The 70,708-nt window shown below is 53.5% G+C and overlaps 2 protein-coding genes across 2 annotated transcripts in view; both read right to left on the bottom strand.

The window, feature by feature from the left end:
• The window catches only part of VPS4B (vacuolar protein sorting 4 homolog B), a 20,836-nt gene extending 8,045 nt beyond the window's left edge, over positions 1 to 12,791 (bottom strand). The window contains exons 1-6 of the mRNA XM_038770399.1: positions 12,571 to 12,791; positions 5,537 to 5,648; positions 3,463 to 3,619; positions 2,296 to 2,363; positions 1,088 to 1,207; positions 575 to 731 (exon numbers count right to left, since the gene is read on the bottom strand). Coding sequence (XP_038626327.1) covers positions 575 to 731; positions 1,088 to 1,207; positions 2,296 to 2,363; positions 3,463 to 3,619; positions 5,537 to 5,648; positions 12,571 to 12,597 — 641 coding nt within the window. The 5' untranslated portion in view covers positions 12,598 to 12,791. The remainder of the gene's footprint in view (positions 1 to 574; positions 732 to 1,087; positions 1,208 to 2,295; positions 2,364 to 3,462; positions 3,620 to 5,536; positions 5,649 to 12,570) is intronic.
• A 10,092-nt stretch (positions 12,792 to 22,883) lies between these two features.
• PHLPP1 (PH domain and leucine rich repeat protein phosphatase 1) lies at positions 22,884 to 70,249 on the bottom strand. Its single transcript, XM_038770235.1, has 17 exons — positions 70,075 to 70,249; positions 55,849 to 56,045; positions 55,404 to 55,532; positions 48,095 to 48,255; positions 40,415 to 40,561; positions 39,488 to 39,718; positions 37,375 to 37,580; positions 36,825 to 36,885; positions 35,242 to 35,337; positions 34,402 to 34,557; positions 32,647 to 32,847; positions 31,120 to 31,282; positions 30,605 to 30,735; positions 29,224 to 29,328; positions 27,598 to 27,792; positions 26,368 to 26,596; positions 22,884 to 25,192 (listed from the first exon to the last, which is right to left on the bottom strand). Exons 1-17 carry the CDS (start codon positions 70,166 to 70,168, stop codon positions 23,987 to 23,989), a joined length of 3,708 nt encoding a protein of 1,235 aa, XP_038626163.1. The 5' UTR covers positions 70,169 to 70,249; the 3' UTR covers positions 22,884 to 23,986.
• Positions 70,250 to 70,708: the final 459 nt, after the last annotated feature.

Raw genomic sequence — 70,708 nt, 5'->3', positions numbered from 1 at the left:
GCTTTTGGCACCAGTTTTCCTCCCGGCAGACTCCATGGAACACCATGACAGACGGAGGGATCGGCAGGACTAAAGAACATGAGTAAGAGAAAGCAACAGCCCAGTCAGAAGTGCTTGGAATTTCCTTAAAGCCCCAAGAATATGATGCCATGTATCGAATAAATACGACAAATTATTTCCGCTGAGAACTTGCATCTAAAGTTGCAAAGAAATAAGTATTTCCAAAAGCAGTGGAGAATTTTCTATAAAAGATGACTCCAAGCAGCATGGCTCAGTGGAGAAGAGCCCGGGCTTTGGAGTCAGAGGTCATGGGTTCAAACCCCAGCTCTGCCAATTGTCAGCTGTGTGACTTTGGGCAAGTCACTTCACTTCTCTGTGCCTCAGTTACCTCTCATCTGTAAAATGGGGATTGAGACTGTGAGCCCCACGTGGGACCTGATCACCTTGTAACCTCCCCAACGCTTAGAACAGTGCTTTGCACATAGTAAGCACTTAATAAATGCCATCATTATTATTATTATTACTGTAGGATGACCGAATTGCTGTTCAGAGAAGGCTCTACTATTTCACTTACTTTTCGCTTTCTCCCAGCCACTTTGAGACAAGGTCGGAGGATGATACTGAAAAAAAAGTAGAGTTGTTGGCTTCGGTTGCTACGGCTTTGGCTAAGTAAGATTTTCCAGTTCCAGGTGGTCCAAACAAGAGGATCCCCCGCCACGGAGTTCTCTTCCCTACAATGCATGAGAGAAAACAAACTTCGGTAGAAGAATTTCACGTGCCAGATGTTCAAGATGTAACTGGAGGCAGCCGCTGCCAAGCACACTGAATCTTGACTCCTGTTTGAGAGCTGCTAGAACAATAGCTACAACTGACAATGACTTTTCCCCGCCGCCAAAGCCTTATTGAAAGCACATCCCCTCCAAGAGGCCTTCCTTGACTTCCCCCTCCTTTCCTCTTCTCCCACTCTCTTCCAACACCACCCTGAATCCTGCAAATGGGAGCTAAAGGGCAGCAGCTTCCCAGGCTACCTCTCCAGCTGCCTCACTGCCCATTACTTAAAAATGAAGACTGGAAAAAAGGTTTTCACCTGTAAAGAGATGAGGGAACTTAATGGGCAATATCACAGCCTCTTTAAGCGCTTCTTTGGCTCCCTCGAGACCTGCGACATCACTCCATTTCACATTTGGTCGCTCCATAACAATGGCACCTTCAGAACAAATGTTATAAGACATTTTAAGGGATTATGGTAGAGAAAGAGGTCCAAAGGTAAAAACAATTGGAAGACATTAGCTGGGCAATGTGTCCCACCGCAACTGCACTGTGAGTTTCTTCCTTTCCAATACGAAACACAACGCCCCTCCTCCTTAAAAAAAAAAACCAACCCACTAAAAACCTACTGCATCTGCTTGGCTATCTGAATTCTGATTCACTGCTTTGGCAGGGGTGGCCATCTGGCTTTGCAACCTCAAAATCCTGGTTGGCACAGGCAGAGCCCCTTCCATTTGGCTTTTAGATTTAATTTGAAACAAGAACAGAGCTAGCTGAATGACTCGATTCAGGGGATTCTGCAAAACACAATTAAGAGTTTGGGAGGATTTTATGGAATTCGATGAACGCTTACTGTGGGTCAAGGCCTCTTCTGAGCGCTGGGGCAGAAATAGGTTAATCAGACTCCGAGAGAGAGTGGGGATTCTACCCTTACTGCTCTCCCGACACCGTTTCTACAACATGGCCCTGTGGGCCTCAGAGACCTCTTACTGACACTGCTGCTGGGCACTTAACAACTACCATCGTCATCATCATTATTATTATTACCTGTAAAACTGGGATTCAATATCTGTTGCTCCTCCCACTTAGACAGTGAGACCCCTTCCATTTGGGACAGGGACTGTTATCTTGCCCAACCAGGACCTCATCACGTCATGGTACATTCCTGGCATAACTTGTGTAATGGGGTGGGAATGTGTCTGTTTATTGTTATACTGTACTCTCCCAAGTGCTTATTACAGTGCTCTGCACAGAGTAAGCACTCAATGACTACGACTGAATGAATGAATGAATCTAACCTGATTAGCTTGTATCTACCCACTGCTTAGAACAGGGCTGGACAAATATCAGGCACTTAACAAATACCAAGGTTATGATTTTCATGATGATGATGACGATGATGTTCCCAAGTACATAACCCAGGGCTCTGGGCTAGAACAGAAGTCCTATGGAATAAAGTAAGTGATTCAACTCTAGTAGTTCACCAGGGTTCTAGACAATGAAACCAAAGGGAAATCTCAAAGTGACCTTGAAGTTGATTCTGCAACTTCTTCTTTTCGGGGTCATCAGATTCTCCTTCCCCATCACTGTCGTTCCTGATAAAAATAAGATGTCAACGGTCATTCTTTGTCTCAAATGAAAAAGGGCTACGGCAAGTTAGAAAGCGATATAAATTCAAACATCTCTAGACTGTGAGGTCGCTGTGGCAGGGGATGTCTACTAACTCTGTTGTACTGTGCTCTTTCAAGTGGCTAGGACAGCGCTCTGCACAGAGTAAGCACTTAATAAATACCACTGATGATGATGATTTCACTTTCGGTGAGGACGAGAAGTTCAAATGCGAAGCACTGTCAAGAAAACCTTTTTGAAATGAAACTGACAGAACCACTTTTGAGAGCCTTTGAATTTCACAGGAGGAGCCTGGCCCTGCCAAAAGCTTGGTGTGCTGAGGAGCTTAACTCTTGAAGATGAATGCTCTGGATTCCAAGTCCTGTCTATCAAAGAGCTACACACCAGAAACTTGAAAAAAGAACGGCTCCAGGGAGATCTAAGGTAACGTCACTCTGTAGTTTGTGGCCAATATCAGAAAGGCCCTCCCACTCCTCTCTCTTCCCCAGCTTCACCCAGCAGAGGTTGGAGGGAAGAGGGCCTGAGCCTGGGCGGCAAAAGAAAGTGAGCACAAACTCTGCTACTTGGGTTGAGCCTGTGCCAAGAAGCCCAGAGGGCTGCCAGTCCAGAGTGACTTCCTCTCCATTGCCAGAGGGCCCGGAGGTCTAGTGATCCCTTCTCCCTGTAATCCTCAGGTGGCTGAGTCCTTGGGGATGTGGGGGAGAGACCACGGCGACCCTGGGTGGCAGAGCCTAGTCCTCCTCACCAGGAGAGCTCCTCTCGGGCCCCGGCCTGCTCTGAAGCCAGCGGGACTCTCCCCAATGGGCCTGGCGCCCCAAGAAGGGCCTGCGGGGCTAGCTGCCATCCAGGGGCTGAGCACTGGCTGGAAACTGCTCTCCATCCATCCGGGACTGCACGAGGACAAATTTGGGGAAAGTTGGTGGGTTAAACTTGCAGGAGTGGGCATCGGACAATCTGAAGCATTGTTTCTAAGCCGTTAGCATCATTCAGGGCTGGGATTCCCTGTGTTAAATTCCCAATAGAATTGAAAGGAACAATGTTTTAAGTTTCCTCTGGAATACATACTCTTTCTCATCAGCTGTGCTGGGTTGTTCCTCCTTCACTGGCTTCTTTGGAGTTTTCTCCTTCTTCTTCAGGTGCTCCTTCAGTTTCTCAGCTCTATCGAGATACTCTGTGCATTTTGCCCTGATACTTTGCTTGGCTTTGTCACCCTGTGCTTCATCTAATGAGGAAAAGACAGACACGACTCTTCATTAGAGAACCAAGCAGCAAGTGAATCGAATCCTCAGTTCCATTTCCTAAAAACACTTGTACCCGGTAGGAAATGAACTAGCATTTCCTCCCTCTTTCCCACTCCACCAGCTCTTTCCAAATATATGAAATAAGGATGAAAGCTTTGATTTCTCTACCAGCCCCATTACTGGGAGCTAAATAACAATCACTCTGTTAATTTTTTTAAAAAAGGTTATTTTCAGTCATACATAAAACCACGAATTACATAAACCAGTAATACTATCTACTAACATTAACCACATAGAAAATATTCTAAGTTCCCAATTAGCTTTCTGTATTTCGGCTTCGCCCTTATATCTACATATATATCTGCAGAAAGGTGCTCGGAAATGCAAGAGAGTGGGAAGGATGAAATTATAAAATCCACCTGCTTGAACACTGTAATTAAAAAGAGTTAGTGACATGACCCACTTTAAAACACCTTAAATTTGCATCATGCATATTTAAATTGCCCCAAATTTCCATTTTCTCACAAAAGTGTCTTTTAACTGCAGGCAGGGCCTTGATAACCCACCAGACCGAGGTGACTCCCATAAATCCCGAGAAGCAGCGGGGCCTAATGGATAGAGCTCAGGCCTAGGAGTCAGAAGGACCTGGGTTCTAATCCCAGTTCCGCTACTTGTCTGCTGTGTGGCCTTGGGCAAGTCACTTTCTTTCTCTGTGCCTCAGTTACCTCATCTGCAAAATGGAGATTAAGACAGTAGCTTGTATCCACCCCAGAGCTTAGTACAGTATCTGGCACATAGTAAGCATTTAATGAGTACCTTGAAAAGAAAAAAACCTAGGTTGAAACTCACTCATTTTAGGACTTAACGGGAGGTGTTTGTCTAATGTTTCACTCAGGAACCCAGAAATGCCATTAGACCAATTCGTTTTCCCTGGCTCCTTTTTAATGTTGAAATTCAAGAAAAGGGCAAATATGATGAAGAAACATTAAAAGGCTCTACTTCAAGAACAAACGTATATAGTTCTTGTCAAACATATCCAATGGCCCTGTCTCTCTTGCTCACGTTACAAATTATGCCACTTCTTTTCAGTGCCGTGGGCTACACACTTGATTGCTCTAATTTTTTGGAACTCGAATCTCGTCCAAGGAACAAGAGTCCAACACGATATTTCCATTCAATCAGTATCCGGGACCAGAATACACCCACAGTACTCCTAGAGTGGGGGAATGCATCCTCGCTGAGTGTGCGTGCTAAGGAGGACCCAGACGGTCCACCTCACCCTGCGGGTACTACACCAGTGGGAGAGTGCCCCATCTCCTCTGACCCCAAACTGTGCTGCATCCGGACAGATGCGATCCCTAATCCCACTGATGCATTCTGGCCAAAACCTGCAGGGAGAGCCTGCGTTCTGGAAAAACTTAGCATGGGAAAGGGCCTTCCCTTCACTCCTATAAACAAACACAGAGTTGTCACTTCGCATATTCACATAATAATAATGATAGTATTTGTTAAGCGCTTCCTATGTGCCAAGCACTGTTCTAAGCACTGGGGTAGATCCAAGCTAATCAGGTTTGACACAGTCCCTGTCCCACATGGGGCTCACAGTCTTCACCCCCATTTTACTGATGAGGTCACTAAGATGCGGAGAAGTGAAGCGACTCGCCCAAGATCACACAGCAGATGAGTGGCAGAGCCAGAATTAGAACCCAGGTCCTTCTGGCTCCCGGGCCTTCTGACTCCCACCAGGCCATGCTGCTTCCCTTGCTTTCAGGCACAGGGCCTGCTGAAGTTCCTCACGTCATCATCATCACATCATCAGACTCTTTTACTCGGAAGTCATTTGGGGCTTGATAACTGTTTCCAAATGTTAAAGAATTAGTTAATGGCTTCAGCCTTACACTTAACGACGTGGAGGAAATATTGCACAGCATGCTGGTATAGCCGGAGGGCTTCATCGTAGTTCCCCGCTTTGTCTTCTTGTGCTGCTTTGCTGGCGAGGTCTATTGCTTTCTGTAAGGACAGATATGCAACGATGTAATGAGAAACAAGCAATCACAAGATTAAAGAGAAAAGCGCTCTGCTTGCAGCAGTGGTCCAACTCTTTGAAAAGTCTAGCGGAGTCCATTTTGGGGGTGCTAAGGAGTCATACTTATCCCTGTGGACGCCCCCCCTCCGCCCCCCACAAAAGCAATTACACATGTGCACCTTAGAAAGGCTGCAATTTACTAAAACGCCCCTGGACTCCCACCACTAAATAGAACACGAGACAATGGAATTTGTGAAGAGAACGATACTATTTTCTGACTCCCCCTTAATGGGAAAAGTGGCCCAAAGTAAGTAGTAGAGAAGCAGCGTGGCCTAGTGGATGGAGTACAGGCCTGGGAGTCCAAAGGACCTGGGTTCTAATCCCCTCTCCGCCATTTGTCTGCTGTGTGACCTTGGGCAAGTCGCTTCACTTCTCTGGGCCTCGGTGACCTCATCTGCAAAATGGGGATGAAGACTGGGAACCCCATGGGGGATGTGGACTGGGTCCAACCTGATTACCTTGAATCTACCCCAGTACTTCAAATGGTGCCTGGCACATAGGAAGTGTTTACGAAATAACATAATAAAAGTAGTCATTATTCCTTATTAAGCACTTACTGTGGGCAGAGCACCATACTAAGCGCTGGGAAAGAGTATACATGTAGGAATTAGAGTCGGACCCTGTCCCTCGAGGGACTCACAGCGGGGAGGTGGCGGCAGGCCAGGGAGAGAGAGAGAGGGAGCCACAAGGAGAGGCCCATGGCCCGCCCGTCCCCCAACTCCTGACTGCCAGAGGCAGGCAGATGACCGGCCCCCCTGGGCCAGTGACCGGAGCTGCAGTGTCAGGAACAAATCCAGTGGACATTGGTCCTCGTTGGCCTCTTGGGAGCAGCCCACTTCCTCACTGGAGGGCGGAGGGCTGGGTGCTGTGCAGGCCAGCAGCTCCTCTGGGGCTCCGGCCTGGAGGGAGTGGATGGCGAGTGGCCCTGGAAACCAGGGCCAGCCTAGGGAAGCAGTGGTGACAGCAGTGGCGGTGACAGTGGTGACTGCGGTGGCCTTTCAGCCTGACAATGGACCCTGCAGAGGTGGGGGAAAAGAACCCGCTCCACCAGGGGTAGGTGCGGGACACATGGGCTCTGCTAGTTTGTGCTCATTCACTCAAGCATGCTCTCTCTATCTTGTTCTCTCTCTCTTCCCTCCCCTCCAGTCTGTTTGCTGATGCTTAATAATAATAATGGCATTTATTAAGCGCTTACTATGTGCAAAGCACTGTTCTAAGCACTGGGGAGGTTACAAGGTGATCAGGTTGTCCCATGGGGGGCTCACAGTCTTAATCCCCATTTTACAGATGAGGTAACTGAGGCACAGAGAAGTTAAGTGACTTGCTCAAAGTCACACAGCTGACAATTGGCGGAGCCGGAATTTGAACCCATGACCTTTGACTCCAAAGCCCGTGCTCTTTCCACTGAGCCATGCAGCTTCTCATAACAGCTTAACAAACACTACCATTATTTTGCCATGACTAGTGCACAGTTTAATCACTGAAGATATAACACTGAGGACAACTCGGATTATCGCTCTTCTCTCTGGAATACGGGATCCTGAACTCGGAAGTTATGAAAATGGCAAAGTAACCCGAAACGAATGAAATTCTACCCTTGAATTTTCCATGGAGTTTGTATTTTCTTTTTAATGTACATCCCTTTCTTAAGGTACAATGTTGGAGCACCCTACCTTTGGGAGACCACCAAAATAGTCTTATAGCATGCTGAATTTATTCAACATCTATCGCTAAAGACCCATGACATTTTCATACAAATCACAAAATATAAATCTATCAGAAACGACCCAATTCAATGAAATGGTTCAACTGAATAAGGAAGGAAAAGGACTGCTCAATCGTCTCTGGAAGACACTAGAAGACCCCAGCAGCTGTATGTTTCCTACAGAAAGGAAAATGATCTCTCATCAGACTCTGAGGACATCCTTCAGACCTCTTGCCGTTTTCAGCCCCTTTCACTCGGCAGCCTCTCGGAATCACCTTCCAGGGAGGTGCAGACGCCCAGAACGACCAACGGCCCTGAGAGCTGGGGTGATATCTTGCCTTGCCAACCCATTCTGAAGCACTGGAGCCGGAGTAAAGGCTAGGGGAACCTCGTCCTCTCACTTAGACGCAGAAGATCGAAGACCTCGCTCGCTACCCCTTGGATGGCCGTGTGACTACTTCCCGGTGCGGCCCGCTGGGCCCCTGCTCCCACCATGCAAACCGAGAGGCTATGCCACTGCAGAGCGTTCCCCGCCCAGGTGGTCGTATAAATCCACAGGGATCATTCCAGGGCCCTCGGTCTCTTTCTCCTTTTCCTCAGTAACGCCCCACTGCCTCTCCGGGACCCCGCACCCTGCTCCGTGTCACGGAGGAACCTCCATCCTGACCTGCCCCCCCCCTACCCAGGGGAAGGAAAAAAGCAGTCGCCACCCTTTGACCTCAGGACACAGTGGTGGTGGCTACTGCAGCAATCACTGTCAACCCTTAGCTGTCAGGTGCCTGAAATTCTGCTCCTCTAGCCACAGTGTCCAACTGAGCTGTTTGTTGTCTTTATGTTGTCTGGGTGTTTGGTTTCATCTCTCCTCATGTACCTAACACCAGGTCCTTCTCTGTCTAATTCCTGCCTCTGTATTCTTTCCCAGTGCTTAATACAGTGTTCTGCACACAGAAAGCACTTGATAAATCCTGTTATTACTAGTACTACTAATTAAAAAAGAGACTCCAACAGGGACGTGCTTCACATAATATATCCAAGAAAAGAAATAGTAGAAGCAGCAAATTTACACTAACTCTCCCAAATTCTAGATTCAAAAGATTGCCGCTTAAAGCTCATTGGTGAATTGGGACAGTAGTTAACATTACTATTAAATCTGATAGCTAGTAAACCGTTAAAACAAAAAAAGCAACCTACCAAAGTTATCTATAAAAATAGCTGCCCTTGCTCTTGAACTCTTTCCCCTGCTCTCCCTCACTCCTAGACTGAGCTCCTTGTGGGAAGGTGCCTGTGTCTGATCTGAGAAGTCTGTTCTTTAATCAGCACTTGGCGCCTAGAAAGTGCTTAAGGAATACCACGATAATTACTATTCACACTTGCGAGAAGCAGTTCTTGCCGATGATGATAGGAACCAAAACAAAATTCCTCGTGACTACATGGGAAAGTTGATCAGGAGCCCTGGAGGACGGCAGGAAGGTGATGGGGAGGGATGAGAGAACGCAGGTGCAAATCAAGAGCGCTCCCGTCGATTCCTTTCCACAGGTTCTCTTGGGCCCGGATCCCCGGACAGAGGCCCACCCCTCCACAAAGGAACACAAAGGAGAGTAAATTATAACACTGTAACGAAGTTGGTAGACACAATGCTGTGATGGACTTCATACTGATCTGGAAGAGGAACACACTGAGCCCATCATCAGCATCATCACCTTCAACCTGAGAATGTGTATGAGTTTTTCAAGGGGTTGGAAATAAGCTGAATGAGAAGCTGATTTCGGCAGAACTACTGGCCGGGTGTCTCTTTCCCCAGTTCCCTTCCTTTTTGCAAATCCTGTGGCTGGAGGTAGCAGGAGAGGGGACACAGGCCCTTCCGACTCGACCCACCTCCTCCTCGAGAATCTTCCTACCCCGGGCCACCCCACCCGCCCGCCCGCCGTCCCTGGCGCGTACTGTCACACGCGGGGCTGCAGAAACGTCAGAGCCACACTTGCGTCCCCAAGTAGTCGGATGACGCGAACCCATCAGTTCTCGGTCCTAAAACGCAGGCCCCGTCTGCTTCCCATGTCTGCTGAAAGCTCTGCTGGGATTCTTGCTTTAGGAGAGCAGCGTAGCTTAGCGGAAAGAGCACAGGACTGGGAGTCAGGAGATTTTAATTCCAGCTCCACCACTTTTTTTTTTAATGGTGTCTGTTAAGCACTTACTTTGTTCCAAGCACTCTACTAAGTGTTGGGGTAGAAACAAGCTAATCAGGTTGGACACAGTCCATGCCCCACACAGGGCTCACAGTCTTAATCCCCATCTTGCAGATGAGGTAACTAAGACACAGAAAAGTTATGTGACTTGCCTAAGGTCCCTCAGCAGATGAGTGGCTGGGCCAGGATTCGAACCCAGGTCCTTTGGCCTTCCAGGCCCGTGCTCTACCACTAGGGCACGCTGAATGACCTTGGGCAAGTAAAATGACTGCTCTATGCCTCGGTTTCCTCATCCAGAAAATGAGGATGAAATACCAGTTCTTTCTCCCCACTTAAGCGGTGAGCCCCTTGTGGGACAGAGAGACTGTGTTTGATCTGATGGTACTGTGTCTACCAGAGGGCTTGGCACCTAGTAAGTGCTTTAACACTTACAATGATTAGAGTTGTGTTTCTCATTTTTGGCCTTGATTTTAGCCACCAAGTTCCCTGGCTCTGATCCAATCAATCACCGATGGTATCAACTGAACACTTACAGTACACAGAGCACTGGACTTGGTGCTTGGGAGAGTAAATCATAACACTATAACAAAGTTGGTAGACACGATGCTGTGATGGACTTCATACTGATCTGGAAGAGGAACACAAAGGACCCTGGGGCAAGTGGGATATTTAAGGGTCCCCCAGGAGGGATGCTTTCGCACCATGCAAAATCTTTATACTTATGCAAAGCGGCCCCCTCCACCAATATCGTATTGTGATGCATGTCCAGCATAACACGGACGACGTCGTGAGCTTCTCCTTATCTGAAATACGGGAGGGCTGTCAGCAGCCACTGACTCTAGCCAGTTGTGACCCACGGCATTTCGACTGGGGTCCTCCTCTGTCTGGAGGTCCGCCGAGTAAAGCGTCGTGTCTGAGGGCTCTGGAGGCTTGGGGTTTGTCTTAAGTTAGCATGGGGGGCTTGGTGGGGGTACCTGGACACGTGGGTCTGCCCTAAATTAGTTCATTGTCCTCAAGATGGATCTATATGTTTGTACATATTTATTACTCTATTTATTTTACTTGTACATATCTATTCTATTTATTTTATTTTGTTACTATGTTTGGTTTTGTTCTCTGTCTCCCCCTTCTAGACTGTGACCCCATTGTTGGGTAGGGACTGTCTCTGTATGTTGCCAACTTGTACTTCCCAAGTGCTTAGTACAGTGCTCTGCACACAGTAGTCACTCAATAAATCTCTTCCTCCCTTCAAGGCCCTGCTAAGAGCTCACCTCCTCCAGGAGGCCTTCCCAGACTGAGCCCCTTCCTTCCTCCCCCTCATCCCCCTCTCCATCCCCCCATCTTACCTCCTTCCCTTCCCCACAGCACCTGTATATGTTTGTACATATTTTTTACTCTATTTATTTATTTATTTATTTTATTTGTACATATCTATTCTATTCTATTTATTTTATTTTGTTAGTATATTTGGTTTTGTTCTCTGTCTCCCCCTTTTAGACTGTGAGCCCACTGTTGGGTAGGGACTGTCTCTATATGTTGCCAATTTGTACTTCCCAAGCGCTTAGTACAGTGCTCTGCACATAGTAAGCGCTCAATAAATACGATTGATGATGATGATGAATAAATACGATTGATTGATTGATTGAGTCCTCCAACTGCCCTTTAGATGGGTCCAAGACTCTCAAGAGCGTGATGAGCACCTGATGCCCAACTCTGGCCCAGATTGGCACTTGTGCTGGACCAGGGCCTCTGTCTGATCGCCACACCAACGGCTGATGATGACAGAGGAATCATGAGGAATCGGAGGCCAGCCTAGGTCCCCCCTTTTAGGACTGAGAACTGAGGGTTTCATTCAGTCATTCATCTTTCCAATCGCATTTATTGAGCATTTACTGTGTGCAAAGCAGGGTACTGGGTGCTTGGGAGAGTGCAATATAACAATAAAAAGACACATTCCCTGCCCACAACGAGCTTACAGTCTAGAGGCAACTGGGGAAGAAAGTTTAGCTCTGACAATCAATCAATCGTATTTATTGAGCGCTTACTGTGTGCAGAGCACTGTACTAAGCGCTTGGGAAGTACAAGTCGGCAACATATAGAGACAGTCCCTACCCAACAGTGGGCTCACAGTCTAGAAGGGGGAGACAGAGAGCAAAGCAAAACATATTAACAAAGTAAAATAGAATAAATATGTACAAATAAAATAGAGTAATAAATATGTACAAACATATCTACAGGTGCTGTGGGGAGGGGAATTAGGTGGGGGGGGGGGATGGGGAGAGGGAGAGGAGGGGGAGAGGAAGGAAGGGGCCCAGTCTGGGAAGGCCTCCTGGAGGAGGTGAGCTCTCAGTAGGGCTTTGAAGGCAGAGAGCTAGCTTGGCGGATGTGCCAATTGCCAGCTGGGTGACTTTGGGCAGGTCACTTTACTTCTCTGTGCCTCAGTTACCTCATCTGCAAAATGGGGATTAAAACTGCGAGCCCCCCGTGAGACAACCTGATCATCTTGTAACCTCCCCAGCGCTTAGAACAGTGCTTTGCACACAGTAAGCGCTTAATAAATGCCATTATTATTATTATTATCACTATGTGCGGAGGGAGGGCATTCCAGGCCAGGGGGGAGAACTTGTCAGCTACGTGACTTTGGGCCCTTCTCTGGACCTCAGTGACCTCATCTGTCAAATGGGGATGAATCAATCAATCAATCAATCGTATTGATTGAGCGCTTCCTGTGTGCAGAGCACTGTACTAAGCGCTTGGGAAGTCCACGTTGGCAATATATAGAGGCAGTCCCTACCCAAAGGTGGGCTCAAGACTGTGGGCCCCACATGGGACGAGCTGATGGCCTGGTATCCCCCCAGCGCTTAGAACAGTGCTTTGCACACGGTAAGCGCTTAATACCATCATCATTATTATTACAGTTAAGCGCGTAATAAATGCAATCATTATTATCATTGTTACCTGGAGGTTGGAGGACGGCGATGCCATGGCGACGGGCGGGTGGGGCTCGGGGCCGGGTCCCTCCTCCGGTCCGGCTACCAACCGGGGGTCGGTGGGGGGGTCGGCGGGTCGGAGGGTCGTCGGAGGGTCGGCGGTCCGGTCCGATCCGGTCCGATCCGGTCGGGTCGGGCCCGTTTCTCCTCAGGATTTCCGCAATCGGCGGCCCATCCCGGCCGTCGTCCCCGCCCTCACGGGAAACTTCCGCCTTGCTCATCGCGGCGCACGCGCACTGCGGCGGGGACGGACGGACCGACGCGTGACGTCATCGTCCCGCGCAACCAATCAATCAATCGTATTGGCTGAGCGCTTACGGCGCGCAGGCGCCGGACTGAGCGCTGGGGAACTTCATTCATTCATTCATTCATTCATTCATTCATTCATTCGTATTTTTTTTATCGTATTTATTGAGCGCTTACTGTGTGCAGAGCACTGTACTAAGCGCTTGGGAAGTCCAAGTCGGCAACATATCGAGACGGTCCCTACCCAACGTCATCATCGATCGTATTTATTGAGCGCTTACTGTGTGCAGAGCAGATCACGGGCTTTGGAGTCAGAGGTCATGGGTTCGAATCCCGGCCCCACCAATTGTCAGCTGTGTGACTTTAGGCAAGTCACTTAACTTCTCTGTGCCTCAGTTACCTCATCTGTAAAATGGGGATTAAGACTGTGAGCCCCACATGGGATAACCTGATCACCTTGTAACCTCCCCAGCGCTTAGAACGGTGCTTTGCACATAGTAAGCGCTTAATAAATACCATCATTATTATTATTATTATTATTATTATTATTACTAAGCGCTTGGGAAGTACAAGTTGGCAACATATCGAGACGGTCCCTACCCAACATCATCATCAATCGTATTTATTGAGCGCTTACTGTGTGCAGAGCACTGGACTAAGCGCTTGGGAAGTCCAAGTCGGCAACATATCGAGACGGTCCCTACCCAACGTCATCATCGATCGTATTTATTGAGCGCTTACTGTGTGCAGAGCAGCTCACGGGCTTTGGAGTCAGAGGTCATGGGTTCGAATCCCAGCTCCACCACAAGTCTGCTGTGTGACCTTGGGCAAGTCACTTAACTTCTCTGAGCCTCAGTTACCTCATCTGTAAAATGGGGATTAAGACTGTGAGCCCCACATGGGATAACCTGATCACCTTGTAACCTCCCCAGCGCTTAGAACGGTGCTTTGCACATAGTAAGCGCTTAATAAATACCATTATTATTATTATTATTATTATTATTATTATTATTATTATTATTATTACTAAGCGCTTGGGAAGTACAAGTCGGCAACATATCGAGACGGTCCCTACCCAACATCATCATCAATCGTATTTATTGAGCGCTTACTGTGTGCAGAGCACTGGACTAAGCGCTTGGGAAGTCCAAGTCGGCAACATATCGAGACGGTCCCTACCCAACATCATCATTAGAGAAGCAGCGTGGCTCAGCGGGAGGAGCCCGGGCTTTGGAGTCAGAGGTCATGGGTTCGAATTCCAGCTCCACCACAAGTCTGCTGTGTGACCTTGGGCAAGTCACTTAACTTCTCTGAGCCACAGTTACCTCATCTGTAAAAATGGGGATTAAGACTACGTGCCCCCCGTGGGACAACATGATCACATTGTATCCCCCAAGCGCTTAGAACAGTGCTTTGCACATAGTAAGCGCTTAACAAATGCCATCATCATCATCATCATCAATCGTATTTATTGAGCGCTTACTGTGTGCAGAGCACTGTACTAAGCGCTTGGGAAGTCCAAGTTGGCAACGTATCGAGACGCGAGACAGTCCCTACCCAACATCATCATCATCATCATCAATCGTATTTATTGAGCACTTACTGTGTGCAGAGCACTGTACTAAGCGCTTGGGAAGTCCAAGTTGGCAACATATCGAGACGGTCCTTACCCAACATCATCATTAATCGTATTTATTGAGCGCTTACTGTGTGGAGAGCACTGGACTAAGCGCTTGGGAAGTCCAAGTTGGCAACATATAGAGACGGTCCCTACCCAACATCATCATCATCATCAATCGTATTTATTGAGCGCTCACTGTGTGCAGAGCACTGTGCTGAGCGCTTGGGAAGTCCAAGTCGGCAACATCTAGAGACGGCCCCTATCCAACAGTGGGCTCACAGTCTAGAAGGGGGAGACGGAGAACAAAACCAAACATATTAACAAAATAAAATAAATAGGATAGATATGTACAAGTGAAATAAATAAATAGAGTAATAAATACGTACAAACATATATACAGGTGCTGTGGGGAAGGGAAGGAGGTAAGGCGGGGGAGGAGGGGGAGAGAGGGATCATGGGAAGACGGGCAGAGGCTGCCTGAGAGGAGGATCATTTATTCATTCAATCGTATTTATTGAGCGCTTGCTGTGTGCAGAGCACTGGACTAAGCGCTTGGGAAGTCCAAGTCGGCAACATATAGAGACGGTCCCTACCCAACAGTGGGCTCACAGTCTAGAAGGGTGGGGGGGGGGGGCAGACAGCAAAACATATAAACCAAATAAAATAAATAGAATAAACATGTACAAGTAAAATAAATAAATACATAGAGTGATAAATATGTACAAGCATATATACAGGTGCTGTGGGGAAGGGAAGGAGGTAAGGCAGTGGGGGAGGGGGAGGAGGGGGAGAGGAAGGAGGGGGTTCAGTCTGGGAAGGCCTCCTGGAGGAGGTGAGCTCTCAGTAGGGCCTTGAAGCAGCATGGCTCAGCGGATAGAGCACGGGCTTTGGAGTCAGAGGTCAGGGGTTCAAATCGCAGCTCCGCCACATGTCTGCTGTGTGATCTTGGGCAAGTCACAACTTCTCTGAGCCTGTTACCTCATCTGTAAAATGGGGATTAGGACTGTGAGCCTCACGTGGGGCAACTTGATCACCTTGTATCCCCCCAGCGCTTAGAACAGTGCTTTGCACATAGCGCTTAACAAATGCCATCATTATTATTATTATTATAGAAGGGAGGAAGAGAGCTAGCTTGGCGGATATGTATGGTTATGCATATTATGCAAAATATGTATGGTTGTACATATTTATTATGGTTGTACATATTTATTACTCTATTTATTCATTTATTTATTTTACTCGTACTTATCTATCCTATTTATTTTATTTTGTTAGTATGTTTGGTTTTGTTCTCTGTCTCCCTCTTCTAGACTGTGAGCCCACTGTTGGGTAGGGACTGTCTCTATATGTTTCAGGTGCTGGCCCAGGTGGGCGCCTTCCCAGTTGTCCCCCTCTCCATCCCCCCATCTTACCTCCTTCCCTTCCCCACAGCACCTGTATATATAAATATATATATATATATATATATTTGTACATATTTATTACTCTATTTATTTTACTTGTACATATCTATTCTATTTATTTTACTTTGTTAGTATGTTTGGTTTTGTTCTCTGTCTCCCCCTTTTAGACTGTGAGCCCACTGTTGGGTAGGGACTGTCTCTATATGTTGCCAATTTGTACTTCCCAAGCGCTTAGTACAGTGCTCTGCACATAGTAAGCGCTCAATAAATACGATTGATGATGATGACGTGCGGAGGGAGGGCATTCCAGGCCAGGGGAAGTCCAAGTTGGCAACATCTAGAGAGGGTCCCTACCCAACAGTGGGCTCACAGTCTAGAAGGGGGACAGAGACAACAAAACCAAACATATTAACAAAAGAAAATAAATGGAATAGATGTGTACAACCCGTCGCAGCCCGGGTTGAGGCCCGCCCCTGAGGAAGGACCTGCCGACGGAGCGGCGGCCGTAGTCAATCGTTCCTATTTATTGAGCGCTTACTGTGTGCAGAGCACTGTACTAAGCGCTGGGGAAGTCCAAGTCGGCAACATCTAGAGACAGTCCCTACCCAACAGCGGGCTCACAGTCTAGAAGGGGGAGACAGACAACAAGAGCAGCATGGCTCAGTGGAAAGAGCCCGGGCTTTGGAGTCAGAGGTCACGGGTTCAAATCCCGGCTCCGCCACTTGTCAGCTGTGTGACTTTGGGCAAGTCACTTCACTTCTCTGGGCCTCGGTTACCTCATCTGTAAAATGGGGATGAAGACTGTGAGCCCCCCGTGGGACAACCTGATCACCTTGTAAACTCCCCAGCGCTTAGAACAGTGCTTGGCACATAGTAGGCGCTTAATAAATGTCATAAAAAACATATTAACAAGATAAAATAAATAGAATAGATGTGTTCAACCCGGCGGAAGCGGAAGTGCGGCTGGAGGGGGGGCCGCCTGAGGCCCGCCCCTGAGGAGGGGCCTGCCGACGGAGAGCGGGCCGCAACCAATCGATCCTATTTATTAAGCGCTTGCTGTGTGCAGGGCACTGTACTAAGCGCTTGGGAAGTCCAAGTCGGCAACATCTAGAGACGGCCCCTCCCCAACAGCGGGCTCACAGTCACAGCCTCAGAGTCGGACCGCCCCCCAATCAATCAATCAATCGTATTTATTGAGCGCTTACTGTGTGCAGAGCACTGGACTAAGCGCTTGGGAAGTCCAAGTTGGCAACATAAAGAGACGGTCCCTACCCAGCAACGGGCTCACAGTCTAAAAGGGGAGACAGAGAACAAAACCAAACATACTAACAAAAAAAATAAATAGAATAGATATGTACAAGTAAAATAGAGTAATAAATCTGTACAAACATATCTACATATATACAGGTGCTGTGGGGAAGGGAAGGAGGCAAGATGGGGGGGATGGAGAGGGGGACGAGGGGGAGAGGAAGGAAGGGGCTCAGTCTGGGAAGGCCTCCTCTAATTCCTTGTCAATAAATAATAATGGTGGCATTTGTTAAGCACTTACTATGTGCAAAGCACTGTTCTAAGCGCTGGGGGGATGCCCCCAGCCTTACCTCCTTCCCCTCCCCACAGCACCTGTATATATGTAGATATGTTTGTACATATTTATTACTCTATTTTATTCATATTTATTTTGTTTTGTTAATATGTTTTGTTCTCTGTCTCCCCCTTCTAGACTGTGAGCCCGCTGTTGGGTAGGGACCGCCTCTATATGTTGCCAACTTGGACTTCCCAGGCGGAGTACAGTGCTCTGCACACAGTAAGCGCTCAATAAATAGGATTAAACGAATGAATGAATAAATTTTACTTGTACATATTTATTCTATTTATTTTATTTTGTTGGGGTACGGACTGTCTCTATATGTTGCCAACTTGGACTTCCCAAGCGCTGAGTACAGTGCTCTGCACACAGTGAGCGCTCAATAAATACAATTGAATGAATGAATGAATTTTACTTGTACATATTTATTCTATTTATTTTATTTTGTTGGGGTATGGACCGTCTCTATATGTTGCCAACTTGGACTTCCCAAGCGCTGAGTACAGTGCTCTGCACACAGTGAGCGCTCAATAAATACAATTGAATGAATGAATGAATTTTACTTGTACATATTTATTCTATTTATTTTATTTTGTTGGGGTACGGACCGTCTCTGTATGTTGCTAACTTGTATTTCCCAAGCACTTAGTACAGTGCTCTGCACACAGCACTCAATAAACACGATTCAATGAATGAATTTTGTTAATATGTTTTGTTTTGTTGTCTGTCTCCCCATTCTAGACTGTGAGCCCGCTGTTGGGTAGGGACCGTCTCTATATGTTGCAGACATGTAGTTTCCAAGCGGTTAGTACTGTGCTCTGCACATAGTAAGCGCTCAATAAATACGAATGAATGAATGAATGAATACAAGTCGGCAACATATAGAGACGGTCCTTACCCAACCGGCTCACAGTCTAGAAGGGACTTAATCCCCATTTGACAGATGAGGGAACTGAGGCCCAGAGAAGTGAAGTGACTTACCCAAAGTCACCCAGTTGACAAGTGGCAGAGCCAGGATTAGAACCCATGACCTCTGACTCCCAAGCCCGTGCTCTTTCCACTGAGCCACGCTACTTCGTTTAGAACAGTGCTTGGCACACAGTACTCGCTTAACAAATACCAATATTATTATTATTATTATTATTAATAATAATAATAATCCTGGCTCTGCTTCTTCTCCAAGAAGCCTTCCCTGAGGAAAGAGCCCGGGCTTGGGAGTCAGAGGTCATGGGTTCTAATCCCGGCTCCACCACTTGTCAGCTGGGTGACTTTGGGCAAGTCACTTCACTCCTCTGGGCCTAAGTTACCTCTTCTGTAAAATGGGGACTATATCCTGTCTAGACTGTGAGCCCGTTGGGTAGGGACCGTCTCTATATGTTTCCGACTTGTACTTTCCAAGCACTTAGTACAGTGCTCTGCACACAGTAAGCACTCAATAAATACATTTGAATGAATGAATGACTGTGAGCCCCACGTGGGACAATCTGATCACCTTGTATCCCTCCCCAGGGCTTAGAACAGTGCTTTGCACATAATAAGTGCTTAACAAATGCCATTATTATTATAAAAAATACGATCTTTAAGCGCTCACGAGGTGCCAAACCCTGCCTGTCTACTTGTTTTGTTGTCTTTCTCCCCCTTCTAGACTGTGAGCCCGTTGGTCTCTATCTGTTGCTGAATTGTACTCTCCAAGTGGTTAGTACAAGTGCTCTGCACACAGTAAGAGCTCAATAAATACGATTGAATGAATGAATGAATGAATGAATGTTCTAAGCACAGGGTTAGATGTAAGGGAACCAGGTTGTTCCACGCTGGGCTCACAGTCTCACTCCCCATTTTACAGATGGGGTCACTGAGGCACAGAGAAGTGAAGAGACTTGGCCAAGGTTACAGCAGATATGCGGCAGAGCTAGAATTAGAACCCATGACCTCTGACTCCCAAACCTGTGCTCTTGCCACTAGGCCATGCTGCTTCTCGACTAAGCCCTCCTCTTCTCCCACTCCCTTCTGCCCCACTCTTACTTGCTCCTTCATTTATCCTCCCGCCCATCCCCACAGCACATACGTATGTATCTGTAATTTTATTTATATTAATATTGTCTCCCCCCTCTAGACTGTGAGCTCGTTGTGGGCGGGAATGTGCCTGTTTGTTGTTATATTGTACTCTCCCAAGCGCTCAATAAATATGATTGAATGAATGCTGTGTGACCTTCACTCCTCTGGGCCTCAGCCACCTCATCTGGAAAACGAAGATTAAGACTGTGAGCCTCATGTGGGACATGGACTGGGTCCAACCTGATTAGCCTGTATATTATGAATAATAATAATAATTGTGGTATTTGTTAAGTGCTTACTATGTGCCAGGCACTGTACTAAGCACTGGGGAGGATACAAATAAATCAGGTTGGACCCAGTTCCTGTCCCATGTGGGGCTCATAGTCTCAATCCCCGTTTTACAGATGAGGTAACTGAGGCACAGAGAAGTGAAGTGATTTGCCCAAGGCCACAAAGCAGACAAGTGGAGCTGGTATTAGAACCCATGACCTTCTGACTCTTAGGCATGTGCTCTGTCCCCTATGCATGCTGCTCTATCTACCCGAGCATTTAAAATCAATCAATCAATTAATTGTATTTATTGAGTGCTTACTGTGTGCAGAGCACTGTACTAAGCGCTTGGGAAGTACAAGTTGGCAACATACAGAGATGGTCCCTACCTAACAGTGGGCTCATAGTCTAGAAGGGGGAGACAGAGAACAAAACAAAACATATTAACAAAATAAAATAAATAGAATAGATATGTACAAGCAATCAATCAATCAATCGTATTTATTGAGCGCTGTGTGCAGAGCACTGGACTAAGCGCTTGGGAAATACAAGTTGGCAACATATAGAGACGGTCCCTACCCAACAGTGGGCTCACAGTCAAGAAGGGGGAGACAGAGAATAAAACCAAACATATTAACAAAATAAAATAAATAGAATGGATATGTACAAGCAAAATAAATAAATAAATAGAGTAATAAATATGTACAAGCATATATACAGGTGCTGTGGGGAAGGGAAGGAGGTAAGGTGGGGGGATGGAGAGAGGAAGGAGGGTGTTCAGTGTGGGAAGGCCTCCTGGAGGAGGTGAGCTCTCAGCAGGGCCTTGAAGGGAGGAAGAGAGCTAGCTTGGCGGATGGGCAGAGGGAGGGCATTCCGGGCCCGGGGGATGACGTGGGCCGGGGGTCGATGGCGGGACAGGCGAGAACGAGGCCCGGGGAGGAGATTAGCGGCAGAGGAGTGGAGGGTGTGGGCCGGGCTGGAGAAGGACAGAATGGAGGTGAGGTGATGGACAGCCTTGAAGCCGAGGGTGAGGAGTTTCTGCCTGATGCGTAAGTTGATTGGTAGCCACTGGAGACTGAACTCCTTGCCTTCCCTCCCAAACCCTGCCCTCTCCCTGACTTTCCCAGCACTGTTGACGGCACTACCATCCTTCCCGTCTCACAGCCCGCAACCTTGGTGTCATCCTCGACTCCGCTCTCTCGTTCACCCCTCACATCCACGCCGTCACCAAAACCTGCCGGTCCCAGCTCCGCAACGTTGCCAAGGTCCGCCCTTCCCTCTCCATCCATACCGCTACCCTGCTCGTTCAAGCTCTCATCCTATCCCGTCTGAACTGTATCAGCCTCCTCTCCGATCTCCCATCCTCTTGTCTCTCCCCACTTCAATCCATACTTCACGCCGCTGCCCAGATTGTCTTTGTGCAGAAACGCTCTGGGCATGTTACTCCCCTCCTCAAAAATCTCCAGTGGCTACCAATCAATCTGCGCATCAGGCAGAAACTCCTCACCCTGGGCTTCAAGGCTGTCCATCACCTCACCCCCTCCTCCCTCCCCTCCCTTCTCTCCTTCTCCAGCCCAGCCCGCACCCTCCGCTCCTCTGCCGCTAACCTCCTCACTGGGCCTCGTTCTCGCCTGTCCCACCGTCGACCCCCGGCCCACGTCCTCCCCCTGGCCTGAAATGCCCTCCCTCCGCACATCCGCCAAGCTAGCTCTCTTCCTCCCTTGATGATGATGGCGGCATTTTTTAAGTGCTTACTATGTGCAAAGTACTGTTCTAATCGCTGGGGAGTTTACAAGGTGATCAGGTTGTCCCACGTGGGGCTCACAGTCTTAATCCCCATTTTACAGATGAGGTAACTGAGGCACAGAGAAGTTAAGTGACTTGCCCAAAGCCACACAGCTAAGTGGGGGAGCCAGGATTTGAACCCATGACCTCTGACTCCAAAGCCCGGGCTCTTTCCACGGAGCCACGCTGCTTCCCAAAGCCCTTCAAAGCCCTACTGAGAGCTCACCTCCCCCAGGAGGCCTTCCCAGACTGAGCCCCCTCCTTCCTCTCCCCTTCCTCCCCCTCCCCTGCCCTACCTCCTTCCCCTCCCCACAGCACCTGTACATATGTCTGTACAGATTACTCCATTTTACTTGTACATATTTACTATTCTATTTTGTTAATATGTGTTGTTTTATTGTACCGTGAGCCCGCTATTGGGTAGGGACCGTCTCTATCTGTTACCAACTTGTACTTCCCAAGCACTTACTACAGTGCTCTGCACATAGTAAGCACTCAATAAATACAAATGAATGAACGAATGAACTTTGAGGGACTCCCATAGTTAGGGGGTGGGGGTGGGGGTGTGTGTGCAGAAGAAGAGTCCAAGAAAGGGCTGAGAATGAGTGGCCAGAGAGACAGGTGAACCAGGTGAGGACAATGTCAGTTAAGCCAAGGGCAGGAAGCAGGATGATGCAGGGAGGATGGTGTCACCATGGCGTGGGATCCTGCAGTGAGGATGGTGCCTCCGTGCCAAGTGATGCTGCTGAGAGGATGGGGCCTCCGTGCCATGGGATGCTGCAGTGAGGCTGATGCCACCACACCGTGGGACGCTGCAGTGAGGCGCGGCTGGGAGGCGAGGCGGGTTCGGAGACCCGAGAGATGGGGTGGCGGCAGGACGAGCCATGTGGGTCAAGTCTGACCAGGACGGGTCGTTCTCACCCGATACACAATAGGGCCGGGCGCAGGGGTGGACACAGAGCCTTGGGCTGAGCCCCAGAGGGTGGACAGCCCTGGGCCCTCACCTACTACCGGGCGGGGGTCCTCCTGGCCAGGACTGAAGCCCTCCGGGTGGAGAGGCTGCACCTCGGGCCCATCCGGAGAGAAGAGGCCAGACCTCGGACCCAGAACACGGACGGACAGCAGGCTGACAACCTCGCGATCGGTTCCAGGATTCATCTTCAGATTTTGCCAGCCCCTCCTTCCACTCATTTCAAAATGCCCAGGTGTTCTTAAAAAAGATCGGAAAACACCAGGACCCACAAACCCCCACCCCGAACCCCGCCATCCACCTCCTGACTCCCAGCTTTCTACTCAGACAGAAACGGACAGTGCGATACTTGGAAATTTTAGATTTATTATAACAAAAACTAGGACGTGTTCATCTGTGCATTCTGCTCTAATAGAACTCGGGCTCCAGAAGGGGTCTAAGTGAGCCCGATAGAATCCCGCCGGCTGTGGCTACTATCAGGAACAAACACACACGTACACACGCGTGCGCACGCACGCACACACACACACACACACTCACACTCTGTCTGCAAGGTCTGGGGGCAAGGGTGGTTGTGGGGGGAAGGGAAGAGAAGGAGCAGGTTCAGAGAGGGATACCTCCAGCAGTCTGAAGCCCAGCTCGTCAGAAGGGACAGAGCGTTCCCCGACTTGTCATCCCCCCTCGAGTGGGGACCGGAGGGTGGGTGGGTCCAGCGAGGGGTGGCAGGTCTGGCGAGGGGAGGGTGGGTGGGCACGACCAGACCGAGAGGAGAGGCGCTCAGTTACTCGGGTGAATGTGTCCTGGTGCCGATACTACGAAACGTTTCCAAGCGTCACTATACAACACTGAACTATGTACAAGAATCATTTCCCAATCAACTGTTCTCTCAGAGAAAATTAGTGAATCTCGGTGACGCAAGTCACACTACAGCAACTCCTAGGAGTCAGTCTCCATAGTCTACAAATGTCTACCATTTTCAAGACCAAAAAAAGCCTTTTTCCAAAGAAATACAGTGTTACAATATTACTTAGTCATTTAGCACTGGCAACCTGCCCTGCCCTCACACAAAAGTCATTTTTAAAAAATATTACATCATTATCTGTTTCTCTGCAATATATTAAACCTTTGTTCTTTGTTTTTACACTTGTGATGTGTTAGGCGCAAAGAGTTAACCGATTCAGCTCATCGTGGTAAAGCATCATCGCTAGAAGAGACGTGGTCGTTATTAGAGGTGACGAACAGAGAAGAGGAGGAGACGGACCTAGAGATCAGCGCTGCGTGAAAGCGGGGGTGGGGGGCGGGAGGGGACCCGGAGGACGAGGGAATCTGAGTGCAGGTGCCCCCCCACCCCAGGGTGCTGTGGGCCGCTGGGGGACCGCCCGGCAACTCCACTCCACCAGGCTCCCTGGGTTCGTTTATTAACGGTTAAAAACGAGGGCGCAGGCCGGGTCATAGCGGTGTGTCGTAACAGTCCGGTAGCTGGTCTGTCGGATACCGCCGCGGCTGGGGCTGGGGCTGGGGCTGGGCCTGCTGCACCTGCTGCTGCAGCTGCTGCTCCTGGTGCTGTTTCATGATCTCCTTGACCTCCTCCTCCAGTTCCGGGGGGACGATGAACTGGTCGTCGGGGTCGGGCTGGGCCGGGGCGGCAAAGTAGCCCCCGGGCTTCCGGAGGGGCGCGTCGGCCGCCACCTCGATCACGTTGTGGCTCCTCTCCTGGGGCGCCACCGAGCCGTTGCCCCGGCGGCGCCCGATGGTCCCCGTGGCGGAGAAGTCGGTCTTCCTGGGCGGGCCGGCCTCCTCCTCGTTGGCGCCTCCGACGCCGCCGCCCGGTCCCTCGTCGCCGGCCTCCAGCGGCCCGGGAGGCGGCGACGGGGGCGGGGGCGGTGGCTGCGGCTTGGCGCGGCCGCAGTGGATGTCCACCTCCACCTCCACGCGGCTCCCGTTGCTGAACACGCCCTGGATGGGCTCCTCGTCGTCGCTGTCGAGGCCGTTGTCGGAGAAGGCGCTGGAGAAGGTGGCGTTGGACAGCTGGCGCTGGAAGGAGCCGGACGGGCCCCCGGGATGCAGCATGCAGCGCGGCTCGCCGGCTGAGGCGGCGGGGCCGCTCTCGCTCGGGGCCCCCCCGGGGGGCGGCTCGTCGGACGCCGTGGAGCCCACCTCGCTGCTCATCTCCGACGTGGAGACCTCGCTGCTCATCTCCGAGGCCGGGCCGCTGCTCGACGACGGGGGCGCGCCCAGCCCGTCCGGAGGCCTCTCCCTGAGGCCCCCGCCGGATGGCATCCCGAGGCCCGGGCTGGGGGGCGGCCCCCCGCCGCCCGCGGCCCCGCTGCCGCCGCAGCAGCAGCAACAGCAGAAGTTGTCCTCGGGGACGCTGAGCTGCACGACCACCGCGCTGATGCTGTCGTTGCAGCCGTAGCTCTGGGCCAGCGTGCACAGCTTCTTGGCGGCGGCCAGGGCGTCGGGCACGTTGCGCACGGCCTCCACCGCCTCCTCGGCCGCCAGGCTGTCCCAGAGCCCCTTGCTGCCCAGGATGAAGAACTCGTCCCGCGGGGTGAGGGTCACCGATTGCACGTGCGGCCGCGGCACCACGCTCGGGTGGAGGAACGTGTAACCCAGGATCCGCGTCGAGTCGGTCACCCCGTTCACCTTGCCGTCCTGCGGGGCAGGCAGACAGAAGGAAGAAGTCGGCTCCACCCCGGCCTCTCGAGCCGGACACGGGCCCGCGGCGCTGCCCGCGGGCCTCGGGCTTTGGGCCGGGCTCCGAGGCCCACTGGGACAGGCGCACGGTGAGGTCAGAGGACCCACTCGAATAGGGAGGCGAGTGCCCAGGAGGAGACCCGCCGGGGGCCCCCGAGGACAGAGCGCGGCTCTGGGAATCCAGAGCCCGGTTCTGCCCTCTGGGGCCACGCCATCCCAGTCGCACCGTGGCGCGCGTCCCCCGTCGACCTAAGCGCTCGCTGCACCCCATGTCCTGGCGGTGGCACGACGGGCAGGGACAAGAGGGTGCAAGCGAGGGTTGCCACGCAAACCACTGGGGCTAGAATCCATTCCTCTGCATGGGATGACTCAGAACCGAGTCTCAGCGTTCGCTCCCCACCGGATACTCCATCGGAGTGTGTGTGTGTGCGTGTACGCGTGCACATACATGCGCACACACAAACACACACACCCTCCCCCACACTGGCTCAAGGTGCCATGTCCACCTGGAAGCACCACGGCCCGCGGGCCAGATGGGCAGTAAACTCCAAGGAGAGCTGGGGAGGAGCCTGGGCCAGCAGCCGGGGGGATCCTGGACATCCTGGACACGGGGGGACACGGGGGGGATCCATCCCAGTTCCCCGAGGATCCACTGGCCATCCAATCTGGCCGGTGGGGGTGGCCAAGAGCCAAGGAGGGGGAATATACTTGTCCACTCTTGGCCGGGACGGGCACAGGACCGCACTTCCCCTGAATGTGCGGCGAGATGGGTGGTCGAGCAGTAGAGAGGAGAGCCGGCTTGCTCCACCGTTCCCCGGGGTCCTGCCCCACAATCTCCCCTCACCCCCGCAGGCTGCAGCGAGACTTGGCCCGGCAGTTCCACACACACAGACGCACCTGAGCCTCTGGGGCACGGGCGACATCGTCATGTGGGCTCCCAGGATGCGCACACTCACGCCCGACGCCCGCTCGGTCGGGCCTCCGGGGACCCGCCTCGGGTCCCTGCCTCGCCCACCCCGGGAGGGGCGGCCATCTTCCGGGAAAGGGAGCGACCCAAAGCGAGGAGGGTGGGGATGGGGGGTGCTCCAACCGACATCAGTCACGGGGCTCCCCCTTCGCAAGGGTCTCCTCACCTCGGTGATGATGGCCTTGTTCTGCTTGACCCTCTTCCACTCCTCCTCACAGCTCATGACATACGAGCGGGACAGGGGCACAGGCTTCCCATCGCGACACAGGACCGCCCGGCACTTCCCCACGTTGGCCGACGTCAAGGTGAAGTACCCGCCGGGCTCCAGGGGGTCGTGCTTGATATGGCAGAGGACGGCCGAGCCCCCGAGCTTCTGTCCGGCCGTCCCGAGTTTCCTACAAGTCAGGGGAGAGAGAACACTCTGCCACTTGCCCAAGGTCACCCGGCAGGCAAGTCGCTCCACTTCTCTGGGTCGCAGTTTCCCCATCTATAAAGCGGGGATTCACTGCCCGATCTTCCATTCTACTTACAATGGGAGTCTGGTGAGGGACGAGGACAGGGTCCACTTTGATTATCCTGAATCTACCCCGGCGCTTACTGCAGAGCTTGGCACACAGTAAGCACTTAAATACCACAAAACACGCCCACGCCTGCCCAAAACACACATTCAGATGAGTGAATGCAGAGCGATTGCATCACCGGCCACGGGTGGGGAGAGGCTGGGGAATGTGGAGTTCAGAAGGGAGAATCGGAGCCGAGAGATTCTCTAGTTAGGTGCCGCCTCGATTTCCCTCTAAGTCCCATCCTGCCCTCAACACTCCCAGCTCACTTCTCACTGGTCCCACTCTACCCGCTCTGAAAAGTCACAACCACAACACATCATACAAACACAAATTCTTCTTCTGCCACTTCATCTCGCTCTCCCTGTAACCCTAACCCCACTCCCCCACGCTCCAGAGCACCCTCAGTGCGGCCAGAAGGAAGGCGTGTTTTCCCTGAGCGTGCTGGCTGGAGTGGAACAGCAGGATGAGGAAGGTCTGGACATAGTGCCAGCCCCAGGGGTGTCGAGGAGACAGTTTTGACCCTCTGAGTCACCAATCGAGGCAAAAGCAGGACACCATGCATCTTCCCAGGACGCCTCCAGGCTCAATGGGCCGCCGAGGCTCACACCCAGAACTGGGCAACCTCTAGCCTGTCCCACCCCCTGGGGAGCCCCGAGGGACGGGGTGCCGGGCAGCATGTTGGTCCTTCTAGCTGAGTCTCAGCCGTCCAACAGCCCTCACGTGTGCTCCCCTCGAGAGCGGCCCGGCATGGCGTGGGCGAGCGGGCACGTGGAGGAGACGGTGGGGACGCACGAGAGTGACAGGGCCAGCCCCGGGGAGGCCGGGCCACTCACCTCTGCATGACGATGAACGTGTTGACCATGTACTCCTCCTCGTTCTTGGTCTTCTGCAGCTCCTCGGCCAGGACGTCGCTCATGGTGCACTGCAGGAGGTAGGGCACCTCCACGTTGCGGTCACCGTCAAACACGCCGTACAGCGCCTCGCGGTTATCGCAGAAGTTGGTGGCTGACAGGGCCGCCACACACAGCCTGGGAGCAGACGGCAGATCGGACACGTTGGTCGGGAGAAACCGGCACCTCTCCTCCACCCCGCCCCCGCCCCTGCCGTTTCCTCGTTCCCGGAGCGTCCCACACGGGCCGGCTGGAGGTTCGTGACCTCACCTGCCCTCTCCCTGATCCAGTCCAGCTGGGACCATGTGGAGTTGGGGAGGCCTGAACCCCCACTCCCAAGGAAATGGAGGAGGTAGACCGACCGACCTGTTTGGGCCGGAGGAGGAGCCTCACTCCCCCAGAGCCCCTTGCCTGACGGGGCCAGAGGGGGCCCCTAGGGCAGAGCTGACGAGAGCCTGGTTTGTGGTCTGAACTGCTGGAAAACCCCACCTGGATCCCAGGAACAGACCTCACAGCGGACAACCGACCAGGTTGCAAATTCAAAGGATGGGTGAGACACCGTGGATGGGGACTGCGGGGCTTGAGGGTGGAGGGCGAGGCCCAGTTAGCTGCTAATGTGCCCGGCCCCTGAAGAGAGGTGGGCGAGCCACCAGAGCACCTGGTTTAACACTGGCCCTGCTCCCTATCCCTCTCCATGCCCCATCCCCTCCGTCCCGCCGTCGGGACTCAACGTCTCTTCCATCAGAGCCGTCTCCCTGCCACGGTCAGCAGATTTGCGGACCCTCCTGCAGGTCGGACAGAAAATCTCAGTTGCCGTGGAACGTCTGCACACTAACAAACATGGAGCTGGGAGCCAGAAGACCTGGATTCTAATCCCGGCTCCACCACGTGTCTACTGTGTGAACTTGGGCAAGTCACTTCGCTTCTCTGTACCTCAGTTACTTCATCTGTCAGCCCCAAGTGGGTCAGGGACTGTGTCCAATCTAATTAATCTGGATGTACCCCAGTGTTTGCAACGGGGCTTGGCACCAAGTAAGTGCTTAACAAGTGCCATTATTATTATCATCATCACAATTACAGAGAGTTTTGGGAAACTAGGAGAGAAGGAGGGGGAGAGAAGAGGAAGAGAGTGAGAGAGAAGGGGAGAGAGAAGGAAGGGGAGGGAAAAGGAGGGGGAGGGAGAAGGAAGGGGAGGGAAAAGAAGGGGGAGGGAAAAGAAAGGGATGACAGAAGATGGAGAGAGGTGGGGGGCAGGGCAAATAGGTGGAAGGAGGTAAGGAGAAGGGGAGAAAGGCGAGAGAGGCATTTCCACATTCAGGTCAACTCCAGACCCTCGTGTCCCCTGGGGACACAATGGGCCACTGAGCCTGGTATCCTAGCAACCTCCCTGACCAAGCAGGAGAGCAGGCAGAGGCTCGGGCCTGGAAGCCTGTTGCAGTCCAGCCAGCCCCGTGTGCGCAGAGGAAAAAAAGCTTCGGCTAACTTCCACATGAGAAAGCGTGGATTAGTAGGGCCTTGTGGCAGCAGTGACCGGGCCAGGCCAGGCAGGGGCCCCGGACACTCGCTTACTTGTTTTTCACCCCCGACGCCTCCGTGAAGCCATGGCTCCACACGGCCGGAACTCCGGCGGCATCGCCGGCTGACGGCTGGTCGATCTTGAAACAGCGGATGTTACTGCCGGAGACAAGGGAGGGAAAAGCATACGGGTCAGGGGGATCCGCGGAATCAGATCCGCTGCGGGGAGGCCGGGCTAAGGCTCCTTTCCAAATGGCAGGCGAGATACGGACCTTCCGGCCCACCAGCATCGGGGGGTTTGTGTGTGTGTATGTATGTGCTTGCGCGTGTGCGTGTGTGCGTGCGTTGTGTGTTCTCTGCATGCGTACCACATGGGTGGGGTATGTGCGCCGGCTGGACAGGGTGCCTTAGGGCACCCGAGCTATCTCCTCGTGGGCTGAGAGGCAGCAATCCCTCCCCAGGGCCTCCAGATGGACAGGACATTGCCTGGGCCAGCTGAGAAGAGATGAAACGATGGATTCCCCAGGAAACTCCAGGTCACCTCCTGGGGCCGGCAACCCCTCCACAGACCGGTAGATCACTGCCAAAGCTGCGTGACCCGGGCAGGCCGTTGGCTCAGGGCACCGGGATGGGACTGTCCAACGGCCAGGCCTGACCCCCGCGTGAAGGACACATGGCTTTGCGGGGGCAGGGTTGTCACAGATAATACTAATACTAATACTACTACTACTACTAATAATAATAATAATGATGGCATTTGTTAAGCGCTTACTATGTGCAAAGCACTGTGTGTCTGTGGGTGGGAGAGTCGGGGTTGGGGGGAGGTCGCACAGGCGGGCAGACACAAAGAGGGACCGACAAGAGCCCCCCGACCCCCGACACATCTTTCCGCCCTCCCCCGTCCTCCAACATACACACACACACGGAAGCGGAGTGGCCTAGTGGAAAGAGCATAGAATTGGGAGTGGGAAGCCCTGGGTTCTAATTCCGCCTCCACAACCTGACCTCGGCCAAGTTGCTTTACTGTCTTCATCTGTAAACTGGGGAGATTTACTAACTTTTCTGCCATCCCCTTAGACTGTGAGTCCCATGTAGCACAGGGACTGTGTCTGACTGGATTAACCTGTTATCGTCCCCCACCTTGCTGCTTAGTACAATGCTTGGCAAGGAACCACTTAAACAATGCAATAATTATTACTATTATTGTTATCATTATTATTATTCTATGCATCTCTTCCTAGCTTCACGCTCACTTCTGTTCTGGCACTGTTCAGTTCTCAATTTGGGTCAAATTCTGATTACCTGGCAGTGCTCGTCGGTGCAAACATTTCTTGGGGGCTGATGGAGCCGCCTAGAGCTCAAGGGTGGGCAGGGGCTGGGCAGAGGCTAGGTAGGGCGTCCCTCATGCCTGGGCTAGTGCTGTCTCCACACTTACTTGAGCAGTTCCAGAGTCCTGTGGTCCAGGACCAGGCGCGGGTTCCCTGTCAAGTCGAGTTCTTGCAGTTTGGGGGGCAGGTTTTCGGGCAACGTGACTTCGCTCAGCTCGTTACAGCTCAGGTCCACGCACTGCGGAACAGGCGGGAACGATGACAGTGGGCAAGGCTGGAGGGCCCAGCCCCGCCACGGTCCTGCTGCACGGTCTCCGAGAGACTGGGCGCTGCGGGGGGCTGGGGCGCAGGGCAGACACACGGCTGGGGCCGCTTAGGGAAGCTGTCCGAATTGGGTACGGCCGGCTCTGGGAAGGAGGTGGGGTCTGGGGCGGTATCTCAGTCCAGATGGGGCTCAAGGGGACAATCCTCAGCGCCGGGAGCGGGGCGAACAGAGTCCTGGGGGGGCAAGGTGGGTGGCCAGGGAGAGGTCAACGGCCAGGTAGGGGAAGGGAGGGGAGGGGAGGGAGGAGTGGCCGGGGTGGGAAAGGGAAGGGGGCGAGCGGACGGGGTGGGGTGGCACCTTGATTTCTGGCAGCTGCATGACTTCTGGGAAGACCTCAATGCAGTTGGAATGCGCGCTGACAGTGTGCATGCGCCTGCAGGCCAGGATGGTGGTAGGCATGGCCTTCAGCTTGTTGCCGCTGAGATCCACTTCCTCCAGCTCCTCCAGCTTGGCCATTTTACTGAAGGCGCCGGCAGAGAGATGGAACGGAAGATGGGCGATCTCATTAGCAAAACTTAAAACTGGATACAAAGAGGCCGGGAGTAATTCAACCCCTAAGCCCCACCCCAAAACAAAGAACCCCCGAAAGTCTTTGGCTCCTAGTTTCTTTTCCAACAGCCGTAACACGCCTGCACGTACAAAGACCGTGGAATGAGGCATGCCTGCTGGCTAAATTGAAACCTGACAAAAAAGCCCAAAGCTGGCAGGAACAATGGGCTCCCAGCCAGTCGTGGCCACTCCCTGGGGGTGGCATGGCAGGGGAGGTTCTGCGAGGAGAAGACTGGAGAAAGACAGCAGAGAGGGCAACCAGTCCCCAGAGCTTTCCGGAGCACCCTCACCCCTCAAGAGGGGAACCCCATACCCACCTGAACTCTCCCTCACAAACACTGGGGAACCCTTTCCCTGACCCTGACGTTTTCTCTGTTGGCTCTCAGGCCGGGCTGCCGAGCCCCTGACCGGCGAGGCCTCTTGGCGGCTCCCAGGAAGGAGAATGAGGACCCTCCCGCGCAAGGTGCACAAAAAGCTCGCTGGGGATCATCAATCGTATTTATTGAGCGCTTACTATGTGCAGAGCACTGCAGAACACTGGGGATCCACCCAAGAGGAACGGCCTGCAGCCCCCTCACTACCTCTTCCCTCGCCGACAACCTAAACCCATAAGGGAGCAGCTGCCCTGGTCTCCCATCCCAACAGAGATGGCAGAGAGACATGGGATGGATGAGGAGAGCTGGGTGACATCCCCCAGCCTTCAGAAGACAGAAACTTGTTCCCTGTTGACCGGGAACACCTATCTCCACTGGTAGGGAGGAGGGGAGAAGGGAGGACAGAGGAGAGGCAGAGCAAGGGGAGAAGCAGCATGGCTTAGAGGGAAGAACTCGGGCTTGGGAGTCAGAGGACCTGGGTTCTAACCCCGGTTAAGTCACTTGCCTGCAGTGTGACCTTGGGGAAGATACTTAACTGCTGGGCACCTCAGTGTCCTCATCTGCAAAATGGAGATCCAGTACCTGTTCTCCCTCCTCCTGAGACTGAACTCCATGTGGGACTGGGGCTGTGTATAACCTGATTATCTTGTATCCACCTTGGCACACAGTACAATGCTTGGCAAACAGTACGTGCTAAAAAATTCTACAATTCTTATTATTATTATTATTACTACTATCGGAATGAAAGGGAGGAGCAAAGAGGAAGCGAGGTGGTGGAGAAGAAAGAGGAAGAGAAGATGGAGGAGGGAGTGGAGGAGGCAGAGAAAGGAGAGGGAAGAGGTGGAAGAGGGAGAGGAAAGGGACCAAGAAGTGGATGGGGGGAGGTCGGGGTGCCCTCTACCTGGCCGGGAAGCTCTGGAGCCGGTTGTAGGCCATGTGCAGGATCTTCAAGCGGGGGTGGCCCGTCAGGAAGGGCACGCACTTGTCCGTGAGGCGATTGTTGGTCACGTACAACTCCTGCAGCACGCTGGCCGTCTCTTCGGAGAGCGGAGCCGGGGGAAGGGTCTCCAGGCTGTTAGCCGAAGCGTTCAGGTACCTCAGGCTGCGGGGCAGAAACGGCGATGAGCTCAGGACACACGGTCCAGCCTGAGTTTAAATGTGCTGTCCGAGGACCCAACTCTGCCCGCCTCCCACCCCGGGCTGTTCTATGTGTCCGTCACTACTAGTAACAAATCACTCAATCAATCCATTAGCAGTATTTTATGAGCACTTACTGAATGCAGGCCACATAGCGTTTGATCCCTGCCCATAAGGAGCGTACCGTCTGTTTACTGTTATACTGTACTCTCCCAAGCGCTTTGTACAGTGCTTTGCACACAGTAAGTGCTCGATAAAAATGACTGAATGAATGAATCAGACATTGAAATTATTAGACAGGGGAAGTGGCAGAGTGGCAGGGGAAGGATACGTACCGTGGGGCTGGGGTGAAAGCAAAGTGCTTGGCAGGTACAGACCCAAGTGCAGAGGTGACACAGAAGGGAGAGTGAATAGAGTGGGGAGATGAGGGGTTAGTCAGGGAAGGTTTCCTGGAGGAGATGAGATTTTCGTCAGGCTCTGAAGATGAGGAGAGTGGGGGTCTGCTAGACACCAAGGGAGAGGGCGTTCCAGGCCGGATGGATGGCGGGAGCAAGGGGTCAGGGCAGGAAAGAGGGGTTTGAGGCCCAGTGAGTAGATGGGGATCGAAGGAGTCAAGTTTGTGGGCTGGAGGGAGTGGAAGAGGAGTGAAGACAGGCAGGAAAAAGAGAGCTGATGGAATGCCTTAAAGCTGATGGTGAGGAGTTTCTGTTACCAGTCCTGGATTCTGCTATTTTCATCCATCCTCTCATTCTCAAACACAGGACATTCACCAATCTATGCCTGCTGCCTTCCACTGAACCAGACAGCAAGCTCGAGGGCAGAGTGCATCTTTCTTTCTCTCAGGGGGTGCCTACGTGGTGTGTCCGGGAAACTTCTCTCCACATAGTAGGCGCTTGAGAAATACTGTCATCATTTAATGTGAGAACCTTTTCATTTTGGTGACACTAAATCCCACCGTCATCCATGACAAGTCCCAACTCCACCCTTCCTTACTGTCCTTGCAACTGTTCTGGCTGCCCCCTGACCAGACTGCTGCACCAGCCTCCTCACTTGTTCCCTGCATCCAGCCTCTCCCCTCTCCGGTCTGGTCTGGATCAGCTTCATATGTTCTTCCGAATCCCTCACTCGGCTCCCCAAAACCCATCAGTGGCCACTCACGACCCTCGGCCTCAGACACGTCCTCGGCGCCGAGGATCTCCACCAGATCCATCCCTCTAACGCACTGCCCTCCTCCGCTTCTCCCTGGCATGTGGCGTGGCAGCCCACAGCGTGGGAAGGGTGTGGCGTAGGTGTGGGAAGGACTGCCCGGGAAGCATGTGGTGTGGGAAAGATGTGGCACCGGAAGCACACGACAGGGGAAGCGTGCAGTGCGGGAAGGGGGCAGTACAGAAGCCCATGGTACCGGAATCCCGGAGTGCTGGAATCATGGAAGCCCGGGAAAAGACACGATGCAGGAAGCCGACGGTGTGGGCAAGACAGAGGCCAGAAGCCCGCAGCGTGGGAAGCCCACGGCTGGTACCTGTCGGCTTTCAGCAGGAGGTTGGGCGGCAGCTCGAGTAGCTGGTTGTGCTGCACGTCCAGAACTTCCACCTGGGTCCCCTCAAGCCGATCCGGCAGCCGGGTCAGCCGATTGTGTCCTGCCAGCAGTTTCCTCAGGCCGCGGTTACAGAACAACCTGTGGGCAAGACGGCAGCCCCCAACCCCCACAATCCGTTAGCAGACAGTCCGGGGGTGGGGGCCGGGGGCAGGGAAGCTGGAGGGAGGGTGGCTCTGGCTGGGCCTTCACCGCTAACGGTGTTTCTGGTTCATGCCAGTGAGCCCTACCCTGTACAAAGCAATCGACATGCCCCTGGTCACGCCCCCTCACACACTCTAACTTCCCAAACTGAAAAGGGCACAGATCCTCTGTCCCTCTCAAAGACATGTCTCCCAAAAAGATCGGAATGGGTCGACTGTCTCTGGATCTTAATGAACTGGACAGCAGAGGAAAAGCCTCCCCAAATGTGATATTCTGACTGAGTTCGGGGGGCCGGAAGGAAGGAATGCTCCTTCCCCTGGTGGTCGGGCGCCCCTGACCGTATCCTGCTGGGGCGAGCACAGGGGGCCACCCAGACCCTGGGGTGGGCGGGCTGGCCTTCATACCCTCCCTCTGGCTTCAGACCCAAAAGTCAAGTGTTCCCCCGTGCACCGTCCGCAGGGCTGTGCCGCTAACTGCCACCACCCCCAGCTAGGCCCCGTGGGACATGCAGGGAGGCTGCGTTGGACTTGAGGTGGCCAAGTGGGCTGCGCAGGGCCGCGAGTCGCTGCTTCTCAATCGGGGAGCGACGCCAAACCCCATTCCTCCGCCCAAGCCACTCACCGGGCTGGAAGCTCCCGTATATGGTTGTGTCCAATGTCCAGCACTTCTAACTTCGGGCTGTCACACACCCACTCGGGCACATTCTCCAAGCGGTTCCTATGTGGGAAGGAAAGCCCACACTTGTTTCAGACCGGACTGAATCAAACCCAACGGACGCTCTGGCTGTAGCGATGAGAACGATCCCAAGAGAGCCCAAACCGGGGAAACTGATGGAGCTCACAGGGCTGAGGAGGCGAAGGGTCTGTTCCCTGATGGCTCGTCGTTCCGTCGGGGAGGGGCAGGGGATGGTGCAAGATGGGGAGAGGAGAAACGGGCAAAGGGGGATGCGGTATGTGCTATCTCCATCCACAACCAATCCCCATTGCTGTCAGGAGATTCTCCTTCTGGGTTTATGAGCACATTGTACCCATGCAGCCATCTTCAGGAGCAAAGGAAAGCAGATGGGAGAACTTCCTGAAGAAAGGGACAAACCTAAAAGGAGAAGGCCCAACTCACCCCAAACTGAACGAGGAGTGACTGCTCCTGGTGGCGGTGCCGTCCCGCCCCCAACCCCCACCAGACTCCATGGTCAAACCTCCCACGAAAGCCCGCGGTGCCCATCCTCCTCCCAAGTCAGCATACCGACAAGTGGGATAAAGCTAAACACTCGTCAGTTTGCGTCCTTTCTCCCTGAGGAGACTCTAAGCCCCTAGGGGGACGGCAGGCCTACTGCCTTCTACTTCCACCGACTCTGTTTCCCAGTACCCAGTCCAGTGCTAAGCACATGGCAGGTGCCAGAGCAGTGAACTGTGCGTGCCAGCTGGTCAAGATAGATAATCCTCTCCTTTTAAATAAAAACCTCCTTCAATATCTAACATCCTGTCCCAGTTCGGCACCTGCCACTGGCTCGGAATCTCCCTCTTGTCAGAGCCCTAAATGTTGTCCAGAAAAGCGTAGCCCCTTGGGACGAGGCTGAAGGCTTCCCCTCTCTACTCCCAGAGGTAGGGAGAATTTTCACCTGAGCCGAAGCTGTTAGGTCCACCCTTCCTGCTAGGGTGTGGGCACCAGTCAACTGATCAACTGACTTGGTCTTTACTTGGGATTTGTGCACATGACGAACACGGCTGTTGCAGTGAGCTTGTGGGCTGGGGAGGCCAGACCCCAGAGCACTGCAGAACTCTCGGCCCCCCTCCTTTGTGTCAATGCCCCCAAGAGCGGCCCAGAAAGAAACCTAAGTTCCGGCTCCGTCGCCAAAAACGTAACCCGAGCCGTGTGACTGGGGAGAGAGGGGCAGAAGGGGTGGCGGTTTGCCCGCCACCACCACCCTCCATGGTTCACGGCTGGCACGTGACAGCCCTGCCTCTGACCAGCAGCCACACTGCAGCCCTCGGAACATGCCAACAGAGAGACTCCTTAGAGCCGGCTGGGTCTCGGTACCCGACGCACCCAATCGGGGAGAAAGCTGGGCCTGGGCCCGCTGGCACTCACCGGTGCCCTCGGGTGCCTGCGGGCACGGGGTCCGTGACCGAATGGAGCAACCTATCCTCCTTCTGGCAGCAGATTTCCCTTTAAAATATATCAGTGAAAGCCACAAGGCCTCCTACCTGGAGAGGTCCATGAGGGTCAAGAAGGTTGGAACTGGGCAAACGTCGAGATGAACCAGCTCTAGGAGGAGAGACAAACAACACTAAGACCTTGCAGAGTCACCTGCCCGCAGAGTGACCCGCCCATTCCTGCAGGCTCTGGGGCCAGGGTGTGGTGAAAGGCTGGACGGAGAGCTCCCAGCTCCGTGCAAGGACCCGTCCTGCGGACTGAACACCTCCAGAACAGACCTCCTCTTGCTAAGTCCCCACTCCCCCCGCCTCCCACCTCTACCTTGGATCGGCAGCCCTCTTTTCTGAGGACCCAAGTGCCAGGGACCAGGCAGCCTCAGATCTGAGATGGCCTCAGGCCATGTGGAAACCCAGCCAGATGACCCCAGAAGCACCCCACACTGACTCCCTTCTCCCTCCTTCAACATCCAAGGAGCACTAGCATTAGCAAAGGGAGCTTCTGCCCAAGTAGGTGAAAGGGAAGAGGGAAGAGGGTGGGAGGGAAGGAAGAGGAGGTTGGGTGGAAGTCCGGGAGGGCGGATGGATGAGGAGTCCAGCTTACCATTGGACGAGGCGTAGAGAGCCTTCAGGGAGGCCCCAGAGAGCTTCAGGCTCCCCAGCTGGTTGCGCTCACAGTGCAGCACCTGGATGTTGCAGAAAACGGTGACATCCAGTTCCACGAGCTTGTTGTCCCGCAGGTCCAGCTGAGTCACGTGATGAAGGGCGTCTGAGTCTTCTGCCACCACCAGCTCCCTGATGCCATTCAGCCTGCAACAGACAGGGAGTGCGCACGCGTGGCAGTAAAAATCGGGCCTCCTCCTCCACTCCTGCCCACGTCCGGGGAGGAGAAGCAAGGATCGCCAGTGGAATCTCCTGAATGCTCTTGTACCGGCGATGCCTCGTTCCCTCCCATTCTTACTCTTCCTCCAGTTACCCAGCAAGGCCCGGAGGCTAGACAGCCAAGATGACCACCACCTTGGCTGGTCCCTTGGGGTGTCCCGACCCAGAGCCCAGCAGCCTGTGGCCTCGGGGGAACCAACAGTCCCCAGTTGTGAGCTCCTCGGTGGACAGGCAGTTCTTCGAGGGCCAGCAAGCCGTGGGTGTCGGGCTTCTATTGAACTTTGCCACGGCAAAGTCTAGATGCTGTAAGATCTCGTGGAGGGAGGATGGCGGCAGCAGCGGGGCCCGGGGGACACCGCAGTTTGTCCCTCCTCCTTGTCTTTTCCATAACTGTAGACAACACCACTACGTTCCCTGTCTCACAAGCTGGTAACCTCGGCATTACCCTCAACCCATCTCATTCAACCGATACATTCGATCTGTCAGTAAATCCTGTCATTTCTACCTTCACAACATCGCTAAAATATGTCCTTTCCTCTCGACTTGAACTCCTACTGTACTGATCCAAACACTTATCCCATTCTGCCTTGACTACTGCATCGGCCTCCTCGCTGGCCTCCCTGCCTCTTGTCTCTCCTCACTCCCATCTGGATCTTTTTTCTAAAAAAAAGTTCAGTCCATGTCACCCACTCCTCTAGACGATAAGCTTGTTGTGGGAGGGGAATGTGTGTTTATTGTTATACTTTACTCTCCCAAGCGCTTAATACAGTGCTCCGGATAGAGTAAGTGCTTCATAAATAATAATAATAATAATAATGTTGGTATTTGTTAAGCACTTACTATGTGCAAAGCACTCTTCTAAGCGCTGGGGAGGATACAAGGTGATTAGGTTGTCCCACATGAGGCTCACAGTCTTAATCCCCATTTTACAGATGAGGTAACTGAGGCACAGAGAAGTCAAGTGACTTGCCCAAAGTCACACAGCTGACAAGTGGCGGAGCCAGGATTTGAACCCACGACCTCTGACTGCCAAGCCTCTGCTCTTTCCATTGAGCCACGCTGCTTTTCTAGACTGACTGACTACAGTGATCTACACACAACAGAAATTCAATAAACACTACTGACTGATTGTGTAAGTTTAGGAGGTAGCATGGGTAAGACTGTGTGTGTGTGAGTGTGAGGGAGACAGAGAAAGAGAGAGAGACAGAGAGAGAGAGAAAGAGAGAAAAAGAGAGAGAGAGAAAGTGTGAAGAGAGAAGGGAGACGGTAGGGTGATCAGCATTTTCACTTTTGTTTCCAACAGACCGCCTGTCCTCAAGAAAGAAGTCATAGGAAGACTTGCCTGAGGCAGCTGTTCAGAAGGGAGCCGTGCCCCTTCCCCTCCTCTCCCCTTGGCCCGCGCCCCTTCCCTGGGGGCCTGTCTCCAATTCTCTGGGACACTGCGCGGGCCCCATGGCTCACTCAAGCCAGGAAAACAGAAATGGCCCAGAAATCCTGACAAGTCTAACCAATGAGGTGGGGGGAGTCCTATGATGCAATACAAGTCTCGGCCCCGGGCGATCGCTGCCCGCTCACAGAGAGGCTGCGGCGTTGCCGATCGTCGGTATCCCCTATGGAGCTGGCAGGACGGCCCCTCACCATGCTTTACACAAGGGTCACCACCCCCACCCCTCACCGGCTCAGGCAGCGCCAGGGAGAAGTTCGCTCAGCAGACGGACCCCGAGCCTTCTTGTTCCACCCGGGGCCCAGCCTGGGGCCACCAGCCACAGCCCTGGCCTGGGAAAGGGTCGGATCGGTCTCGTGTAGTGGAGGGAGCAAAGGAGCCCGCCAGGTACCTCAGGTCCACGTGCTTGATGTGTGGCACTCTGCCAAGCGCCTGCAGGCTGAGGGTCTCCAGGCAGTTCCCGGACATACAGAGCCGGTCCACGGCGGTCAGCTTGGCCAACACGCTGGGGATGTCGGCGAATTCGTTGAAGGAGAGGCCCAGATAGCTGAGTTGTTGCATGTTCTCCATCTCGGCAGGAAGAGACAGCAGGTGGTTGCCGTCCAGCAGAAACGTCTGCAAGCTGTCGACAGGAGGGACAGAGCCTTGAGAACAGCCCGGGTGTACCACCCGCTCACCACTGGCTGCGGCACCCCCAGCGGGGGAGCCATCAGTCCGGGGGGGGCAACGGCTGCAGAAGGAGGGTGACCGGGCCTCAGGGGGAGCCTCAGGCACCTGGGGAAAGGGGCGGCAGATGTGAAGGGAAGCACGGAAGGGGGGGGCCACAGGGGAGAAACCCAAAACAAAGGTGACCCTCTTCCTGGATCGGAATCTTTTAGACTGTGAGCCCACTGTTGGGTAGGGACTGTCTCTATATGTTGCCAATTTGTACTTCCCAAGCACTTAGTACAGTGCTCTGCACATAGTAAGCGCTCAATAAATATGATTGATGATGATGATGATGAATCACTGGGCTTTCGTCTTGCTATCTTGAGCTTATAGCTACATTTTAAAAACTGAACCACACAGCGGCAAGTGACGGCTCCCCTCGATCTCGCCACAACACTCAAATAACCCATCCACCTGCCACGTCCACTCTTAAAAGGAAACACGAAAACCACAGAAACAAACATCCATCTGCCCGTCCTCACTGCCCGTGAAGCTGCTGATGATCATTCGCCTCCCAACGAACAGAGGGATCTAGCCGGCCCCTCTGGCCGGGGTCACCTGTCACGGCCGGCCCCTGGCCAGATCCACAGCCGGGGTGGGCGGCACGTACTTGTGCATGTCTCCGACTTTGCCAGGCACGGTTCTCAGGGCATTGCAGGACACATTCAGCTCCGTGAGCGTCGGGATGGAGCAGACGGCCAGCGGGAAGTCACCCAGGTGGTTATTGGATAGGTTAAGACTCTTCAACTTGGAGAATCTGTTGGGAGAGAGACACGAGGTTATAGTGTGAACGCTGGCACTGGGAGCGCAGGCTCGCACAACGGGGTTGTGGAGCCATCCTGCGTTTCCGTGGGCAGATGGGTGGCAGGTCTCCCCGTTTCCTTTCGAAGGAGACAGCTGGCTTCCAGGTCTAGTTAGGGTGAGCTGCCTGGTCAGCCCTGAGATGGCTGGGCTGGGGGCGGTGGCCGGGCCTCAATCCTGCACACGCAGGCTTCAATTCCAGCAAGAGCAGCTTGTGCCGGGCCACCCACACAACATACATGACAACTCCTCCTCCACCTCCTCCTCAAGCGGAGCTAAAACCAACCACCGCCTTCTGAGAGTCTCAAGTTCAGGGCCCGGAAAGCAGCTGGGGAGGGATAGAAGAGAAACTCAAAGAGCAAACGTGGCGTGGGCCTTACTGTGGCAGAACCATCCAGGCGAATGAACCCCAGGATCCAAGCTCCAGTCCTCACCTACCACTCATCTTCTGTGTGCCCTCGGGGCAAATCACTAGACCAATAGGGGCCTCGGTTTCCCAAGCTGTAAAATGTGACTCGTGTACCTGATGTTCCCAGTGGGGTAGGGGCGAGGGGATATCATTTTGTGTCAAAACTTGTGGGCGATCAGGGAAGATTCAAGGAGTCTTTCATAAAGATTCAACAGCAATTATGGTGGATGACACAAACGGCTAGAAAATATTATCTCTCTCTCTACCTACCCTCCGTTATGTCTACAACCTCCGCCCGGCCTCTTCCTCTCTCCCCAACAACCCATAGGCCCCGGCTTAGATGCAGCCAGATGATAAAAGGTCCCAGTCCTAAGTCCTGCCCCGCCGTCATGCCCCGATCTCCAGTTAACTTCATAAGCTTCACTTTACTTCGGAGAAGCAGCGTGGCTCAGTGGAAAGAGCCCGGGCTTTGGAGTCAGAGGTCATGGGTTCAAATCCCGGCTCCGCCAACTGTCAGCTGTGTGACTTTGGGCAAGTCACTTAACTTCTCTGTGCCTCAGTGACCTCATCTGGAAAATGGGGATGAAAACTGTGAGCCCCCCGTGGGACAACCTGATCATGCTGTAACCTCCCCTGCGCTTAGAACAGTGCTTTGCACATATTAAGTGCTTAACAAATACTATCATTATTATTATTATTATAACCATGTTCCTGGGAACAGGAAATTCCACTGATACCTAAGGGTGTGGAGGGCACCGAGGACTCGGGGCTGAAGGTGGGATCGTTGCTGGAGGAGTCTGTGGGGGAAAACAGCCCTGCCCACCTGGGGTCCCAAGCACATCCTCGCTCCGACACCGAGCACACGCTTCCAGACGGGAAACGCGGAGGCGTCCCCTCCTCCGCCTGGACACAGTCCGAAGCGGCGGCCAGTCTGGCCCGGCCCGGCCTGACTCCAGGGAGCACAGGGATCCACGACTGCTCCCAGCTCGGCCGGCCCATTCCACTGCCAGGTTGGACTGAGAATAGGGAGAGAAAGGGGAACCTGGGGAGTCGAAGAGCACGAGGGAATGCATAGTCCTGGACTGGGTTGTCTGGGAAAGGATTCTGGGCCGCTCAGTTCAGCTGGGACACTTGGCTCGAAGCCAATTCCACCCTGCCGAGACCCCTCTGGCTCGGACCTTCCGACGGGGACGGGATGTCCACTGGGGCAAGGCTGGCGGACAGAGTGGGGACTGTTTGTGAGAATCGAGTGGTTCTGGCACCGACACCACCACCGACACCCATCGGGTCAGTATGGGAAACAAAGCCTAGAGAATACCACATTCCCTGGGAACGCCGGGAAGGACCGGCTCCGCCAGGCAGGAAGCACTGCCCAGGGCCCTGGTGTAGGCATTTTACGGCCTGAATTTCCGAGTGAGGAAGGGCAGACCCAGCCTACTTCTCTGGTCCTAGAAGCTGGACTCTGTGGCTTGCGAGATTCCAGCCTGTGTCCAGCTGCCAGGGGTGGCAGAAACATGGGGAATGAGAGACCAATGGCCACGGTCAGTCTCGGCCCCACCTCTTCCTCCTAAGTCAATTAGTGGTGAGGAAATGGGGGAGACGGTCAGCCCCTTACCAGGGCTCCCCCCCCCATCCTTACACTGTCCTCCCACAGTCCACTGGGCCCACTCCACAGTCCCAGTCCTCTGCAGTGTGAGACGCAGGGAATTAGTTTAGGAGTCACAGTGACAGTGACTCCTGGGAAAAATGTTTTGTATATAACCCAAACTGTAACCACCCAAACTGCAGGACCCCAAGAAGAATCAGATTCAGGCTAATTCCATATTTGGGAACGTTTAGTGTTCGCTTAGGGGGGCCTGGGACCCTACTATTTTGGAGATCTCCTGCAAGTGAACATGTCCTGGCCACAGCCACAAGCCGGAAGAGCCACCAGAACTTTCTGTGCACACTCCAGTTCCTGAGGTGCCTCCGTCGGAGTCTTCCTCTGCTGACCGAGTGCAAGCCAACACTCTGCTCTGCTCCCACCCGGGCCTGACACGTCTCCGGTCACCCTCAGCTACTACCGCTAAGGTGAGGCTTGATGGTGGGGCAGGGGTTTGTGGAGCTTCTCCCTCGCGTATTTTCACAGGGCGAACACGAGGAGGCTCCTAGTGACACACACCCATCTCTTCTCCTCAGGACCACAGGACAGCCCACACCCCAGCATCTGCCGAGTGAAAACAGGCCCCATTTTCCTTACAGCTGACGTGAGTGGCGACAGCCACAGTCGTCACCTGGGAAAATTTTGGGCCCCATTCCTGTGGTGAAAGAATGAAAGGGAAGAAAACTCATTCCCTGGAAAAGCGTCCAAGAAGTCAAGCTCACGTGCCAGTACTAGAATCAGGACCGCAAGAGACAAGAGATGGAGCGAGCGACCGAGAGTGTAAAGTCCTTGTGGGCAGGAAGCGTGTCTACCAACTGTTATACTGTACTCTCCCAAGCGCTTAGTACAGTGCACTGAACAGAGTAAGCATTCAATAAATACAATCGATTGAATGACTGAGCACATGCGTGCAGCGGCTCCTCTGGATTCAAAGGTGATGTCAGCAGAGGCAGCGAGATCCCAGTCTCGGGTGCACACAGGGGTTCAGAGAACCAAGCACAACAAACAGCCACATCCAACCCGGCCTCCAGAGCCCACAGAACCAGGCCACTGAACTGCCTCAGACCGCTCCCGCAACAGCCCCTCTCTGAAGGAGTTGCTAACCTTGTCCCTCGGGGCACAAGCTGGTCAGCCCAAGCCCGGGGACCAGAAGGGAGCTGATGATTCCTGAGGGTGGCAAGGCTCTCCATCACCTCGCCCCCTCCTACCTCACCTCCCTTCTCTCCTTCTACTGCCCAGCCCGCAACCTCCGCTCCTCCACCGCTAATCTCCTCACTGTACCTCGTTCTCGCCTGTCCCGCCGTCGACCCCCGGCCCACGTCATCCCCCGGGCCTGGAATGCCCTCCCTCTGCCCCTCCGCCAAGCTAGCTCTCTTCCTCCCTTCAAGGCCCTGCTGAGAGCTCACCTCCTCCAGGAGGCCTTCCCAGACTGAGCCCCTTCCTTCCTCTCCCCCTCGTCCCCCTCTCCATCCCCCCATCTTACCTCCTTCCCTTCCCCACAGCACCTGTATATATGTATATATGGTTGCACATATTTATTACTCTATTTATTTATTTATTTATTTTACTTGTACATTTCTATCCTATTTATTTTATTTTGTTGGTATGTTTGGTTCTGTTCTCTGTCTCCCCCTTTTAGACTGTGAGCCCACTGTTGGGTAGGGACTGTCTCTATGTGTTGCCAATTTGTACTTCCCAAGCGCTTAGTACAGTGCTCTGCACATAGTAAGCGCTCAATAAATACGATTGATTGATTGATTGATTGATTGATTGGCAGGCAGGGCCCTCTAGAGCTCTCCTGAGTGGCTCCGGGTCCTGAAACACAGATGTGTCTGCCCTCCACTCCATACGCCCGCCCCAACCCCTACACACTTTCTGATTGAGTCGGACTCTCCATGAGGGCTACCTCCCTCTCCGTTTCCACCCATTATATTTAGACTGAATAGACGCACAACTGTGAAGCCGCTTTCCTTTGCTGTCCTGACAACATCTACATGGGGGCTTGTGACGTCGCCTCCTCCGCAAGACAGAGAGGCTGAGGGGGCGGAATAAGGGTGAAGCTAGTCGGGTGAGGAGAAGGGAGCACTGTGGAAACCCTAATTACCCCAAATTCACACCGGGACAGAGCTCTGGCTCAACCGCTGTCGAGACTCTAGGCTACGGAAGTCCCTTGCTCTCCGTCCCCGCCACCCCACATGGAGCACGAGGCAAGGGAGGACGGAAGAGGATCTGGACCCCCAATCACAAATGGATCTTCCCAAAATGCCCAGAGAGAGTTTGGCAAGGATATCATACTCGCCTTAAATCCCCTCCTGAGCTTCAGGACTGACCGGGCAGTGTGTGTGTGTGTGTGTGTGGCAGGTGGGGGTGGGTGGGGATGGGGAGGGGGGCGACAAGAGGGAAGGCCTGCTCAAGGATGAGGTTTCAATTTAGTTCGCATCTCCTTCACCTGCTCCATGCATAATTAACAGTGGGCCCTCTACTGCTCAGAGCAGCTGTGCCCTCATGGACAGCTGCCCAACTACTGGAAATGGCCAGCAAGATCTACCCTCTGTCGTGCATTTTATACACTGCCCAAGGAGGGGAAAGAAGAGAGAGGAGATGATGGGAAAGGAGGAAGGGAGAGAGGGAGGAAGAGAGAGAGGGAGAGAAAAAAAGAGGGAGAGGAAAGGAGGGAGATAGGAAGAGCGCGAAGAAGGGAGGGAATGGGGGGAAGAGAGAGAGGGAGGGAAGAGGGAGGGAGAATGAAGGGGAATGTAAGAGGGTGGGATGGAGGGAGGAATACAAAAGAGAAGCAAAAATCAGAAGGATGACATCACACACCTCCAAACTACTGACAGTCCCCCAGAGCAACAGGAAAGCAATCCTACATGTGGGTACTAGCCCCTCGGGTGGTCACCGGGGTAAATAGTCCGAATGCTTCAGGTTCCTCGGAAAAGTATTAGAAAGACCAAGTGCTATTAATATTTCCTGACAGCCACATGTTTGAGGAATCTATTTTTGAAGTAATTACCTCCAAGAATGAAATAACGAGCTCCATTTAGGGATCACTCGTGTGAACCTCAAGTTTTTTCATTTAGCATGAGTTCTGCAAGTTTCTAGCTCACAAAGATATGAAGGAAAGCAGAGAGTCACTTCCTGATGACATTTAGCTGAGGTAACAGAACCGGTCCCTCTAAAACAGACACTCGAAGAAGGGTGCTGTCGGGGGATCTGGGAGCCGGTCTGCTGGCAAGCAGGGGAGGGTGTTGGCCTGGGACAGAAGACAGGCAGGCCAGACCGATCCCCACACACTAACCCAAGCAACCGGCTGGTCCTTCCTCCCTGCTTCTTAATGGAGCTGGGAGCCAAACAATCAGTCAGTGGAATTTCCAGGGGCACCTACTGTGTGCAGAGCACTGTACCGAGACCTTGAGAGAGAACAATCAAGCTGGAAGGCCCTCGAGGACCCCCAGTCTAGTGGGGAAGAGAAACCGAAAATAATTTAAAAATGGAAGACGCGTTCAAAAGTGGGGAGCGGGGAAGAGGAAGGTTGCCATCCGGAAAGAAAAAGAAAAATGAATAGGGGGTGGTTTCCTGGGGAGGTGGGGTTCAGAAAGTGACGCCACATAGATACGTTGTTGGGCAGTGAGGCTCCGCCATTCTTGGGCACCGGGGCTCCGGCTCTGCAGCTCAGTCCCAGGAATCACAGAAAGCCAATCTCCCTGGCTATTTTCGTTAAAGTGGTATGTGCCAGGCATTATTCTAATTGCTGGGTTAGATAAAAAGTAGATCAGGTTGGACACAGTCTTCACCCCCATTTTACAGATGAGGGCACTGAGGCACAGAAGTGAAGCAACTTACCCAAGGTCACAGAGCAGGCACATCCCTCTGACTCCCTAGTCTGTGCTTTATCCACTAGGCAACACTACCTGTCATGCCATTCCCTCCCTCCCTCTACTTCCCCGGGCCCCAACCGCTTCCCGGCCCAACGTGCAGTCAAACGCTCTCAGATCCCACCAGGCCTGGACTCGGACCGGCAGTGGGGGCGATGGGATTTGCTGAATGGAAGTGAGATGGCACTAGGCGGGGTCGTGGGACAGGATGAGCAACTCCAGAACGTGGTACACTTTTCTTAGCACTCGATCAAACATCAGATTAAGTCATACTCTGCTTAGGGAAATTCAGAATCAAGTCAAAGAGCATTAAGGCTGAGTTCCTCCAACTCCTGGGTGAAGGGGAGCGACTGCGGACATATCTATCTGGCGTCACTTTCTGAACCCCACCTCCTCCAGGAAACCACCCCCTATTCATTTTTCTTCTTTCCGGATGACAGCCTTCCTCTTCCCAGCTCCCCACTTTTGAACGCGTCTTCCATCTGTAAATTACTTTCTGTTTCTCCTCCCCACTAGACTGGAGGTCTTCGAGGTATCCACCAAGCGTAGCGCACAGACTGTGGGAGAGGCAGACAGGATCCGCTACTACTCGTCGAAGCCGAAGCCCCAATTTCCAGTCCAGCGGTCTGGTGGGCTCGCCTCTCTCGGTGTTCCAGGACACTGTGGATCGGACCAAGCTCGGACTGAACATCGGACCGGGGAGGTGGATCAGGGCATCAGCCCGGGGCTTCTGACCGGGCAGTCCATCCAGGCACTAGGAACCAGAGCCCTACTCCACCACCAGGTCTGGCTCCTTGGGGCTCTCACCCGGAGGGGAAGAAGAAAACGGCAGCAACCCGCAGCCACTACAACGTGGCCCACGTGGCTCACAGCAACAACCCATGCTCCGGACACAGAACCACAAATATTTTTCCTGACATCCTCAGCCCGAGACTTTAGAATTTGGCACCTCCCTAGTCCCAATCAGCAGGGTTAATGGGCACCTCGGCACTAGAACTCCCAGTCCACAGCTGGCCGGCCTCGGCGGACCCAGCTCTTCCACCGGCCAAAAATGCCCAACCCAAGCCGTGCGGTGAAGAAGCAAATTCTATGCTCCACGGCCGGCGGGGATCCCCGACCGGACCACTCGGGGTCCTGCGGCAACCTAGGGGTCACACGTCCCCCTAAATGGCCACGGAGTTCTGAACGTCATCGCTGCCCAACCACGACGGTCTCGGGCCCGGGCCTTCCATTTTGGGAGCCAGGCCCAGGTGGTCAGACACCTGCCGTTTCCCTGGGGTCAGATGGGGGTTCCATTCCTTGAAACCCCCTTACCCCTAACACACACACACACACACACACACACACACACAATAACCCACTCAAGCACCGACTACTGCATTCCCAGAGAACCACTGTTTCAGGGAGATGCCAACTTCCCGCTTTGCCCGAAGTAGGATTCCGTATAAGCTAAGCAAAAGGAGCCTGCCGCCTGACTGCCCGCCTCACCCTGCCCCCGGGGAAGGCAGCGTGTCCCCCCCACAGACCGAGACCTGCCCCGCGGCACACACCGGGCCCCCGCACCTCTGCAGTTCTTCGAGCCCCCGAGAGGCCGAGGGGCCGGGCCTCAGGAAGTTCTGCTTCAAGTTAAGGTGCGTGAGATCTTGGCTGTAGAACAGATTGGCAGGAAGCTGCTCCAAGCTGCAGCAAGAAAGGTCCACCGAGCTGATACGCTGGGAGGCAACCTGGAAAACAAAGCAACCCAATGTCACCGGGTTGGATGCCACCATCCCGGCCCTTGTCACCGCCCCGGCACTCACCCCTCATCTCCTGCCTGCAAAGGCAGGGAGACAGCCCGGAAGCAGTGGCTTCCACCCACCGCACAGTGGTTCTTCCCCACTCATGGGCCTGGGAGATAAGCCCACACATCGAGGCAGACCACAAAGACCGCACCCCTAAAACCCCAGGAGTGGGCGGGAGGTCACGGCGCAGGAGCATGTCCCGGGAAGGAGATGCATCTTCCGAGTCCACGGCGGTGGGACAGAGCCCGGACTACCCTGGAAAGTCCTGTGAGGTCCGAGGCAATGACCTCGGACCCGTGCTTGCCCTCGGCACTTCCGTCCCCCTTCAATACATCCGTCGACCAGGGGCAGGCACCGAGCTCTGGGGGGAGCATGCCAGAAGCACGACATGTATTCCCTGCCTTCTCTGCCCTCCCGATGTGCACAGCCTAGTTAGGTGGGGGTGGGGTGGAGAAGGGGGCTCGACCAGGGCAAGATGCACCAAAGAATCAATCTCGAATTCCAAACCAGATCGCTCAACCTTTGGCTCTTTGCAGGCTCTCACGGCAGCTGGGCCACCATCAACCCGCAGAGCGGTCCGAGCCTCGGCAATTGGTCCACCATCAGCCTGGGAAGCCACCCAGGCCCCAGCAGCCGGACCACCACCAGCCTAGCAGTAACCGGGGTGGGGGGCGGTGGAGAGGCCAAAGTAGACAGGGACGAGGTTTCTGGGAAAGATGGGCTACCCCACAGAGATGTCCTGAGCCTTGGGTCTCGGTGGGGTAGCCCTTCTTTCTACCCCACAGAGACCCGAGGCTCAAGACATCTCTTGTTCGCGGACCCGGACACGCTCGTGGCTGGCCAGAGAGCAGCTCCCAGATCTGGCCTCGTGGGCTGGCAGGGCAGCGTGGGCCCCGGGGTTCGCTGGGGGCCCTCACCGAGAGCCGGAAGGCTGAAAACTCCAGGTAAACGGCACGGCACTTGGGCCTGTACCTTGTGCCAAGACAGGAAGGATGGTGTGGGGTGAGACAGGTGCAGGTCTGAGGCTGGTGCTGGCTGGATCAGGAGCAGGTCTGGGGCTGGTTAGGGCAGCGTCGGACACCAGTCTGGGACTGCTGTGGGCTACAGCAGACGTGCCTAGAGCCAACCTGCCTTGCTACTGTGCCAAGGGAGCCTCCTCTTTCTTTGCCATGGCTCTTTCTCCGCATTGCCTTTTTGCTCTCAAAATGTTCAGAGATGAGCCACCCGCCGGGACACGAGTTTCCGAAATTAGACGGACTATGATGGTGCCGGCCGGCAGACGGCCTGGAGTAACGCGAAGGAAGGCTCGGCCCCTCGAGCTCTCTCCTTCCGGGGAAGAGCGGCACATTCACTGCTCCTTTTGCAGAAAACAAATACAGTCCCATCGATCATCCGGGGAACATCCCTCCGGTCCCCCGTATCACAGCCTGTGGCAAAACCAAAGGGCAGATCTGACCTCTTCTTAGAACAGACGGGCTGGTGACCAGCCCTCTCCTTCCAGAAAGGCCCACGGCCGTCCGCCCCCATCAAAGCCACGATCAGAAATATCCCGTCAAGAGATGAACACAAACCCTTATGCCTTCTGCAGCCCCAAGTGACAGGGGCCGAGAGGAAACTGGGAAAAACGGCAAGAGCAGAGAGGGAACTGGCCCCTGCAAATCTTTCCTGCCGGACGGGTCCAGGGAGCAATGGTTAGTGGGGAACCACCTACCCGCTACTGGTGTTGCTTCCGTTCTACCGGAGGTGGTGGCACTGGTGGTGGTAGTAGTAGCAGTAGTGGTAGTAATTATATTAACGGTTACGGCGGCAGCAGTAAACAGCAGCATTTAGTGAGTACCCACTTGGAGTGGTGCGCTGTACAAGGTGCTGGGGAGGTATGGAATGAACTCGTGACATGTTCCCTACCCGTGAAAAGCTTCCACTCTAACAGGGGAGAAACCTGGGGGTCTGGGCTATCCACCTGCAGGAAGGTGGCAGACAGTTTGAGTCAGTAGCTTTCTTCTCCAGTCACCCCCAGCCCACAAAGGAGGGGTTTGGTGTCGGCTGCCTCTCCCAGCCTCCCCAGTGTTTGCTCCTGTAGCTTCGGTTCATGCAGTATGGAGCTTTGGGCCCATGGGTGGCCCCTGGCCATAGACACCCCTACTTCTCGGGGGGCTTTCAGCCCGTCCAGGGCTATGGGCCTCCGAGGCGGAGGGAGGCATGCCCTAGTGGATAGACCACATGACCGGGAGTCAAGGGACCTGGGTTCTAGTCCCGGGTCTTCCGCTGGCCCGCTCTCTGAACTAGGGCAAGTCACTTCACTTTTCTAACCTCCAGTTTCTGCCCTTAAAAAATGGGTTAAAATACCGGTTTCTCCCTCTTCCTTCAGCTTTGAGCCCCGAGTGGGAAAGGGAATATGTCTGTCGTTATTTTGTACTCTCCCGAGTGCTCAATACAGTGTTACGCATACGGTAAGTACTCAATAAACAGGAGAGAATTGAATGGATAGGGACCGAGTTCGATCCAATTATATCTTGTACCCCACATAACAGCGTTTGGCACAGAGCAAGCAAACACTTAATAAAAACCCCAACTCTCAGAGCTGTTCCCAGCCAACCCACTGACTGATGGCCAGTGCCCCTACGGGCCTACGGGCTAGAGGAAGTGGTCAGAGAAGAGGCCCAGTCCCTGGCCTCCAGAAGCTCCCCACCCAGCTGACAGTCCTGTTTGCCTAGGCAGCAGACATTTTCATGCCTCCGTGCAGTGCATTTCTGGGCTTGCGGCTCCTCCCCTCCCCACTCTGCCCCCCTGCCAAATATAGGCTGGGCCGTTTCCGTGGTCCCGGCTCTCCTCCGCCGGCCTCTCCCAGCCCTCCCTCAGCACCCAACGGCTGCGCGGTCCTGGCCGCAGCGGAGCCGGGAGTGTCCCCGGGGGTGGGGGCGGTGGAAATGGATTCTGCAGTGAGAAGTGAAAACACCCTCTGACCCTGGCCAGGCTCACCCCGTTCCCTGGGCCACGGCACTTTCGGCTCCCCTTTTGCAGCCCGCTTTGGGTGAGGAGGTCAGGGTGGCCACAGCAACGTCCACCCAGGCAACTGTCAGCCACGCTTCTGCCCCTTTATGGCAGAACTGAGACTGAGCCCCCTCCTTCCCAGACTGAGCCCCCTCCTTCCTCTCCCCCTCCTCCCCCTCCCCATCCCCCTTGGCCTTACCTCCTTCCCCTCCCCACAGCACCTGTATATATGTATATATGTTTGTATGTATTTATTACTCTATTTATTTTATTTGTACATATTTATTCTATTTATTTTATTAATATGTTTTGTTTTGTTCTCTGTCTCCTCCTTCTAGACTGTGAGCCAACTGTTGGGTAGGGACCGTCTCTATATGTTGCCAACTTGTACATCCCAAGCACTTAGTACAGTGCTTTGCACACAGTAAGCGCTCAATAAATATGATTGAATGAATGAATGAATGAATGAATGAATGAACGAACTGGACCAGGGCGGCCCCTGGCTGCACCCCTGGAGACCAGCTGCATCCTTGAGCAGGAGCTGCCAATCACTTCCACTCTCTCTTCAACCAGCGGGGAGAAGCAACGTGGCCTTTAGGGGATACAGTGGAGGCCTGGGAGTCAGAAGGACCTGGGTTCTAAACCCAGCTCCACCGCTTGTCTGCTGTGTGACCTTGGGTGAGTCATTTCCCTTCTCTGTGCCTCAGCTCCCTCATTCGTAAAGTGGGGATTAAGAGTGTGGGCCAGAGACTGTGTCCAACCTGATTATCTTGTATCTACCCCAGTACTCAGAACACTGCTTGGCATATAAGCACTTAATGAATACCATGGTTATCATTACTATTGGCACACACTACCTCGCTGCCCCAACCAAGCAGAGTATGCTCTCTCACACATACATGCCCTCACAGGCATACGTTTACACACCCACGCACTCCCACTCCCACAGAGAGGATGTTGGGTGGACGGGACTCAAAGCTGGTTCTGTTTCCTCCCTGGCACGGTTCCTTCAACATGGGATTCTCTGGGCTTCCTGTGGTCCCTCAGAAAAGCTATCATCTTCCCGGAGGGAAGAAAGTTCTTCCTTATTTTACTAGCCAAGAAGGGCCACAGTGCGGTCACTGAAGGTAGGGTTCGGTGCAGGGCTCCAGGGGTGCCCATCACCTACTCTCTCTAACTGCAAGGCAGCTTCCCCTCTCAAACACCAGCAAGCAGATGCCTGCTCCCCAACTCCTGACCTAAAGGCCCAAGCCTGGGCGAGATCGTGAGGGGAAACGGACAGGCCCATAGGCCAGATCATTACAGCGCCAAATGGACCCTGGAGGCCCTGGGGCTGGACATTCCAGAGGGAATCGGATCCTAGGGATGGAGAATACACCAAAAGTTTGCAATACCAACTTCCAAGAGCCCAAATCAGCAACCGTACACAATCCCAACTCCCTCTGTGAGGATGACATCATTTTCTACTGTCAAGTTGCCTGAATCTGGCTGGCTACTCTATATACACAACATCTCTTCATATTTTCACCAGATCTCAAGGGCAAATTTCCCTGACTTTTTTGCCAGCCCCAAGTTCTTCAGCTGGATGTTGCAAGCAACAGGAGAAGGTGGTTAGAGTGTGTCCACCCCAGGTCCAGAGCAATGGGCCTGCCAGTGGCATTTACTCTAGACCAACCTAGAGCACGTCTGACCCTGTTTCCTTTTCAAATAGCCAGCAGCATCAGCAGCGGCACGAAGGTGAACCGAGGACTATGAGTATTCAATTGGGCACCCACCAAGGGGGAAGACTACCTCAGAGGAAGCCTACTCCTTCGGCCGGCCCGCTCTCCCGGCTGGCCTCCAGGCTCCCAGGACCCAAGGTACAATCCCAAGCAAATATTCCTGGTCACCGTTGGGTGACTCCCCCTAAAATTTCCACAAAAAATAACTTTGAAATCTGCAACATCCCCTCTGTGAAAGCCCAAAGGTTGGAGTCCACATGGTTGTAATTTGATGAGAAGGACTTGCCTTCAGAGAGAGATGAATGTTTCTGCACTGAAAATAAAATCCAGCCCAGTGTGAGGCACTGAGGGGTGGGAATGGCCGTAGCTGGGAGCGTGGGCCCTCCCTACTAACGTCCGGGGGATCGGGTCACCCTGTACGAACCAGATGGACGTCACAGTTGGGCGAGTCCCTGAAAAAAAGGTGTGGCTAGCAGGCCCCATCAGTCTTTTAGACTGTGAGCCCACTGTTGGGTAGGGACTGTCTCTATGTGATGCCAATTTGTACTTCCCAAGCACTTAGTACAGTGCTCTGCACATAGTAAGCGCTCAATAAATACGATTGATTGATTGATTGATTGATCAGGGTTGAGAAGATTAGTCAACAGAGCTGGGTCTGGCATCGGCCCCCCGAGACTCCACTTGCCATTTCCGACTCTCCCCTTCCAAGCCTGCTGAGTCTTTTTTTTTAATGATATTTGGTAAGCGCTTACTCTATGCCAGGTACGGTGTTAAGCGCTACGGTAGATACAAGGTAATCAGGTTGGACACAGTCAATGTCCCACAGTCTTAATCCCCATTTTACAGTCACTGAGGCCTAGAGAAAGTGAAGTGCCTTGCCCAAGGTCCCGTGTCAGACAAGTGGATGCGCTGGGAGTAGAACCCAGGTCCTTCTAACTCCCAGGCCTATATTCTATCCATTAGGCCAAGCTGCTTCTCTAGGTCTTCCTTCCTCGGCCTACACTGAGTCTCCATCTATTTGACATTGGAAACAGCCACAAAACCACCTCTGAAGCCCAAATGGTTCTGGCAGGACCTGCCCCCCTTCCTCCCTCTCTCCTTCCCCAGGGAGGCTGAGCAAACCCTGGAAGCACGCGGTTAATTCACGTTTTCACAATGACTTCATCCAAAACATGGTCCCGGCCCGGAGGACCAGCCCTCTCCCTGCTCCCCCAACGAGTCTCAGAGTGCTGACGCGGCACCTTGGGGAGCCGAATACGATGTTCCGGCAGGGAGGCAGGCGGATGGGTGGCTGGGCGAGCACCACACCAAAAAAACAGCATTCGAGACAATAAATAAGGACAAGTCCGAGTTTGCCTGTCATCCTACAACCCCTGATCTTGCCAAGACTGCCCAGTGTGAAATAAAAGCACCAATTTCAGAAGCTTGTCCGCTTTCAGCTAAAACCCAGAAATAAAAAGTTCCCCGACGATCTCACTGAAACTCGCCCCAGTGTCAAACGGATTTACCACGGGCCTGCTGTCCGAGATTGGCTCGTGCCCTGCACGCACACTTGGCCCCCAAGGCCCAAGAACTCGGTTGGCTGTCCAGAAGGGACTCCGCCGCCCAGCGACGAGTGGGTCGGTTCATCAAACACTCCACCGAGGGGCCGTCCATATGAGGCTGTCCCCTTTCTGCTGCCGGACAGGAAGAGGATGGACTCCGACCCTACAAGACGCCATAGAAAGCTGGATAGAAGGGAATGGAACTGGAGACTGTGAGCTCCTTGAGGGCAGGCATCGCATCTACCAACCTTATTGTATTGTACTCTCCCAAGCACCTAGTACAGTGCTTTGCACACGGCGCTAGAAAAATGACCTGGACTGACTGATTCTAGAGAGACGGATGGAGTGGTGTAGGAGTGGCGGCAGAGCCCAAGGCAGGGCTGAGTCAAGGGGGAAAAGCAAATGGCCGACCCTGAAGGGAGACCAGAAATGAGCAAACCACGTGGACGAGGACGGGGAAGGGAGAGTCTCACTTAGCCTACTAAAACTCCTTCCCGCTTGCCCATTCTCCCCAAAGAAGCAGCGTGGCCTAGTGGATAGAGCACAGGCCCGGGAGTCAGAAGGATCTGGGTTTTAATCTCCACTCTGCCAGTTGCCTGCTGTGGCACCCTGGGCAAGTCACGTCACTTCTCTTTGCCCCAGTTTCCTCAACTGTAAAAGGGGGATTGAGACCGCAAGCCCATGTGGGACAGGGACTGTGTCCAACCAGACAAACTTCGATCTACCCCAATGCTTAGTACAGTGGTGGGCACATGGTCAATACCCAAATCAAAAACAAAACCAGAAAACCCTCAAAGCCCGGAAAAATTCTAGAGCAAGAGGTTGACCGGCTTACCTTGGAAGCTAGGCGCAGCCACCTCAGGTACTCAGTGAAAGTATCGAAACAAACGTAATAGGTTTGGCTTTGTGGCCCGGATGAACTAAAGGCCAGACAGTGCTCACGGTGCTTTTTCACTTCCTCCACCTGGGCAGACACAAAAACGTGAAGAAAGAAAACGTCACAATTGCCCGGCTCTCCCCACCATGGGGCAGAGGGCCGCACCCTTCCCCTTGGGCCCACAGGAAAGAGCCGGGTGGCGCAGAGATGGCCAGAGATACCCTCCTTCCCCCCGAAACTGGGAACCGCGGCCCCAGACGAGGGGATAACCATGCCCGGCAACCCCTGGGAAGGGCCTCGGGAGCCGAGCGCGGGAGACACGGCTGGGCGGCAGAAGGATCCCCGACCCGCACAGTGGATGGACCCCGGCCCTCAGGCTTGGACCCCCACAGCGTGGACTCACTCTGCCTCCGATGAGCGGCAACACGTGCATCTTGCCGGCCAGGCTGTCCTTCACGGACGACACGATCAAGCAGGTGCCACACACGATCACCTGGCGCCGGGCCCAACGGCTCCCGGGCAACTGCATCTTCCCCTTCCGCACGTTGAACGTTCCTGACAGCTGGATCCGCTCCGAGCTGCTGGCATCGTGGGGCTGCCCTGGAACACATGCATGGGCACAGGGCACTCGAACCGCGGACACAGACGCGTCCACCCCCGACCCCCGTGGCGACGACAGGGCGGGAGGGAGATGGGCTTCCCCTTGGAGGGAGCCAGCCCACAGGGCCCCGAGGCTGACCTCATCCGCGGGATTAGGGTCGGGGCCCCTCCCCACGAAATCTCCGGTCCGTCGGGAGCCAAGAGATGAACGACCTCATCACCCTCCTTCCCACCAGGACCCTGCCCCCGGTGCGCACTTTCAGCCCACCCTGTTAATCCACCACACTAATCAATCAGAGGCATTTAATGAGCACTTCCCTTTGTGTAGAGTGCTGTACTAAGCACTCGGGAGAGTACAACTGAGCTGCCTGACAGACTCCTTGCCCTCAAGGAGCTTCCAATCTAATAGAGAGTCTACTCTGTGCAGTCTACTTTTACAGCCACTCTACTGTGTCATCTTGGACTTATTATTTTGGTATTTGTTAAGCGCTTACTATGTGCGAAGTACTGATAATAATTTTGGTATTTGTTAAGGGCTTCCTGTGTGCCAGGCACTGTACTAAGTACTGGGATGAACACAAGCTAATCAGGCTGGACACAGTCCCTGTCCCACAAGGGGCTCATGGTCTCAATCCCTATTCTACAGATAATGATGACGATGATGATGATGGCATTTATTAAGCGCTTACTATGTGCAAAGCACTGTTCTAAGCACTGGGGGGATACAAGGTGATGAGGTTGTCCCACGTGGGGCTCACAGTCTTCATCCCCATTTTACAGATGAGGGAACTGAGGCACAGAGAAGTTAAGTGACTTGCCCAAAGTCACACAGCTGACAGTTGGCGGAGCTGGGATTTGAACCCACGACCTCTGACTCCAAAGCCCGTGCTCTTTCCAACTGAGCCACGCTGCTTCCCCTAATAATAATGGCATTTATTAAGTGCTTACTATGTGCAAAGCACTGTTCTAAGCGCTGGGGAGGTTACAAGGTGATCAGGTTGGCCCACGGGGGGCTCACAGTCTTCATCCCCATTTTACAGATGAGAGAAGTTAAGTGACTTGCCCAAAGTCACACAGCTGACAATTGGTGGAGCCGGGATTTGAACGCATGACCTCTGACTCCAAAGCTCCTGTTCTTCCCACTGAGCCACGCTGCTTCCCAAGGCGCCATAGGGAACCAGGAGGCCCCCCTTGGCAGGCTGTTGCTTCAATCAATCCATCATCTGCCGGATCTCTCCGGACTGTTGCTTATGTGGGGGAATAGCAGACTAACCCAGAAGCCTCCAGGGGGGTGGCAGCAGCTCGCCTCACCCCCCCTTGGTGCAAGCATGTCTTAGGCAAGTCAACTCAGTCTAACACAAGCCCTTAGTACAGTACTCTGCACACAATACGGGCTTAATAAACATGAATGATAGGTGTACGAGAGGCGGGTATAATTCACCCATCGACAAGGTGGTATTTCTTGAGCACCTACTCTGGGATGTTGGTCCAGAAGTCGCGGCACTGAGGCTCATCCGTTATTTTCATCATCATCAATCGTATTTATTGAGCGCTTACTGTGGGCAGAGCACTGTACTAAGCACTTGGGAAGTACAAGTTGGCAGCAGATAGAGACAGTCCCTACCCAACAGTGGGCTTACAGTCTAAAAGGGGGAGACATAGAACAAAACCAAACATACTAACAAAATAAAATAAAATAGATATGTACAAGTAAAATAAATAAATAAATAAATAAATAAATAGAGTAACAAATATGTACAAACATATATACATATATACAGGTGCTGTGGGGAAGGGAAGGAGGTAAGATGGGGGGCAGGGGGACGAGGGGGGAGACCCTGTCAATCCACCACGCATCTACCCCAGGGCTTAGCACAGTGCCATAATGCTACAGTGACACAACTGACACCAACTGCGGGAGGACGGCAGGGCTGACGTGGAGCACTCGGTGGAGAGGGAGTCAGTAGGGCTGTGCCCTGCCTCTGCGTGCGGTGTCCCAAACGATGCCTTTGGGGCACTGAGAGATCCTGCCCATCCCAGGGATCCCCGATCCGGTCCGAGAAAACAGAGACCTGGAAAAATGTCCCAAAGTGGAAATTTCTCTTTGGGGAGCCAGATCCCCACGGGCGTACCAGGGTCAGGTCGCCCCAGTGAGTGTCGAGCCGGCCGTGGCCCTAGGGGTGGCCAAGTGCGGTTCAGGGCTGTGGCTTCGCCAATGCGACTGATCACTTTGGACGTGGAACAACGAGCCCTTGCAGGGGCTGGTACTGGACGCTAATTCCATTCAGGAGCAATCATCCGACGCTTGACTAGCCGGAGCAAATGGAGGCCCGGGGCGCTAGTAAGCAGCGGTTCTCCGGAGCTGGCCTCACTCTCCCCGCCTGCCCCCACCCATCGTGAGCAACGCGTTCTGGGATGGGGCCCAATCTCTCCAGGCTGGGCCAGGGGGCGGGGTGCCCAGCGAACAGCAGACTTCAGAGATGACACCAGGAGGGGAAAGCCAGCAGGGGCCAGCCGGTGGTGATGGCGGCGGCGGCGGCGGCAGCTCCAGCGTGGACGGTCGGGAGTGGCACCCCCAGCCAACTTCTCCCCAAGTGGCCGTTCAGAGTGACGGCCATTCGATCCCCCCTCGGAAACAAGGCACTTGTTCTAAGCTCATCCCAGAGACAAAACGTTTGCTCTTCCAACGGATTGCCCGCAAGCACCCCTGCCCCGGCTTGTGTGCAGAAGCAGCAAACAATGGGGAAACCATGGGGACGCAATGTTGAGAACCACTTCTGGGATGGGAAAAATGCTATGCCTCCCCGGCTGTCGGGGGTGCGCAGGTCGGGCCAGAAAGACCCTCCTGGTGCCAGAGCCCTCGGGGCCCCACACTCTTCTTCTCTGGTGTCCCTCCAGTTCCCAGGCCTTCCTGCTCCCAGCCCCCGGCGCTCCCTCACCCCACCCTCATCTTGGCTCCTAGCTGATCCCAGATCCCTTAGTGCTGCACAACTCTCTTACACACACACACACACACACACACACACACACACACACACATGTGCACGCGCCTGCAGGACACCTCTTTCCCCAGACAGTGACAGTGGGGTCCTCGGGTCCTGCGGACTGAGACATGCGCAATATGACCTATTGGAGCAGAGGCCTTGCTCAGATAAAGCACACAAGGCTCCCCACCGCCATGGGGCTTTCATTACTCCTCCCTTCCTCCCTTCAAGGCCCTACTGAGAGCTCACCTACTCCAGGAGGCCTTCCCAGACTGAGCCCCTTCCTTCCTCTCCCCCTCGTCCCCCTCTCCACCCCCCATCTTACCTCCTTCCCTTCCCCACAGCACCTGTATATATGTATATATGTTTGTACATATTTGTTACTCTATTTATTTATTTATTTTACTTGTACATATCTATTCTATTTATTTTATTTTGTTAGTATGTTTGGTTTTGTTCTCTGTCTCCCCCTTTTAGACTGTGAGCCCACTGTTGGGTAGGGACTGTCCCTATATGTTGCCAACTTGTACTTCCCAAGAGCTTAGTACAGTGCTCTGCACACAGTAAGCGCTCAATAAATACGATTGATGATGATGATGATTGATTAATACTTGAATGAGGGGGAGGAGGAGGAGACGGGGAGAGAAGTTGGAAGAGAAACGTCTGGACCATGAAGGGAACACAAGGGTATGACGACTTTAAGGGATTGGAACCTCATGACATCAAACTAAGTTTAGTTTGATGTGACAAGGAATATTCTCCAGATAAACAGACTGATCCCCTCTCCTGCAGTAACAGTTTCTGTCTCTACAAGATTCCCCACTTCCCTCCTCCCTCTCTGTCTCTCTCTCTCTCTCTCACACACACACACACACACACACACACACGCACTCACACACGGCTAGACTCAGGCTGCGGCCTTGCTGTGATGGGTGGCCAGGGTGCGTGGAGAACATCCAGGAGGAAGGAGGAGGAGGTGGGACAGTGGGGAGAGAGCGAGGGGAGAAAAGACGGTCCAGGTCTGTCGTCCCGGCCGGCAGATTCGGTTTCTCTTTCTGAATAGGTCCTATTGTCCACGATCATGTGCTGCGCCGATCGATCTACGCGGCACAGATCACTCTGTTCCTCTCGGACGGGTAAACACGAAAGCATGAAATCGACCCAATTAGTACTATGAGATTAAGCACTTGAACAAATGGCTTTTTCTCTTCCTAATTTGACAGTCAGAGCCACATCACTCAGCCCCAGACCCAAGGAGGGAGTTCTTGGAGAACGCGGTCGAGCAGCCTCACGTGATGGGATGACCGGGTGAGAGGAACCATGGGAATGAATGTGTTGGGGTGAGAACGGTGGAAGATCCCTCCCTCACTGACATTTTTCAAAACATTTTTCTCCCTCCTTGGAAACGGTATCTCCGGGCTCTCCCTCCTTGGCTTCTTCAGCCTTTGAATTACTTGCTGCCTTGCTGTTCCTGCATTTGTTTGAGGATTCTGGTACAGGTTTAGGGAATTCTGGGACAGAATCTCTCCTCTTCCTTGACTCTCCGAGTTTCCAAATGATCGACATCATTAAAATGCTAACGTTCTAACAAAGGACAACTCAAGGGAAGGAATCTGAGCTGCTCGGCTTTTGCGGAAATTCTCCGCTCAATTCTTTAGCTCTGGATGAGATATGAACCCTCCTCAAAGGCTCTCTGTTTGCTGATCACGACATCCCACTTGGCAGAATACTGGGCTCTAATTGTTTTGGGGGAGAGTGTGTGCGGCCTTGCTCTGGATTAACACATGCAACAGCCCTCCTCCTCCCTTCCCTCCACCTCCTAACCAAACACTGAACTCAGGGAACAGAGCAAACCACGCAACAATGAGAGGCCTTGAAAAGCCGAGAGTCAAACGGGAAAACAAAACAAATCCTTTTCTACTTTTAATAATCAATCAATCAAGGAATTTATTGAGTGCTTACTGTGCTCAGAGCATTGAACTGAGCACTTGCGAGAATACAACAGAGTTGGCAGACACATTTCTTGCCCACAAGGAGCTCCAAGACTTCTTTCCCTCCATCCCCTGTTGCAGTCCTGGCCTTCACAGCATCCCGTCTTCCTATCTCGTTCTCCTTTTCCTCTACCACTCAATGGTCATTGGTCCTTCCTTAAATACCTGTTCTCCCTTCCCCAGACTGTGAGCTCCCTGTGGGTCAGGGACTGCGTGACCTGACTGTCTTGACTCAATCAATGGTATATATTGAGTGTTTACTGTGGGCAGAGTACTGTACTGAGTGCTTGGGAGAGTTCAATCCAACAGAGTTGGTATAGATGTTCCCTGATCAAAAGGAGCTTGAGAGAGACATTAAAATCAGTGATGGAGACGGACGTGTGTGCTGCTGAGTGTAGGGTGAATATCAAGTGTTTAAAGGGCCCATGCAGGCCCTTACTGTGCTCAGAGCATTGAACTGAGCACTTGCGAAAATACACCAGAGTTGGCAGACACATTCCTTGCCCACAGGGAGCTCCAAGACTTCTTTCCCTCTATCCCCTGTTGCAGTCCTGGCCTTCACAGCATCCCATCTGTGATGGGATCCCATCTGTGTGGCAAAGCCTGCTTCCTCTCACCCAAGATGCCCCCAGCCTCTAATCATAATAACAACAACTGTGGTATTTGTTAAGCATTTCCTATGTGCCAAGCACTGCTCTATGCAGTGGGGTAGATACAAGATAATCGGGTTGGACACAGTCCCTGTCCCACATGCAGCTCACAGTATCAACCCCCCATTTTACAGATGAGGTAGCGGAGGCACAGACAAGTAATAATAATAATAATACTAATGGCATTTATTAAGCGCTTTTCTATGTGCAAAGCACTGTTCTAAGCACTGGGGGGTTACAAGGTGATCAGGTTGTCCCACAGGGGCTCACAGTCAACCCCCATTTTACAGATGAGGGAACTGAGGCCCAGAGAAGTTAAGTGACTGGCCCAAAGTCACACAGCTGACAATTGGCAGAGCCGGGATTTGAACCCACAACCACTGACTCCAAAGCCCGTGCTCTCCCACTGATCCATGCTGCTTCTCTAATAATGATGGCACTTATCAAGTGCTTACTATGTGCAAAGCACTGTTCCAAGCGCAGGGGAGGTTACAAGGCAATCTGGTTGTCCCTTGGGGGACTCACAGTCTTAATCCTCATTTTACAGATGAGGGAACTGAGGCCCAGAGAAGTTAAGTGACTTGCCCAAAGTCACACAGCTGACAATTGGCAGAGCCGGAATTCGAACCCACAACCTTTGACTCCAAAGCCCGGGCTCTTTTCCATTGAGCCACGCTGCTTCCAAGTGAAACGACTTGCCCATGAGGTAGAGCTGGGATTAGAATTCAGGTCCTCTGACTCCCAGGCAGGTGCTCTTTCCATTAGGCCATGCTGCTTCTCCAGCAGAAGGGATCAGCAAGGTGTGGTAAGAAGGCGAGAGCAGATGAAGCGCCTTAATCACCAAGTTGCCAACATGAAGAGGGACTTCCCTGGTATCCTGGGAGAAAAGCTTGCATGTCCTCCTCCTCCCCCATCCCCGCGCCCCTTCCGGTCCCTCACCTGCGCACTGAGGAACGGGAAGCCACTATGGATATGTTTGGTCCCTACTCGCAGGCCCAGCCGGCAGCCCACGGGAAGCCAAGTCGGCCCCGGGAGGTTAGAACCTCGGGAAGTTGGGAATGTGCCAATTTGGGAGATTGGAAAAAAAAAAAGAAGGGGGGGGGGGAACAACGGAGTCATCACCCACTCCGGCAACAGGGATTAAGCCGGAAGCGGGGCTGGTATCCCCTTTGGAACATCCGGCTGGTCCCTGGCCAGGGACAGAGAGAGGCGGCGGGAGCATTTGGTGGTGGGGCGGGGGGAGCGGTGTCCCGCTCTAATCCCAAGCAGCCTGAGCCAGCTGGGTGACACTCCCCAGCATCACCAGCCCTGGTCCTGGGGCACCTGGCAGGCAGTGTGCCTGCCTGCAAATGGGGGGGGCAAAGGGAACTTCACAGTCAAATATTAGACTTGCCCTGAGGGCACTCCAAAAATAGAACTTCCCAGGACAGAGCAAAAGCATGTTCCCAAATCTTCTACGGGGCCGTTCAACCCTACAGGCAGGAGACGAAAAAGACATTTCAGATACTTGAACATTTTCGCCCTTGCAGAGCAGAGGAGAAGAGCAAGAGGAGAAGGGGAGACAACGAGAGAAGAGGGCACAGCTTATCCTTTTTAAATCCCGCTCTGCAGCCTCCGGATGCCATGACAGTCGACCCCTGGCCTACATCCTACCTCTGGCCTGGAATGCCCTCCCGCCTCACAACCGCCAAACTAGCTCTCTTCCCCACTTCAAAGCCCTACTCAGAGCCCACCTCTTCCAGGAGGCCTTCCCAGACGGAGCCCCCCCATTGCTCTGCTCCTCCTCCCCTCCCCATCGCCCCTACTCCCTCCCTCTGCTCTACCCCCTTCCCTGCCCCACAGCACTTGTGTACATTTGTACGTTTATTATTCTATTTATTTTATTAATGATGTGCATATATCTATAATTCTATTTATTTTCATGCTGTTGATGCCTACTTGTTTTGTTTTGTTGTCTGTCTCCCCCTTCTAGACTGTGAGCCCGTTGTTGGGTAGGGACTGTCCCTATCTGTTGCCGAATTGTACTTTCCAAGAGCTTAGTATGGTGCTCTGCACACAGTATGCACTCAAAAAATATGACAATGAATGAATGAATGAATGAATGACGGTAAGTCCCACTCCTGGGCCAAATGTTTGGAGCCTGGAGAAGCCATACCAGCCACAGGGCAACCAGTCCTTCCCCCGTCACCCCGCCTGCGTGGTGTCAGCTCCCAGGACGCTTCCCTATGGCCCTCGCATTTTAGGCCGCAACAGGGACCCTTGGTGAGAGGCCACCAATCCTCATTCTCCGGGTCGCTTGGCTACCTCCAGTCACAATCCACCAGGCCCACGGCCGACTTGGCCAGTTGCCCCCGAAGCCCAGAATTACTCACTCCTCCAGGAAGTTCTCCTCCCGTCACAGTCATGATGGTTCAACTAACACTGATACCTGGGCTGGGTAAGGGCCACCACGGGGGGAACAAAGGCACGAGAGGCAGAAGCCCTGCCCCCAAGTCCCTTCACCGATGCCCACAACGAGGAAAGCACGGGAAAAAGCGAGAGCGACACACACACACACCACACACACACACACACACACACACACACACACACACACACACACACTCCCCCTCACATTCCCCACTCTAGATCCCCATGTCCCTCTTGACCCTGGGACGCTTGATGCCAGGCCCCACGTGGGGCTCACAGTCTTTGAGGGAGGAAGATCTGTTATGACTACTTAACCCCTGTTTGTAGATGAGGAAACAGACTTAGAGAAGTTAAGTGACTGGTCCAGGGTCATACCCAGCAGGCCAGTGACAGAGCTGGGATCTGAAGCAAGGTCTCCTGATTCTCAGGGCTCGGGCTCTTTCCACACACTAGGCCTCACTGCTTCACAAAACCCTACTTGACTGAAAAATTTTTAATCTAGTACAATGACCATCTTTTGACAGTAAAACACCTCACAAGGCTAAAAATTCAGGGTACGTGGATTTCTCAATGAATTACTAGATGGATAGAGGAATCAAAGTGACGGGAAAGGAATCTGATTCAGCCGGCAGGATGGGGGTGTCTCTGAGCCCGGGGGCCTGCTGAGGGCAGGGGAGGAGGCATTTTTGAGACCAGGGGTCTGCTGAGGGGGGTGTCTTTGAGACCCAAGTTGTGCTGGGGTGGGGTGGGGGGTTGTCCCTGAGCTTGGGAGTCTGAGGGAGGGAAGAGGGGATGTATCTGAGACTCAGCTGAGGGCGAGGGAAGGGGATGTCTCCGCAACCGGGGTCCGTTGAGGCGGGGGGGGAGGGTGTGTCTCTGAGAAGGGGGGTCTGCTGAGGGCAGAGGGAGGGGGTGTTTCCGAGACCGAAGGCCGGCTGAGGGCAGAGGGGACAGGGGATGTCTCCGCAACCGGGGTCCGTTGAGGCGGGGGGGAGGGTGTGTCTCTGAGAAGGGGGGTCTGCTGAGGGCAGAGGGAGGGGGTGTTTCCGAGACCGAAGGCCGGCTGAGGGCAGAGGGGACAGGGTGCGGGGAGGAGATGTGAGACCAACAGGCCGCGCAGGGCGGGACCAAGTATGTATCAGAGCAGAGGAAGGGTCGGTCCCCTGGGAATGGACTCCACCTTCTACAGCCCGCTCACCAGGAACCCCTCCCCAGCCCCATGTCAACACAGCTGGGAAGTGCAGGGCCAGGAGAGCTAGCCTTGGGACCGAGTCGCCCCGCCCGAGACCCAGGGATGGGCAGGCAAGCACCCTGCCCACTCCGTGCGCAAGGGCTTGGGAAGGCGAGGGAGGGAGGTAGTTGGGGGGGGGGGGGGGGAGAAGAAGAAGTAGGAAGAAGAGGAGGAGGCCATTCAGGATCCACGCCTTTTCCCAGGAAGCTGACCACATCCAGAGAAGAGGCCGCTTTGCTCTTCCCCCCGGGTGGGCAGGGGAGAGGATAGGTCTCGCCCTTCAACCAGCAGAGAAGCAGATCACAGGCTTGACTGACCCGGGTCCTTCTCTGGAGAATCGTTCTCCAAATTCCCAAATCTGCCGAGCCCCCTTCCAAACGTGTTGGGGGGCGGGGGGGGAGAGGGTGTGTGCGGAAGCCAGAATCACAGATCAGAGTTCTCTCTGTCGGCCTCTGGCTTTGATCCTCCTGGGAAAGCAGGGGGCCTTCCCCTTACAAAACACAAGCCCTGAAAGGAAATACACTCGAGGGGAGGGAGCGTGTTTCCCAGCGGCCTTCTCCGTCCATCACTGTTGATCTCAAAGCCAGTCCACTCTACTAACTCCACCCTGCCCTTCAAAGCTGCCGGCCCCAACCCCGATACTGTGTGGAAGGAGTCAGGCAGCCCCGGCTCCTTCTGGAGGGAAAGGTGAGGCCCGGAGAGGCCGAGACCGGGCCCCACACCGCACTGGCCACATTCCGGACCTGGTGGGAGGCAGCGGGGTGTGGCATGGTGAGGCCACGCAGTTGGGAGTTTAGGTCACTGAGTTGCTTGGATAAGCTCCTCAGGCCCCCTGATTTATGGTTTCCTCACCTGCAAAAAGGGGGCAAGATCCCCGCTCTCCCTCCCTCATAGACTGAGAGCCCCAAAAGGAGCAGAGGCTGCGTCCGCTCTCACCACCCTGTAGCAGCACAGGACCTGACAGCTAGTAAGCACTGTATCCACACCATATATTACTGCAAGCCAAATTCCCTAACATCCAGGTGACAGAGCAACCCTGTCTTCTTTTTAGCACCAAGAAACAGGCTTTCTAATGATAATAATAATTGACATCTGTTAAGAGCTTACATGTTCCAAACACTGCGGTAGATACCAGAAAATCAGATTGGACCCAGTCCCTGTCCCATTTGGGGATTTTTCTTTTTTAAAACGGTATTTGTTAAGCGCTATGTTGTTGTTGTTAACGGTATTTGTTAAGCTTTTACTATGTGCCAGGCACTGTTCAAAGCATTGGGGTAGATACAAAGTAATCAGGTTGGACACAGTCCACATCTCCCATGGGGCTCACAGTCTTAAATCCCATTTTACAGATGAGGTAACGAGGCACAAAGCAGTGTTCAACGTCACTCAGCAACCAAGTGGTGGAGCACGTATTAAACCCAGGTCCTTCGGGCTCCCAGGCCCCTGTTCTATCCACTAGGCCACAGTGCTTCATCCCAGCTCACAGAAAGTCCTGCCACCGGGATTCCAGAAACGTGACTGTTATCCAAAAAAAGCATCCAAGTCCCAGAAACCAGCCTCCAGAGCTGAGAAATCCATCACCCGCGTTCCCCAGGCGGAAGGCCTAACGTGAATTGACAGGTACATTTTTCAGAGCAGGTGTTGTTTGAAGAAGTATGCTCCTGCGCTTGCCTGATGAAATGAGAAAACACCAGCAGGCTGATTTGGGGTGAAGACCCTAGATTAAAAGCCAAAACTAGCAAATCCCTCGTAGACCGATTCAGATCTGTGAGTCTTCCGGATAGATTTGCCCAGGTGAGAAAGAGTATTTAGGTAAAGAGTCTTAAGGTTGATCAGCAAGTAGCATGGCCTAGTGGAAAGAGTCCGGGCCTGAGAGTCAGAGAACCTGGTTTCTAATCCCGGCTCTGCTGCTGACCTGGGGCAAGTCACGTCATTTCTCAGGGTCTCAGTCTCGTCGTTTGTAAAATGGGAATTACCCAGTCTCCCTCCTACTTAGCTTATGAGCCCCTTATTTGGACTGGAACAGTGCCAACTCGACTGCCTTGTATCTACCCCAGTATACGAAGATCTGTTTAATTCACCGCTTAGCACATTTTAAGTGCTTTTCATGTGCCACTGTTATTACTACCTGGCACAAACGCCAACTAATTTGCGCATGATGCCCTTTCATCATCAACAACGGTATTCATAGAGCACTTACTATGTGCAGAGCACCGTACTAAGCGCTTGGGAGAGTACAGTATGGTCATGGGTTCTAATCCCAGCTCCGCCACTTGTCTGCTGTGTGACCTTGGGCAAGTCACTTCACTTCTCTGTGCCTCAGTTCCCTCTGCTGTAAAATAGGGATTAAGACTGTGAGTCCCGCCTGTGTCCACCCCAATTCATCCTGTATTTACCCCAGCGCTTAGAACAGTGCCTGGCATATAGAAAGCGCTTAATACCAGAATTATTATTACTATTAACAGAGTTGGCAGAGGCATTCCTTGTCCCCTGCCCCTAAGCCCGGCACTGGGTGAAGCACAAATCCCTCATGGCAGAAGCAGCTGCACAGAAGGGCAAAAGTAATCCCAGCTGGAGGTGTCTGAGAGAACTAAATCGCAGCAAAAAGATGAAAGCTGAAAAACTGACCCCAGAAGACAGCCCCCGGAACCAAGGAGGTTCTAGTAGCCAGCCCCACGGGCCCAAGGCCAAGCGGCGACCACCATCCACCACGAAAGTCACTACCCGCTTCCAATCGACTCCCCAGGCTTCAGCGGGCACGGCCTCCCGGACAGCCGAAGCTCACCCAAAGGAGCCCGGCTCGCATGCGGCTCTCGATCTACCATTGGCCAAGACGGTGGGCTCCGGTCAGTCAGTTAATCACATTTATCAAGTGCTTACTGTGTGCAGAGCACTGTACTCAGCACTTGGGAGAGTGAAATGGAACAATAGACACATTCCCTGCCCACAATGAGCTTATAGTTTGGGGGGGGGGGAGACAAACATTAATATAAATAAATGACAAGTATATACATAAATGCTGGAGGGCTAGGGGCGGGGATGAATAAAGGGAGCAAGTCAGGGCAAGGCAAAAGGGAGTGGGAGAAGAGTAAAGGAGGCTTAGTCAGAGAAGGCTCCTTGGAGGAGAGGTAAGGGAAGGCCAGCCCAACCTGCGACCACGTCAGACCCGCGTGACAGCTCACGTCCAACGTGGTGGGTGGCACTCCCCAGCATCACCAGCCCTGGTCCTGGGGCACCTGGCAGGCAGTGTGCCTGCCTGCAAATGGGGGGGGGCAAAGGGAACTTCACAGTCAAATATTAGACTTGCCCTGAGGGCATTCCAAAAATAGAACTTCCCAGGACAGAGCAAAAGCATGTTCCCAAATCTTCAACAGGGCCGTTCAACCCTACAGGCAGGAGACGAAAAAGACATTTCAGATACTTGAACATTTTTGCCCTTGCAGAGCAGAGGAGAAGAGCAAGAGGAGAAGGGGAGACAACAAGAGAAGAGGGCACAGCTTATCCTTTTTAAATCCCGCTCTGCAGCCTCCGGATGCCATGACAGTCGACCCCTGGCCTACGTCCTACCTCTGGCCTGGAATGCCCTCCCGCCTCACAACCGCCAAACTAGCTCTCTTCCCCACTTCAAAGCCCTACTCAGAGCCCACCTCTTCCAGGAGGCCTTCCCAGACGGAGCCCCCCCATTGCTCTGCTCCTCCTCCCCTCCCCATCGCCCCTACTCCCTCCCTCTGCTCTACCCCCTTCCCTGCCCCACAGCACTTGTGTACATTTGTACGTTTATTATTTTATTTATTTTATTAATGATGTGCATATATCTATAATTCTATTTATTTTCATGCTGTTGATGCCTACTTGTTTTGTTTTGTTGTCTGTCTCCCCCTTCTAGACTGTGAGCCCGTTGTTGGGTAGGGACTGTCCCTATCTGTTGCCGAATTGTACTTTCCAAGAGCTTAGTATGGTGCTCTGCACACAGTATGCACTCAAAAAATATGACAATGAATGAATGAATGAATGAATGACGGTAAGTCCCACTCCTGGGCCAAATGTTTGGAGCCTGGAGAAGCCATACCAGCCACAGGGCAACCAGTCCTTCCCCCGTCACCCCGCCTGCGTGGTGTCAGCTCCCAGGACGCTTCCCTATGGCCCTCGCATTTTAGGCCGCAACAGGGTGGTGGCCGGCCGGAAAGGAGGACGCAGGGAACGGCAGGGAGCCAGCCGGGCACAGCTTTGGTCATCAGAGCCATGCCCGGCCACCACACATCACCGTCTAACAGAAACACTGATGTGAGCAGGCTTCCTGCACGGCCCACCTTCCTAGAGCTCTTGTGGAAACTGGAGGACCCGGGACCCTTCCACCTGCCTGCTTCCGGGGTAGTACCCAGCCCAAGCCCCCAAACTCAGCACTCTCCATCACACTGGTTATTCAGGAATCACTGAGAAGCAGCCAGGGGTTTCACCAAACAACTTACAGTTTTTCTCAAGTCTACCCTGCCTTCTCCTCCACCAGTACTAATAGGATGCATTAAGCTGTAGACTGTAAGCTCATTGTGGGCAGGGAATGGGTCTGGTATATTGCTGCATTGTACTCCCCCAAGCACTTTGTACCATGCTCTTCACACAGTAAGTGCTCAATAAATACGATTGATTGATTGAGCGGCTACTGTGTGCAGAGCACCGTCCTAAGTGCTGGGAAAGAATACCTGAGTGGAAACTGGACCCGAGACCCTCTCTCCTCCCTCCCTCCCTCCTCTCCCTTTAACTGACCTGCTGCTGCCTGAATCGTGAAACGGTTTGGCCAAACTGGGAGACAGACTTGTGCAAATTCCAACCCTGTTTGGCAAACAGACGCCAGCAGCATCTCGACTGCTCCGGTTCTTCGCTTGTGCGTTAGCAGTTCCTGCAACTGGTCGTGCTGTCATCCAGATTTTTCTGGCTCTGAGAGGAGACTGCAATGGGTTGGAGTGGGGGAACGGGGCGGTTTGTAGAGGAGAGTTTCTACCCCCTCTCCAAGGCTCCCCAAGTCTCCCTCTCCCTCGCCGAGTGTCCCCCTCTCTCCTCCCCCTCACCTCCCCTCTGAATGTGAGAACTTCCTGCAGGGAGAAGGACATGAATAGGGTCTGGCCCAGAGTCAGGAAAGATAGCCCAGGCTGTGAATGCCCTGAATTCATCTCCTGTGCAGCCACTAAATTAAAGGAATTCAGAAGCACCACAAAGAGCCCGGCTCTTTAATGGATTCCGCCTTTTATTTCCTAATATAATTAAGCGGCACACAAATAAAAGCCTTTTCCAAGGAGCCGGGCCAGATGACTCGGCCTGGCGGGGTCCTTCCCTCGAAGGAGGCCCGTCTCCCCCCTCGCTCCCCGATGCGAGGCCGAGAACCCACCCTCCCACCCTGCCC

This window comes from Tachyglossus aculeatus, chromosome X3, assembly GCF_015852505.1.
Source record: "Tachyglossus aculeatus isolate mTacAcu1 chromosome X3, mTacAcu1.pri, whole genome shotgun sequence".
Lineage (NCBI taxonomy): Eukaryota > Metazoa > Chordata > Mammalia > Monotremata > Tachyglossidae > Tachyglossus > Tachyglossus aculeatus.
This window is presented reverse-complemented; position numbering and strand designations above follow the sequence as displayed.

Coding starts and splice junctions, on each gene's coding strand:
- PHLPP1 (XM_038770235.1), bottom strand. CDS start 70,168: ATGCTGCTGGCGTCTGTTTGCCAAACAGGGTTGGAATTTGCACAAGTC. Junction 56,046..70,074: donor CACGATTCAGGCAGCAGCAG/GTCAGTTAAAGG, acceptor CATGTGTTCCAG/GGCAGCCCCACGATGCCAGC. Junction 40,562..48,094: donor GGGCTCGAAGAACTGCAGAG/GTGCGGGGGCCC, acceptor CTCTCCCAACAG/ATTCTCCAAGTTGAAGAGTC.